This window comes from Lutra lutra, chromosome 4 (genome assembly GCF_902655055.1).
Source record: "Lutra lutra chromosome 4, mLutLut1.2, whole genome shotgun sequence".
NCBI classification, from domain to species: Eukaryota; Metazoa; Chordata; class Mammalia; order Carnivora; family Mustelidae; genus Lutra; species Lutra lutra.
Window position 1 is genome coordinate 160,263,365 of NC_062281.1, and position 60,948 is coordinate 160,324,312.

General features: G+C 42.4%; 1 protein-coding gene across 2 annotated transcripts; it reads right to left on the minus strand.

Moving 5' to 3' along the window:
• Positions 1-22,929: 22,929 nt before the first annotated feature.
• On the minus strand, positions 22,930-60,698 carry CMPK1 (cytidine/uridine monophosphate kinase 1). Of its 2 annotated transcripts, XM_047727646.1 has the most exons (6): positions 60,408-60,691; positions 32,779-32,925; positions 28,058-28,210; positions 26,681-26,757; positions 26,349-26,445; positions 22,930-25,230 (listed from the first exon to the last, which is right to left on the minus strand). In XM_047727646.1, the coding sequence occupies exons 1-6, from the start codon at positions 60,576-60,578 to the stop codon at positions 25,189-25,191; spliced, it is 687 nt and encodes a 228-aa protein (XP_047583602.1). In that variant the 5' UTR covers positions 60,579-60,691; the 3' UTR covers positions 22,930-25,188. The 2 variants fall into 2 exon arrangements, with proteins under 2 accessions (XP_047583602.1, XP_047583603.1); XM_047727647.1 differs by lacking the exon at positions 26,349-26,445 and having other exon boundaries at positions 60,408-60,698.
• Positions 60,699-60,948: the final 250 nt, after the last annotated feature.

Consider the following 60,948-nt stretch of genomic DNA (forward strand, 5'->3'; position numbering starts at 1 on the left):
TCCAGGCTGCCTCAGGTGCTGGGCTGGTGGGGAGCCAGACTGTTCTTGTCTTCACTGTGCCCAGGAGGGGACAGCCATTCTCCATACATGGTGGTCAGTGTGTGATGTGGGCAGAGAAGGGACTGTAGGGGCCCAGCCATGGGACCTCAGCCAGACTGGCAAAGTCAGGGAAGCTTCCTGAAGGGGGTAAATCCCCAGTGGGCCAGATTGGCAGGCCTCAGGCTGAAATAGGGCTCATTCTGTGCCCCCCATCCTCTCTGTCACTGCACATACCTTATCGACTCTCCATGGATCTGTCTCCCACACTAGATTGTACGCATTGTGGGCAGGTACAAATGTCACTCACATGGGGACCCTGGGCACTTAATGCAGGGCCTGGCACAAGCTGATGGTGTATAAACACATATCATGTGGCTGGAAGGATGGCTGGATATCAGAACAAGATCACCGAAGGGACAAAGATCTGAGAGCAAGAGGATGTGACCCCTTCCAGGAAGTCCGACACTTACTGTGTTTTTCAACAGAGAATTACGTGAGTGAACATATACAAAGTTGTTGAGACACTGCCCAGCCCGCCTCAATGCTGTGTGTTAGCTGTTGTTCGTTGTTGCTGCTGTTACTGTTATTACTCCCTGTGGTTAGTAGAGAGTGCCAAGGGACGGAGACAGCGAAGGTAGATGGGGGTCAGACTGTAGATGACTTTATTTGCCAGGCTAAGGAGCTCCGATCTTTTGAGACAACAGGTAGCCTTCGGAATTTTTCAGGGGAGTGACATGGTCAGATGGCTTGTTGTGACCAGTGTGGCCGCAGAGAGACTACAGAGGGAAGGGGCTAAAGGCTGAGACCAGATGGAAGGCTGAGCAGACAGTGAGGTAAGAACCAAGGCTCCGCCTCTGGGGGAGCATCAGACCCCTCGTTCCCATTCACTCCAGAAGGACAGAGAGGAGCCCTCCAGCTGCCCACCTCAGTGGCTTAAACCTCCACTGCCACATAGTCCAGGAATGGGCCGTCACCCCGTCCATCACAGTGGGCCCCTCTCTCTCCTTCTCCAACCACCTCCAGTCACCCAGACCCGTCAATTCCCAGCAGTTTCTCTCAGATCCGTCCTCTTCTCTGGTGCCTCTGCCTGGCGGCTGTTCAGGCCAATACCAGTTCTCACAGTGCCCAGGGCAGTAGCCTCCTGGCTGCTCTCCCATCCTCCCCCTCCGATTCCACCTCTCCTTGGCAGCTCGAGCGATGCCCCACTCCGCAGCCCTGCTTGAGCACCTTCAGGGGCTCCCCTGACTCGTGTGGCCGGACCCGTGGCCCCGCTGCTCACCAGTCGCCCGTGCCCGCTTCCCCTCCACACTCACCATGCTCTGCAGGGCCGCTTTCAGCCAAGGGCCAGGGCCTCTCCCACTCTGAGCCTTCGCTAACTGAAATGAGCACAGCCTGCTTTGGCAGCTTTAGATACAAATACAATCTCACTTATTTTTCCGACCAGCCCCTCGATCTCCTAAGCCCTTTATGAACAAGACGTCCCATCCCTCCCTCTGACAGACTCCCCCGACTGGCCTGCTGTACCCCTGCTTGCCCTTTAAGGGCCGCTTTCAGCATATAACCACTTTATCTGCTGGAACACACTGCCCAGTGTCCCCTTCCTCGCCCGTCCCCAGGCAGAAGGCCCGCTGGCACCTCTAGCCCAACCCTACCCAGAGAGACCCGAGTGCACGCCCCATGTCTCCCTCCCTCTGTGCCCTGTTCCTCCTTGGGCCTGATGCCAGGCTGCAGCAATAAGGCTCCATGAGCCTTGCTGAGTGAGTGAGGACCTGGCTGAGTGAATGAATGAATGAGTGAACGATGCGTGATCATCTAACAAATGACCGCACATGTCTGGAAAGGCACAGGATCCTGGTGCCTGGTTCCAGCAAGGACTGTGCCTCGTGCCTCCCTTGCCTCTCTGCTCAGCTCTGCAGCCCTGGGCCAGGACCCCCCATGCGGACCCTGTCCCTGCAGGGTCCAGGCTGGGTTCATGCTCAGACTCAGACAACGTTGGCTCAGCCCTGAGGGTGTAATTCCAGCCGTTCCTAAACCACGCCCCCGGCATCTGAAGTATGTTCCCTGTCATTTTGGGCTGTCAGCATCTGTGTTCCGCCATCTACCTCGTCCCCCACCCAGGGCAACCTCAGGGCTCATAGGCCTCCCTGCTTCTCATTTCCAGGGACCCTGAGGGGGACTGGTGCCATCGGCCAGGCTGGCTGAGCTGAAGAAACCTGGGTGGGAGAAGAGTGAGTCTGAATCCACCGCTAATTGCTACGTGACCCTGAGCTAGAGGTCCAGCTGCCCTGGTCCCTGCCGGACACATAAGCCCGTAGTGCCCAAGGAGCTCTGCGATGCCCCAGGCTGGGCTTCTCAGCCTGTGGGCTCCTGAGCCCAAGGAGGGCATCTGGAAACCACGTGGCCCCCAGAGCTGTCTGTCAAGGGGACAGACACTGTCTCACACATAAGGATGAAGGCTTTCCAAATGGAGATCCGTGCTGCCGTGATGGGCAAATTCCCACATTGTAATGTTTTGAATCTGTGGATACTGAAAGTACAACTGCTCTAAAATGGAGTCACTGAGAGGTATTTTGCCTCCCAGTTCTTAAACCACTGCTTTAGTCCACAGTACGCCTTCTTTACGGTTTTGGATATGGAGCTCCAGACAGAGAAGAGATGCACCTCAAGTCCCAGAACAAGTCAGTGCAATGCCTCGGACCCTGACCACTCCCATCCCCACCCCTGCCCCATCTCTGTCTGCTCCATACAGACTCAACAGTGTTTATTAAAGGCCTGCCTTGTGGCAGACTCTATGCCAGACACGAGAGAGCCAGTGAGGACCACCCGCTGTCCTACCCGCAGGGGCTGATGTTGTCTGGGAGGTGGGTAGGCATGAGGCAGGGAGAGAACACAGTGAACAAAGATTTTGTCCTAACTTCCTGGAGAAGGCACTGAAGGACTGGAATGAGTCCTTATGACATGAGGAAGCCATATCATAAGATTCCCGTTGTTTGCAGTGTGGAAGCTGGACGGGGAGTAGTTTCTCATTTAGGATGTTTTTGGCAGAAAGTAACAGAAAACATCAACTCAAAGTGATTTAGGCTGGAAGGAAATCTATTTTCTCCCTGACAAGAAGGTCAGAGGGAGGATGCGGTTAGGGCTCTAGCTCCCCTTCTTTTCTGTGATTCTCTTGGCTCTGCTATCCCTCATGGGTCGACTCCATCTTCAGGCTGGCGGCAAGAGCATGACAACATCCAGAACTACAATACTGAGTTCCAAGTGTCCGGAAGAGGAGAGCTTGTATCTTTCTAGGCAGGGCCCCTGGCCCCCTCACGCCCCCACCCCGTGTCCCCTCAGCGCTCATTGGCCAGAATTGGATCACTTCCTGTTCCTAAACAACTTCTGACAAAGAGGAATAAATGAGAGGTTTGACCAAGGCCGATCAGAAACCTACCTTCTCCCACAGCTAGAGACAGCTGACTGGCCCATGAGATGGGTTGCTGCATGAAAGGCAGTAGATACTGAGAAAAAAACAGGTTCTCTGAGGAAGAAGAGAAGTCCTCAACAAAGTCTGCTGCCAGGAGAGAAGAGAGAAGCATGGAAGCCCGGACGGGAGTTGCTTGACAGAAGTTGTGTGTCTGCCTCCCCACTTGGCTCCCAGCTCCTGGAGCACAAGGCCTGGGACTCATGCTCTGTGGAGCTGGGCACAGGAGTCCCCAAAGAGGAAGAAGAGGAAGAGGAGTGTTGGAAAAGGCAGTGTGTTTCCACAGTAGAAAGCATGGACTCCCATCTGAGACGCATCCCCAGCAGCGAGCAGGGAGGAACACCCCTATGGAAGGTCATTGGGCTGGGCGACCCGGGGCAATCATCTGGACCCCCTGGAGCCTCAGTTTCCCCTTCAGAGAACTGGGAGAGGATGTTCTCATTCTTCAGTAACATCCACCTCCCTACGGAATATTCAATCCCTATCGATTTGGTTGAGCCTCAGGGAGGGTGATGAATGTGGACGAGGAAGAAGGGGAACAAGAGGGAGCCACAGGCAGGTAAAAAGGCAAATCAGCTCCGACCAGCCTGTGAGATTAGGTGCATCTCCTCCCAGCTCTGCTTTCCACGACAGGCTGGCAATTTGAAATTGGTCACAGCGGGAGGTTTTACACCACAGATATGGGCAAATGCCACCAACCAGAACCTACCCCCCAACCCCAGCCAGCTGTTAAACATTCTCCAGCCCACCCTTTGGCAAGTCTTTAGGGATTAAAATAATAAAGCTCAGACAAGACTGATATGCTCCCTTGTGGCTGTCAGGAAACTCCAGGGATGGAGGGCCTAGCTCACACTCATGGAGCCCTGTGTCTGTGCCCGGCAGGAGGACAGAGCCCTACATAAAAGCTCTAACACAGCCTTGGGCCTGACCCTCCATACTTTCTCCTGACTTGTAATGCTGTCTTCCCACTGGTTGATTCAGTGAGGCCCCTGCTGGGACTTCATCCGGAGGGATGGGCTCCGTGATGCACATTCAAGGATGGTCATCACTGGGTTATTTAGGATAGGGGAAAGTTGAACCTGAAGCCCTACAGGAAGGTGGGGGTCCATTCCTCGAAACATCAGGCAAACACTGAAAGAAAATCGGGGGGAGTTTTTAATGACATGAGGAAATGTCTGTGACATAAGTTCAACATAAAAAACAGGGAACACAAGTATGCAGCATGATTCTGAGATTTACGTATACATATATGCATAAAAATGGAAGAGGCAGAAAATACACCAAAATATCAATAGGTTTTTTCTGTAGGTGATGAGTTTGGGATGATTTTTCCTTTTTTTCCCTTTAGGAATTTTAACTGTAATATTCACCAAGTTGTGTTTTGAGGCATATTCACTTGGCTCTGTGTGTGTGTGTGTGTGTGTGTTAAAACTGCAATAGAAGTTCTTTTAACTTATACAAATTGAATACACCAGAAACCAATAGCAATGATTGTTTCAGTGGAAGACAATGGTGCAGTTATGGGACAGGAGTGAAAAGGACTATCTCTGTACCATTTGCACCTTTTGAACTTGGAATCCTGTGAGTATATCATCTGTTCAAAGAAACTTCTTTTTTTTTTTTAAATAGGCATGAAGCTTGTATGAGTTCTTTAACAGAGGGTTTCTTTAACCAGAAACCAACCCCAATTCACAGATAAAGGAACGGAGGGCCGCACAGGTGGAGGGAGCTGCCCGGAGGCACCCAGCCAGAAGACAGGCCCCAGCCATAGGGCTCTCCAACTGTCTCCATCCCCAAGTGCATTCAACACATAGCATTTTCAAAGTATTGCTTCCCTGCAGATTCATTACCTCTTGGTAAATGCAGAAACTGAGCACACCCGGGCTCAGAACCCCCTGCCTCACCCAGAGATCCTAGAGCACTGGCTCCCGGCTTCCCATTGGGCCCCCTTCTCGCACTGCCCCCCCACTCCGCCCCATAGGCCAGGTCAACCTAGTCATCCTGTAGAATGACCCAATGAGGCCCAGAGAGGGTGATCACTTACCCCAAGCCCCTCAGCTGACCCCGTGTCTCCCAAAGGACCAGAACCCAAGGAAGAGAGAGCCCAGAACCTCAGGCTGGGAGAAAGAAGGGCTCTCACAGAGGCAAGAAGTAGCATCTGGAATGGTTTATGCCTTTGGAGCCGGCGTGCAGTCATTAGTCGAGTTTTGGCATATGTTTGGGGGCAATAACTGCATTCCCCCCCCCAGGATGCATTGTGAACCGCCTTTGCTCCGAATGTAATGAGTACGTTTCCTGGGAGGGGTGTGTTTGCGCTCCTCGCAGGCCTGCTCTTCTGCTGTCTGCTTGGCGTTAGGCTCCCTGCCTTCCTATTTTTAGACAGGTCCAACAGCCCCAGGACCAGCCTCGGGAAGCAACTGCATGCCTGGCCTCCCGGAGGGACCAAGGGCCAGTGGGGCGGCCTGCAAGGGAAAGGACCATTTGCTCCAGGGTTTTACTGTGGTCAAGAGGCACTTCTTTTCTTCCCTGTTCAAAGACTTCACCCTGGGGATTTTCCTAGCTTCAAAAATGGAGGTCTTATTGTTTTCGGTTTTATTTTTTTCTTCCCTGCAGAAGTTACAATGGGTGGAAAATACAAATAAATCCATCCCTTGTGTCCCTTCCCTCCAGCCCCAGGCTGCCACTTTCTCTCATTCTCCTTCGGGCTCTTACAGACCTAGCTTCTTCTGCTACAATGCCATTCCTCCTCTCTCTCTGCTCCCACCCCATCTGAAAAACTCAGCTCAGGCCACCTCCTCTAGGAAGCATTCCATATGGCCCTGTCCTGCCTACAGCTCCTAAGCTTCCTCCAGCACAGGCATGACCACAGTCGGTAGGGAATGCTTGGTCAGGGGGCCCCCCTCCTGACTTTGGAAGTCTCAGGAACTGTCCTTGTGTTATTCCTCTAGCAAGACTGCCAGCGTCCAACAGAGGGCCAGGGACAGAACAGACGCCACGTGGATGCTGACTAACCGACTGACGGATGAAATGAAGAAATTGATGGATGCAGTGACAGAGCATTGGAGATGAAGGTGGGGGGCATAGACTTGGCCGGGATTCTGAGATAGATGCAGGGAAGGCGCAGTATTTTCGGGAGTCGTTGCTTGCAAGCAACAGAACCCCAACTCAAACCAACTTAAGAAAAAGGAGGAGGGTGCACTGGCTTGTAAATTATTGTAAGGATGAAGCAGGATTTGGGGATGTCTGGAACCAAGTACTTGAACATCCTCTTCACGCTGGCTTCAATTTCACAGACCACTTCCTCCGTGAGGTTGGGGACCTGGCTGTTGGTGGCTTTATGGCCCCGTCCTTACAGTCCTGCAAACTGAGACAGAGCTACAATTGGGAGAGGGGGAAAAAGCCCCAGAAAAGCACTCCGAGGGGTCCGATTTGGGACATGCCTTCCCCTTGACAAATCACTGTCGGAGGGTGGCAGATCCCAGCTAGAGGAGAAAGAGTTCCTTCAAACATCCGGGGTAGCACGGCCATCACCATGGGGAGATCCCTGTGAGCTAGGAGGCTACCCCAATGTAAATCCGCTAGGGCCCCTAGCATTTCTGGAGCATCTCAGTACCCAGCCCACGTTAGGCTTTCTCGTACATTCTACCTTACAAGAACTCTATGAGATGGGTAGCCTTGTTCCCATTTTACCCCCAGGTGAGAAAGCAGAGGTTCAGAGAGGGTAAACGGCCCAAAGTCCCAAAGTTAAGGAGTCCAACAGAACCTCCTCCTCTGTGTCCAGTGAAAACTGCAGCCCAAGAGGGGAAGGACTTGCATGAAGTCAGAGTAGGTGAGTAGGATCATCATGAGCATTTAGTCACATTCTGTTATAGATATGTCATAGACATCTTTGGGGTATCTGCTCTGCTTGTGACAAGGTCCCTTCTGGCAGAAGGCCTGGCCCCCGACCCCCATGACTATGGGGAATGACTCCCAGAGGTGTAGGCTGGCAGCCTTGTTAGTACCATGTGACCCTATTCCCCTTCCCAAAGCTGACTGGGCCAGACTGGGACACTTGTTTCAGTTGGGCCAATCACCTTCTCTTGGGAATTTGGAGACAGCTGGACCTGTCAGGTGCTATGAGCAGTCCCTTGTAATCCGTTCCCCCTTTCTTTGTTTAAACTGACTCAAGTTGGACTTCTTGTTGTAAAAATAGTATCCTAATATAGCATGTAGCAAAGCAGTTCCTGGAAAAAGGGGATCATTGCATGAAAGCACGGGGTAACTTCAGTCCTTCTACGTGGTCTGATGAGGAGGCCGCTGGGGCTGGAATGGTCAGGAGGGTGTCCCTGGAACAAGTAGGACTCCTCTGTCCTTGAAGGATGAGAATCTTGGAAGCAGGGAGAGATGAGGTGGAATGCTTCTGAGGGGACGCTTGAGGTGACGTGAGGGAGACTGGTCTGAAGGAGTTGAAAATGCAACCAAGCAGGAAGGTAAAGTAGCAAACAAGAAAGGTGGTAGTCTTCTGGTCCCCAGGAGCCATCCAAAGCCATCCAAGGTGTTGGGTGGATGTAGGGAGGGATTGGGAAGCATTAAACACTGGGAGGGTCTCTCAGGCCTGGTTACAAACCAAATCACTGCAGTGAAAGCAATTATATCCCCCTGGGGCTCTATCTAGCTTGACATGGGACAGTTCACCATTTCCTGCCCTGCCCCTCACTGTGCCTTTGCTGGTGCTGGGAGCCCTTCATCCAGTCTCGGCGTGGCTCAAAGACCACCTTATCCTGACGGTCTTTCCTATCACCCTATCACCCTCCCCCAAACCCCAAAGTGAAATCCAGACTCTCTTTCTATAGATTCTGAGATCCTCTACGGCATAGTTTATATTATACTGACCTGTGCATCAGTTGTCCCCACTAAAATGTGAGACCTGAGCCCAGGAATTCAGATTGGATTCATGGCTTCTCTAATGCCCAGTGCTGGGGCTGGTCCACAGTGGGGAAAATTTGCTAAACACCTGCCCATACCCACTGTCCATACTGAGCCCAGGAAGAAGTGATGTGTTTGCTGCCTCCTTAGCAGCCTCCCTCCCCGACTTACCAATCAGGAGAGAGAGCAAGGTTTGAGGGGGCGGGGAGTTGGGGCTGCATACGGATCTTCCGTGTACTGCACAGGTCTGTGCAGGGAGCTCTCTAGGTTGTGAGGCAAGGGGGGCCCCCCAAGGGCAAAGTGGTTGGCAGCATCACAGGCCCAGCTGTGTCGGCCACCCGGTGGCCCCCACTCTTGATTCTAGTCTGATCGTTCTATGGGCCACAGGCATCAGGCCCAGAGGCTGGTGGACTATATAGTCAATAGCTCCAAAGCCAACCTAGTTGGGCCTGGAGCCCAGGAGGGCCTGGGTCACAGTAGAGATCAGTCTAATCTTCTGTCAGATGATGCTCCCCAAAGCTCTGGTTAATCTCTGTTAACCTGGAGTTTTACTCAGGCTGATCAGATGCACCCTAAGGCACACAAGGGGCCAGGAGAGAGACGGGCATAGCCAGATGAAGATACCAGCTGGTACAAAGTTTGGCAAAGAAGAAATGAACAGGAAATGAGTGAGCACTTCCTGTGTACCTACAGGTTCCAGCTCTGATAGACATTTCACCTGTTTTACCCAATAAACCTGGGAGCTAGTAATCCCTTCTCCGTCTTATATGCAAGGAAATAAGGACCTCACCATGGAGGTGGCTTGCCCTGCGGCAGATGGCTGGGAAGTGGCCCTGTGGGGACTTGAACACAGCTGGCATATGATTGCCTTCTCATCATGGAGTCCCATTGCCTTTAGAGGGTGTAGAATTAGCACCCCTTCTTCCCAGAACTTCATGGCCCCAAACCTTCAGCTCCCTACTTGTCAGCCCCCCACCTCACAAAAAACTCTCCACAGGCTGGTCCCCCAGACCACAGTCAGATCACCCTTGTCACGGCTACCCCTTTCTCTCCAGCAGTTAGTCCTGCAGGTGACTGTGTGTCTCACGTCTGCCTCTGCCATTGGACTATAAGCCCCCCAACAGTAGGGGCTTTATCTTTGCCACTGTTCTATCACCATCTGTTGACTCACTCAACAAATATCTACTGAGTGCCCACTCTGACAGCCACTGCGCTAGGTGTTTGGTATTTAATAGTGAAAAAAAAAAAAAATCCCTGCCTTTTGGAGCTTACCTTCAAGCATAGGCAAGACAATCAGCTAATCTTATAGTGTGTTAGGTCTTCGGAGGTATTAAGCATGATGGACAGAAATAAAATGTGGGGAGGTGATAGAAAGAGTAAGGGTGTGATTATAGGTAGGGAGGGCAGGAAGGGCCTAGAAGGAGATGAGGGAGGGAGCCATTTGGATATATAAGGGAAGGGCATTCCAGACAGTGGGAACAGCAAGTACAAAAGTGCTAAGGTGGGAGGGTCCCTGGTGTTTTCCAGGAAAAACAGCAAGAAAGCCAGCAAGATCGGAGCAGAGTGAGCCAAGGGTCAGGGCATGAGACCCTTAAAGGGGACCACAAGGGCTTCCCCTTCCCTCTGAGTTGGGAAGCCACTGGAGAGTGACAGAGAAGTTGATCTGACTTAGGTTTTAAAAGGACCACTCTGGCTATTGCAGTAAGAATTGATAGTTCCAGTGCACATTGGGGATTTAATAGGGGTTTTCAAGTGCATGAGCAGAGGGGAGTGAGAAGGAAGAAAGAACCACTATCAAGGGGAGAATCTGAAGAGGCGAACCTGAAGGACACTTCTGACCTTGACACTCCATGCTTCTGAGTCCAATTAGAAGACCTGAAAGGGAATGAACGTCCGCTGAGCAGATTTGACATGGTATCTTAGAAAATGTCCTGGGACATTGTAAGATCTTGTTGTGGGAGGTGTGTGACCCAAGTGCTGGTGGCCTCAGGAGAACTATGGGCTATGGCCCTCCATGGGCTAGCCTGTGTGTCCCCCAACTCCTGTCCTCTAGTTCAGACGGTGCAAGTGGGTGCAGCAAGGTTCCTGTCTCCTCCTGCCGGACCTCACCTGACCTTCAGGGCAGTCGAGCCTTCCTGGTATGTTTGGTACCTGCCTCCTGTGGCACAATGACAGCAGATGCCTAGGAGCCAGCCTGCGGGAGACACTGGCAGCAGAGCGTTGGGAGTGATATTTGGCCGGGGCCACAAGGCTGTCCAGAGTGGCAGGCTCTCTGTGAGCTGAGTCCTGGATTCCAGGAAGCCAAGGCCAAGGCAGGCCAGGAATTTCTTGCCTTAATTTTTGCCTCTAATTCCTCCCAGAAATGAGGCATGTCCGTCTTTAAATTCTCGGGTTTTTATGAGGCGATTATGGTGATTACTATAAATCTCCCGTGTGTTGTTTTCAAAGGGGCAATTAAGTGGAGGAACCAGGCACCATTTTCATTTCTCATTAAGTGATTAGGGTTTGTTTGGCAAATCCCAACATCTGTGGCTAGAGGCCGGCTCTGCGGAGCTTGACTGGGGCAGCGCGTGGCCTCCACACACAGGAAGCATCCAGCACTTCCCTTCTGCCCTGGCTTCTCCCAACCTGAAGGAATTGGAGGGGCTCCTTTCATTGCAGAGAAGAGGAAACTGAGGCACAGAATGGGACACCAATCCACCACTACTGCTCCACAAGCAAGCAATAGAGGCAGGTTCTGCCTTTCAGAGAAAGACTAACCATTACACCATACTTGCCATCTAAAGAAGGAGTTTTCAGTAAACCTGTTCCCACTGGCGGCTTTGCTTCTGGAAGGGACAGTGAAGACTCCTTCCTTGCTTAGTCATTCTCTCCGTCTGATTCTTCTTTCTCCTTGAACAACCACTAGTTTCAACAATATGCCATATGCTGTTGGTGTCCACCCAATGGTCATTCCTATCCTCCTTTTCCTTTGCCTACCTCCCACTAAAGTGGGTAGACAAAACTTCTCTTGTGGTTAGGAGAGACTATGTGACCCAGTTCTAGCCAATGAGATATGTGGGGGGGTTTTCTGGGGGACTTCCGTGTAGATTTTCTTCCTCCTTCAAGTTACTCAAGAAGAAAGCCTTTACTCCATACTTTCTCCCTCAATTTTGCTTTTCCCATCGGTGGTCTGTAGTGATACTTGGGGCTGAGGCAACCATCTTGTAACTTGAGGCAACAAACTAGAAGAAAGCCAACTGTTGCAGTCATCTACTGCTAAGTGATTAATCACCCCACAAAATTCAGTATCTTAAAGAAACAATTTATTATCTGTCACCATTCTGTATGTCGACCGGACTCAACTGGATGGTTCTTACTTGAGGTCTCTTATGTGGTTGCAATCTGATAGAGGTGGGGGCAGAAATCATCTAAAGTCTCAAGGGGCTGGATGTACTGGTTGGCTCACTCAAAGAGCCGGCAGTTGATGCTGGATGTCCAGTGGGAGCTCTGCTAGGGCCCTTGACCAGGACACCTGCAGAGGGGTTCTCCATGTGGCTTGGGTATCCCATAGCATGGCTGCTGTTTTCCAAGGGCAAGTGTTCAAGCTCTAATCATTTTAAGAGGTCCAGACAGATGCTACAAGGCTTATGATGTAACCTTGAAAGTTCAAAACATCATTTCCATCACATTCTATTGGTTAAGCTAATTGCTAAGGCCAGCTCAGATTGAAGAGGAAGAGAATTAGACCCTCTCTCTAGGAGAGGGAATGGCGAGCTGACATTGCAGAAGAGCAAATGACATGGGAGATATTGTTCTCTCCACCTTTGGAAAATGCAATTTACCATACCCACACGCTGAAGACCATGATGTGTTAAGCTGGAAAGAGTCATCATCCTTGTTACCTATAAGTCACTGCGGTGGTCCTAGGACTACCCTTTCTGGACTTTTCAAGTAAACAATGTCCTAAATGTTTAAGCCATTGTCAGTTGGATTTTCTGCCCAAATTTGGAGCAGGAGGCAAACATGATCAGAGAAGACTTCCTGGAGAAGGTGGGACTTAAACTGGACATTTCAAGACCATCTCAAGCTCTTAAACTTTGGTATCAGATACTCCTTGGTTTGAGTTCTATTTCTGCAATTAGCAGTCTGTGAGGCTTTCAAATCTTCCTCTGTGGGAACTTGAGGTTGGGATGGGACACAGTCCTCTGCGGTAGTGTGGCCAGTTTGCCTAGGACTTTCCACTTTTTAGCATCTCACATCCTGGGGCACCTGGGCGGCTCAGTCAGTTAAACATGTGCCTTTGGCTCAGGTGGTCCTGGGATAGAGTCCCACATTGATCGGGCTCCCTGCTCAGTGGGGAGCCTGCTTTTCCCTCTCCCTCTACTGTTCTCCCTGCTTGTGCTCTCTCGCTCTATCAAATAAATAAATAAATGAAGTCTTGAAAAAGGAAAAAAAGAGAGAAAAGGAAAGAGAGAAGGAAGGAAAGAAAGAAGGAAAGGAAGGAAGGAAATCTCACATCCAGAGAAGCCCTTCACTCCAGGGCAAACCGGGATGGTTGGTCAGATCTGTCTGCAGGGGATCCTCTAGGGGGAGCCCTTGAGGATTCAGGGAGGCCTGTGTCCCAGTGGAAGGATTAACATCCTGGCCAAGGAGTCTGTCCGCGGAGGCCGGGGATGCAGAGCCACCTCCAGGCAACCAGGCTTCATAGCCTTTACAGGTCGGGGACAGCAGAGGCCCCTCTGTAATCACAAGCCACATGTCCAGGCCTGGAGACGGAGGGTATAGTACAGAGTAGCAATAGCCTCTCTCCTGCACAGTCAGCCTGTCTCAGTCCTTTGAGTGAGTCACACTTGTGCCATTATCACCAGTGAGTAACATGAGATCATTTTAGGGGCTCAAGACATATAAGAACGGTGCTCAAGCCTGAGATACAGCTTTCCCAATTCAAGCCCCAGAACTGAAATTCCACCATTCACTCTTCATTCATGAGGTTCGAAGCAAAAGGGACTATGTTCCCAGAAGCTCTCACCTGACATGCCCACTTGGAGTGAAGAAGTCTATAGTCCTTTCCTGTGGAAGCGAGAGCCTTGAAAGGTGAAGAAGAGGTGCCTGAGGCTCGGGGATGAGGGAGCAAGAATGGGAGTCCTGGGGCACACTTTTGAGGACCTCGCCATTGGGCCAGTGTGGTAATAAGAGGGATAGAAGAGAGAACAGGGGCGGACACATCACTGGGGATGATACATTGGTGGCTTTAGTCCCCTCCTGAGAGCCCTCTAAAATGACTGTTAAGAAATAAAGAGGAGGGGCGCCTAGGTGGCTCAGTGGATTAAGCCACTGCCTTCCGCTCAGGTCATGATCTCAAGGTCCTGGGATCGAGCCCCGCATCAGGCTCTCTGCTCAGTGGGGAGCCTGCTTCCCTTCTCTCTGCCTGCCTCTCTGCTTTCTTGTGATCTCTCTCTCTCTGTCAAATAAATAAATGAAATCTTAAAAAAAAAAAAAAAGAAAGAGGATGTAAACCCACAATAATAAAACTAATGGGTGAGGTACAATCAGCAGGGGAGATGCTACAACACATTTCAGAACAACAGATAGCAGGTGGAAAGGCGGTAACTGATGCAGCAGGGCAGGGAAAGCCTTGGCACGGAGCACGCAGAGAAGATACAGTCAAGGCAAGAGGCAGTCGTTCTCAGCAGAACCAGCAAGATGCAGAGCTCAAATCAGCAGATTCAGTGAAAATCTGGACAAAGGACAATGTGACCCCACACCTGGGCACTGAGCACCAAGAGGTCAAAGTCTACAGCAGCCATTTTCTGGAGAAATCTAATGTCCCCAGAAGGACCCCAATGTCCTGGCACTGGGGGGAGAAAGTCCTCTGCTGTGGTGGCTGACTGACTGCCTCATCAACTAAGGCATGCCAGCTGGACAGCAAGCTATTCTTCATTCCTAAATATGAAAGGACAGCTAACGATTAGCACACATTTGGGAAAGCCTCTAAACTGAATGTAAGACAAACAAATAAAATGACCTCAGAGGAAATGGAAATGATGCAAGGAACAGAGAAGAACTAAAAAAAAGGTCTACACTCTATTAATACCCTCGCAGAGATTTGAGGAGGTATTGTGTCCCTAAAATAAAAACTGGATGGTATAAAGAAAAAAGAACCAAACAGCCCTTGGAAAAATACATATATTTATATTATGTGTATATATTAGTTATATAAATATTTTTATATGTAATTAATTATATAATTTCTGTATTATGTAAATAAGTTGTGTATAACATACATAATATAAATATATATAATAGGACTAGAATGTTTTCAAGCTAAGGAAATTTTTCAGAGAATGGAATAAAAAGAAGAGGAGGTAGAAAACATGAGAGAATGGGGATCCTGGCTGGCTCAGTCTGAAGAGTACGTGACTCTTGATCTCAGCATTGTGAGTCTGAGCACCACACTGGGTGTAGAGATTACTAAGAAAAATAGATTTTTTAAAAATAGAAAAAGGAAATATAAGCAACAGAAAGGATCAATCCAAGATGTTAAAAATCCAACAAATGGGAATACTAGCACAGATAGCAATGGAGAAGAGGAATTATTTAAAAGTGTCGTAAGAAAATTTCCCTTAAAGTTCAAAAAGTCTCCATATTAAAAGACTTCACTACGTGTCCCCAAAATGAATGACAAAGTGACCCACACTCAGGAATAATATCCTGACATTTTTAAACACAGGGATTTAAAGAGAAGATCTAAAAGCTTTCAGAGGGAAGAAAAGTGAAAAGAAAAAAGGTCACAAAGGAATGAGAATGAAACTGCCTTCAGAATTCTCAGCAGAAATGCTGAGAAATGCTTCCAGACGCTGGCAGAGCAGAGTGTCTGATCTAGAGCTCTATAAAGACTGAGCCATCAATTACTAGGCTAGAGTAAAGATATACGGAGCCTTATCAGGAGTCAGAATATTCATGTCCTATGCACCCTTCCTTATGTGATTACTTGGAGGGTTTTCTCCAGACAAACGTGGAAATAAGCCATGGAAGAAAAAAGACTTAAGTTACCGAAAAGACTAGCGGCCCCCTGACCCCGCCCGGTGCAGAAGTTGTAAGAGGAAGTCAGGCTGACAGGTGTCCAGCAGGTGAAGACACTTGCAGAGAAACTAGAGTGGGAGAGAAGGCGTCCTTGAAAGGAGGTCTCTGGGGACAGAGGGAGGCTGAATGAGAGACTAGAAAAACAAGAGGGAGAGATAAAGGCAGTAAGGAAAGAGGAAAGGAAAAACTAGTATAAGAAATAAAATGCCATCTGGGGTGCCTGGGGGGCTCAGTCGGTTGAGTGTCTGCCTTTGGCTTGGATCATGGTCCCAAGGGGCCTGGGATTGAGCTCCACATCGGTGAGGAGTCTGCTTCTCCCTCTCCGTCTGCCTCTCCTTCTCCCCCCGCTCCTGCTCTGTCTCTAATAAATAAATCTTAAAAATAAATGCCATCTAGTAACCACCAGCTCTGCAGTGAATGATACTAACACAATGACACAAAAATTTTCTTAGTTTCTAAATTTTTTGGATGCATCTATATGTATTCTATCTTGGAAGGGCCAAGTGGAAGGGACCTGAGCCCGGTCCCTAGTGCCAAGAGTGCCTTGTGACCAACAGTCAGCAAGGAAACAGCCCCCTCATTCTTACAACCGCAAGGAATTGGATTCCGCCAACAGTGTGGATAAGCTTGGACATAGACTCTCTCCAGAGCCTCCAGATGAGAGCCCGGCCCAGCTGGTTTCTTGATTTCAGCTTTGTATATGGTGAGCACAGAACCCAGACTTCTGTACAACTGTGAGGTAACACGTGGGTGTTGTTTAAAGTTGCCAAGTTTGATGATTCGTTACACAGAAATAGAAAACTAATACACCTGGCATGTCTGCCCCCAAACTCCTATTTTATTTGTGATAGGAGGTGTTCTGGCCTAGTAGTTAAACTGTCAGATGGCAGGCAGGCTGACCTGGATTAGAATTGTTCCTCTATGAGGATTAGCAGTCACTAAACACAGTAAGCGTTCAATAAACAAAATTGTAACTATTGTTTTATTCTTTCTCTGTTCAGCCTTCACTCCCTGTGACTCCCTGGCTCGCTCCTCTGCAAAGTTCACCACACCCTCCCCTGTACTTTGTACTTGCTGCATGAAGGCAGGTCTCACGCTGTGCTAGTTAAATGCCCTCTCCAGACTATCAGCTCGGGGGAAGGGCAGAAATCCAGGCCTGCCACAGCCCCTTCATGAAGAAGCAGCTCTGGGAATGTTTCTGGAGAACATAGAGAAACTTCCCAGAAGTCTGAGCCACCCAATGAGGACAACTGCTTAGGGAGGAGTGAGCAATCTGTTAGTAGGGTAGCCACCCGTCAGGGATGCTGAAAAAGACTGACTTCATGATACACTAGGTCTTTCTACCCTAGCTTATGTTTTGAAGCCAGGATTTGTTTCATAGTCCGACAGGGGGTATAAAAGGCTGGGAGGCAGGTGCTGGGGGTGGAAGATCTCTCCAGCTAGGGCTGGTGGGGAAGTTGTTGAGTTGGGCATTAACTTACTCAATTATTTTGACACGCATTGTTAACTTTGACAATCCTGCTGTGGGAGATGCTATCTCAGGCTCTGAAAGAGAAATGAAATTTTAACAGCTGCTCCTGGGGAAGAAGCTTTTGGTAGAAGTCACACTATGATTAAGACCGGACAGATCAAGTTCTCAAGAAGTCTCAGGACTGAGCAGGGGGCTCTGAAGTATGTTTGTTCGACTAGGAGGGAGGAGGAGTTGTGGCTGTTTCGGTGGTTTGGGAGAGGGAAGAGGTGTCAGCGAGTACAGTGGATCCTAGAAGGTTGGAGCTGAAAGTAAGATGCCTCCCAGCTCTGTGCAGGGAGCCGGAACAGGAAGGTGCGGGCACAGAAACAATTGACAGGCTGGCAGAACCTGCAGAAGGTGGATGTAGGACGGATGACGGGCGCCCCTTGGTGGCCACACTGAATAACTACAGCTGATACCAACCAGACACAGCCCGCACCCAGCTGATTGTTTCACTTACTTCAGGACCAGAAGGGCCCACTTGCCCACACAAGAGGACCACTTGTTGCAGTGAAAATGCTTTGTGGAATGCAGCTGTGTCTGGGGTTGTAGGTCTGTGTGCTTGTGCTGCCCAGTTGGGTGGGCGTACATGTCTATGAGTTTAGGCATGTGTATTTGTGTATGTGTCAGAGAGTGTGTAGACTGGTGCTGGGGACTGGGCACATGAGCAGATAGTGTGCAGGCATCGTGAGCACTGGAACTGGAAGGTGCATCTGTATGTTTGTATGCGTATCTGTTGGTACGACTGCTTGTGTCTGCGAGTGTGTTAATATAACTTTTGGGGCCTTGGCTTTCTTTTCTGTTACACATTGAAATAGTTAAGCTCCATAATCTTATTGTTTGTTTAAAGTTTGCTCTTGGATGCAGGCCTGTTCCAGAATAACTAGCAGATGCGAAAAGCATCCATTATGTATTTTTGCAATTAGCCGAAAACCCAGAAACTTTTCTTAAATAACAGACACAATTCTGTGGGTTGCTTATTGCTAGGAGGCGCCTCTTCTCCCCGGCTCAGGCAAGCCGGCCCCGGGCCCAGCCCTAACCCAGGCCAAGCCAGGGCGGGTTTGCAAACTGTCCCTAGTGAGATGGAAAAACCATTAAGGGTTCAGAATAGAACTCAAGGGACATCTTACAGCAAGGAGGAAAAAGAGGAGGGGGTGAAGAGGAGAGCAGCCTCCAAAATCGGAGAAGCCTTTATCAAACTGCCTTACCCAGCCTAGTAGCTCCCCAACATTCAAGTCTGGACTTGACTAATCAGACATAGGATGAGTCAGCATTCTTCTACCTGCCTTTATGGTTTGTCCATTACATTTCCCCACCTTGTCTCTGCATGTTCGTGTTTCCCATTGTTCAGTACACAGAACCCCACCCTGTTCAGCTGGGTGCACTCCCCCCACCCCTCCCTCATCCTGTCATGCTTTTGCTAGTGCTGTTCCTCTCCTCTGAGGCAAAGCAGGGACCTCCTCACTGCCAGCAGCATTACCACCAAAGAACTCTCTGGAGTATCTATTCCAGACACTGGGGAAGGGACCCAGGAGGCAGAAAGAGAAGCTTAAGGAAACTTCTCAGTATTTGGGTTCCTATGAGAAGGCACAGGCTCCCATGACGTTCCTCAGGCTTGCCTCCTTGGTTCTATGGATAGGGAGCTATTTTGCGGCCTGGGTTTCAAAAGGGCCAGAGAATGTGGCTGGTTCCAGGTGGAGTTTAGACTTCAATAGCTACAGCTTGAATAGGATGGTCCACAGGCGACAGAACCTACCTATCTAGGGCTGGAAGATTCTAAAACATCCTGCTGAGTGTCCAGGCTGCTTGCACACCTCCAGTGATGGGGAACTCACATCCTCAGTTATTCCATTTCACTGCTGGGCAGATTTTTTGTTGTTGTTGTTGTTTTATTTGTTGCTGTTGTTTTTAAGATTTTATTTATTTGGCAGAGAGAGAGAGCACAAGTAGGGTAGCAGCAGGCAGAGGGAGAGGAGAAGCGCTCCCCACTGAGCAGAGAGCCCGATATAGGGCTCGGTCCCAGGACCCTGATATCATGGCCTGAGCCAAAGGCAACACTTAACCGACTAAGCCACCCAGGTGCCCCTGGGCAGCTCTAACTTTAAAAGGACCTCTTGAGCTGCTTCCAGGGGCTTAGTTGTGCCCTCAAGCTCACAATGAACACATCTACATCTCCCTTCAGAAGTCTAGACAGTGAGAGCAGCCCCCAGGACGATCCCTACCTTTTAAGACAGTGGCAGCTGGTGAGCTGAGCCATGCTACACTGTCAAGTTAGTACCCATCTGACAACTTCTTTAGAGGGAGAACACTTGTGATCTTCTCCTAGTCCTTCTCCTTCCCCTCCTGCCCCCCACCAACCCAGGAGCTTCAGGGATGGCAGACTAGGCAACTCTTTGACTTATAAGCTCTCATTAGGGTTGTTAGCAATTTGTCATTTATCCAGCACTAAGTACCTACTCTGTGTTAGGCACTGTGGATATAAAAACCAAGGAGACTTGCTTGGTCCCTTGGCCACAAAGATGCAAGACCCGGAGTTTCCAATATCAGCTCCTGTCACTATTTAGTACGGTGGTTCTCAAAGTATCGGTATCACCTGGAACTTGACAAGAAACACAAATTCTTGGACCATACCCAGATCTACAGAACCAGAAGCTCTGGGTGGGCTCCGCAAACTGAGTTGAACAAGCCCTCCAAATGATTCTGATGCATGTGAAAGTTTGAGAACCACTGATTTAGATTCACCTGGGGAGTCTTTAAAATGAAATTAGAATTTCTGGGAGTGATGCCTGAGGCACTGGTTTTAAAAAAGAAGTGGTTTAAAGGACATTCAACAACTGTTCTCCACATCGAATGAAATCCTATTAAATGAGTGACTCTGGAGCATCACAAGCTATGACCTTGCCTTTCCCCTTTCCAAGTTTTGCTAGGAAAGACAGTGGATAAAAGCATGTTGGGTGCTAATTAAGAAATGTGGGCTAGAAGAAAGGAAAGCTGGGTTCTAGGCCTAATTCCTCCAGAACCTGGAGAGCTTCGAGGAAGACACGTCCTTCAATATTCAAGAGAATTATTAAGAATAAAACGTACTAAGAATCTGTTCTGTGCCAGGTCAGTAAGAAAATACAGAAATACAGCTAAGATCTCTCAAATTTCTTTCCCAAAGACTCCACGCATCAAGAACTACAGTGCACACCCACGGAGGAGAAATTAGGCAGAAAGCCTCTCACTTCTCTCTTTTCCAGTCCAGTAAACACAGTCAAAGTGCTGAGGATACACCATAGTCTTACCAAGGCTTCAAGTAGAAATTTTTACTAAGCAGTTTCAGATCCGGAACATGAACCAGAAACTGTCAAAAGTCTTCTTCAGGGGCACCTGGGTGGCTCAGTGGGTTTAGCCTCTGCCTTTGGTTCAGGTCACCGTCTCAGGTCCTGGGATTGAGCCCCACATCGGGCTCTCTGCTCAGCAGGGAGCCTGCTTCCCCCTCTTTCTCTGCCTTCCTCTCTGCTTACTTGTGATGTCTTGTTCTGTCAAATAAATACATAAAATCTTAAAAAAAAAAAGTCTTCTTCATAAAGTAAATAATTTTTAAGTCATAGCAGAGGAACAGTAATATAATACAATACAGTACAATAGGTCAAAAATCAATCAACTAGACTGAACTATGCATGGGTGGTGAGATTTTCACCAAAACATTGTTTTCTGATCCCAGTCTCTCTCTCCTGGTTTTCCTTCCACGACAGTCAGTCACACTTTAAGTCTTCTCATAGTTGTGTGCTACAAGTAGAGGGAGGCTGATGAAGTGAAAGATTCATCTCCCCTCCCATTCCCACTGCTTTATGGTTCTCAGCATCTGGTCCCCTGGAGGAATGAAAATGGAATCCTAAGGAGGGGCACCTGGGTGGCTCAACTGGTTAAGCCTCCAACTCTTCATTTTGGCTTAGGTCAGGGTCCCAGGGCTGTGAGATCGAGCCCCACATCAGGTTCCATGAGCCTGCTTAAGATTCTCTCTCTCTGCCCCTCAGCCCCACTCTTCCTCTCTTAAAAAAAAAAAAAAAAATCCTGGGGCGCTTGGGTGGCTCAGTGGATTAAGCCACTGCCTTCAGCTCAGATCATGATCTCAGGGTCCTTTTGATGCAGTCTTGTCTCAATCACAGATACTCTGGCCAGATTCTGGCAGCTGCTTTGGAGCCACTCGTGAAAAAGCTTCTCTATAAAACTAATGAAAAACCTATAGTGAGCCATGCACAACAGCTTTGTGCTTTTAAGTACTAACTGCTGAACCAATTCAGGGTCTTTTCCCTCTGGTTCTGGAAGCCCTTGGGAGCCAGGTGGTTGTGAGATGGCCAGCTCCACCTAGAGTCCTCAGATGGCTGCAAGCATTTGCAAACTGGCAGGAATCTCAGCCAATTCAGGGGTTTTCTTGAAGGCCATCTTGAGTCCACTGTTATCAATTCTCCCCCTGAATTTCAAAGAAGCAGCTACTGAGAATGTATTTCTTCCAGGAAGCCTCCTGAAGGGTAGGATTCGAATGTTCCCAAAGGTCACAGACATGTTTTTTGAATTTTACTTTCTTTTTTAAAAATGTCGTTATTTAACCCAAGAGAACGCATCTGCTAACTATGCAGAATGCTGCTTAACTGCTCGATTCCACTGTGTGGAAGACACTTTTTAAAGGTTTGGATTATCTACCGTTAGGGTTGAGATGTGGTAACCTACCTCTGCAGATGTGCAGATGCTTTCCCTCTGGTCGGTTAGGGCATCAAAGGCCAATGTTAGGAAGCTGCATGAAGTTACTTCAAAATGTATCGTAAATAAAAAACAATTTCCTGGGGCTGAAATAACCTCCTTTAGAGAAATGTTGATTTATGACCCTTGTCTCCCCCTAAATAGGAGAAAATAATTAAACCCTCTTCTCTTATGCCTCAGTCTTAGGAGGACAAAATAATGAAAGAAAAGCCTCTTTAAAAAAGGGGGACTATAGAAAAAACAGGTTCTGCTCTCATGAGCTGGGACAGCAGGGACCCCATACAAATCCAAGCCCTGGGCATAGCCTAGAGCTGGCATAGCTGACCAAAGGTAAAGGGTGATAGCCAGAAATTCAACTTCGTCCTTAGCCCTCCCGAGGTGGCCTGCAGAACATAACTGAGACCGAACATACACAGTCACAATAATCCCACCCATTCAAAGGAAAGCATACCTGGATCGAAAATACTGGAGTCAGGGGTGAGGAAATAAAGGGATAGGTGATTAGGACCATTTTTACCTTTTTTCCTTGGTACACAATAAATGAGCTTCCTTGCTTTCATTAGAAAAAAAATGCTTAGAATTAAGGCGCACTTAATTTAGCTGAACCACGCAGGCAGGCTTGGGAGAAGGGAAATAAGCTACATAATAGTGATTTTTAGCTAACAGAAGACATCTGAAGGTCTGCCCATATCAGGATGTTAGTTTTAGGTGGAAAACTCTTGGAAGGCACAGAATATATTTGTAGCACCATGGCTAGTGCAATTAGTATGTGTTTGAAGATGAAGGACCAAACCTCTAGGGCAAAAATGCTGACCTGCTCTGGCCAATACCTGCAGCCACTATTATCTCCAGAGACCACTGGAGTGTCAGGCGACCACTCAAATTACATGACAAAGCCACAAGCCCCCAAAACCCTGCATCCTGAGATACTGCTGGCTGCCATTCCCCGCCCCCCCCCGCCCCCGATGCTGTAGGTAGGTAATAAAATACGCCATACTTGTGCCTCAATCCAAATTACTTCTTAAAGGAATGGGATAAAGTCATGCTTTCTACTTAATTCAAGATGTTCAAACACAATACACAGAGCAGAAAATTCTCCTGGATCCTGAACTCTGCTTTTGCCTCAAACCCACATGTTAAATACATGATACTTCTCAGTCTTTCAATATGTTTGAGAGAAAAGAAATCTGAAACAGCAAAGGCCATAGCACAAAATTTATTGGGATTATTTATCAAGTAAGTCATACACATCCAACATCAATGAATGGAAATAAGACTAATTAATTAAAAAAAAAAAAAAGCAAGGCTTCCACTGGGGTCCTTCAAGAAAGTCAAAAACTTCTTGGTTACTGTATCTTTAACAAACGGAATGACCAAACTAATGAAGTCAGATGTATCACAGTCAAATCCTAAATGCAACATTGCCAACATGTTTTTCTACTCAAAAGCAAACAATAAGCAAAGGTTCATAACTTTGTAATTATTGTTTCTTGGTTTCTGTTCTCAAATGCCACAGAAGGATGTGTGATAAAAGGAAGCAAAGCACCTACTCTCAGCAGTCTTCTTAAAAACCTTGAATTTGCTTTCCCAGTATCAATATAAATATTTAGATTTCCCCATTGGATGATTTTTTTCACTTACTTGAGTAGGAATGCTCTCAAAACCTTAGTCTTTACTCCTGCTTCATACTGCAGTTGTTTGATTAAACCACCAGTGACGTTCCTCTGTACTGGCTGGACTAAATCACTAGATAAGAATTCATTATGGTATCTTCTAAGAAGCCAAGATAATTTCAATACAAATTTTCATGGCTAATATGTTACAGTACTTACAGATACTTTGTTTCCTAATGGTTAAGTCTGTTGAAAAATGTATCATTAATAAGTGAGTCTCATAATACACACAGAAATAAATGAACCTATTATAATGTAAGAACATCCATAAATTGCACTCACTATTCCTGATGACTTTATACTTCTTCTTCTTTTTTTTTTTTTAAGTAAACTCCAGTTCAATGTATGGCTTAAATTCACAACCATGAATTAAAAGAACTGCATGCTGTACCACTTAGCCAACCAGGTGCTCCTATTCCCAGTGACTTTAAATGTAAAACCTAATTACACAAAGACAAAATTCCCTACCTGATTTAACCCTGTACACCAAATAGCATAAATGCTAAAAGTGAGAAACATTTTAATAAATCTCACATTAAGAACCTTGGAATTTACTCTGCTTTAGTAATAGCAGAAAAAGATAAGGAGAAAACAAATTTCTCAGAGATTTTTTTAAAAGGAAGAATGGATTTAAGGGAAAATTCCTTTGGACTCTATAGCCTTTTTTTTTTTTTTTAATTCTGTACCTTTCAATGCTTCAACATGATGCCAAAAAACAATATACTAAATAAAAGTAGCCAGGAAAGAAATCAAACATTTATAAGATATATTTATTATTTTTCTGACCAAAGTGCAATGATTTTTAATCTCCTTAAACAAATAACTGAAAAAAAGTATTCAAGAAAATAAAACACAAATGGGAAATTAACCATTAGATGTTTTTACTACATACCAACCCTACATTTAGTCTAAAAAACAAACAAAAACACTTTGAATGAAGTGTTACCAAAACGCTAACCAAATCATTTACCATAAACCTCGTACATGCATTGCAAGGTTCCACTGCTAGGAATTTTGTTAAGATCAATTTAAATCATCAATAACACTATATAATAGAGCACAGGAACACAGGTCATTAGATGTGATCCTTGCCCCGCACCCTCAGATTTATGTCAGAATAAAGCTGACAAATCTGCCAGGCTCTGAACCCCCAGTGACCCCATCCCAATCCCTGGAAGCAAAGAAGATGGCCCTGTCACACAACTTTGTAGAAGTTGTAATAAAACCAAGCCTATTTTCTTACCTTTCTATAGGAAATGGTCAGTTATTTGATATATACTAAAACACTTCTAGGAATTTATTTCATGAGTTTACCAAACACATTTTGCAAGAACCGACTACACAAGAAGTTCCTCTGGAATTTGGTCCACAAATTCGCTTAACAGGTTGGAAATTTAAAACTTGCAAGAAAACAAGGAAGTGGGGAATTCCTAATCCTAACATGTTGTAATTATTAAAGGGATATACAGACATACTAAAAAGTTTTGCTCACAGAAGGCACAAACTATAAAAGGGATATGCTTTTTGAGTAAAAACAAAGAACTAAGCTGATATCCTTCTTTGTTTTGTGAGCACCATAGCTAAGATGAAGTTAGACCCGAATTCACTGTCTACTCCTATAACCAAAAAAGTCTAAGATAAAAAATTTAATTTGTCTTACTATATACTTTCCAGCCATTAATTGAGATGTAATTATGAAAGATTAAAATTGCCTTAAAAAGGGGTTGTAATAGCAGCTATCAAAGCAATATTCAAGCATGATTTCGAGGATGCCTTCAGGTTTAGAGTTAGCCTTCTTTGTCAAAAATCTTCACAACTTCATCAAAAACCTGCAAAGGACAAAAATAATAGTAATTTTAAAAGAAGGTATTATTAAAACACTATATGGCTAAGTTCCTGTTAAAAAGTCAAATTTTTATTAATTTTCAAGATGTATCATTTAAAAAATATTTTAATTCTTTGGTTTCATCTATTTTACTTTAGACAGTAGTAAGTAATATCATAAATATGTACAAAATTGTGAACAAGTGCATTCAATTTTATTAGTATTTTTAGGACAAATTTCTTGATCAATAGCAATTATTTGATAAAATGTAAACTGTTGTGGCTTATTTTTCTAGTTCTGGTTCTAAAGCACTAAGTTCCCTGATGTATCACCTCACCTCTTGGGAAGGAGTAATGGATAAAAAACACCCAACACAACCATGTGATAAACAAGGAAGGTCCAGAAAGCAAGACTCAGGGTGGGAATCAGGGCAAGAGGAGCAGGATTAAGAGACACTAAAAAGAGCTGCTGGGCACTGAGAGATCACGGATTTTTAGAGGAGAGAAGGGCTGGGTCTGGAAGCCCTGTGCCCCTGGAGCTCTGTGCTCTGTGATGAAGAGATGGAAGCAGCCTGGGGCCCTTGAACTAAGAGGACTCGCCATTCACATTAGAGATTTTTAAAAATGAACGTGGTCCAAATCACAGTTCTCAAAATGCCAATTTTCCAGTGCTTGAGAAAAGAGGTTTGGAATTAATAAACCATCCACTTCTTGTGAAGAACGAGTCTGAAGTTGTAAAATCTATTTTAGATGCTATTCAAAAAGGAGGAAAAAAAATCTCATTTTTCATTTAGTCTCCAGGGTCTTGAAAAGCAAACTAATCTGTCATATCTCTTTTTCTCCTGACTACATACCCCTTTGCCTGCTAAATCACATTTTTTTTAAAAGATTTTATTTATTTATTTGGCAGACAGAGATCACAAGTAGGCAGAGAAGCAGGCAGAGAGAAAGGAGGAAGCAGGCTCCCCGCTGAGCAGAGAGCCCAATGCAGGGCTCGATCCCAGGACCCTGGGATCATGACCTGAGCCGAAAGCAGAGGCTTTAACCCACTGAGCCACCCAGGCGCCCCGCTAAATCACATTTTTACTTGACTTTTCTTTTAAGGCAAGCTAGGGATACTCACTTCATCAACAGACTTAGAGGCATCTATCTTCTTGACTTTCCCCATTTCTTCGTATAAGTCAATAATTGGCTTTGTTGACTGAAGATAGGTCTGAATTCTGCAAAAGCAGCAAATAATACAAGGTTCTACATATCCTCCCATTCTTCCCCATGTTATAGGATTGCTCAGAGCACAACCCAGATCTGACCCAACCAACCCTCTTTCTATACCCGCCATTTTACATATTTAAGCACGCCGTTCTCTTTCCCTGGGCGAACTGAGGCAGGGGTTTAACCTGGGCCTCAAGTTCCAAACTCAGCCTAAGGTGGCGATGGATAAAATCTGCAAAGTACCTCTTCTCCAAGCTCTCTCTGTTGTCATCACTTCTACCACTACTCTTTCCCCTCTCAAGGCATCGTTCGATACAGATCTAAAAAGAAAAATAATGAAAAGTCATTCCAAAAAAAAAAAAAAAGATCCAAATTTGCCTTTCACATTTGCCATTCTTTTAACCCGAAAAGAGAACAAAGTTTTAAGAGATTACAAAAAAACCCCCTACATTAAAACTAATTTGTCTAATTCATTAATCAACATGCAAAGTCCTTTTAAATTTAAACATGTGGTTCAATTTATATAAACTAGGTTAAATAAGTACAGAGCATAATAAGAATTCATTCATGACTCAGTTTTTCCCGTGTACTTTTTTTTAAACCGCAATAAAAAGAAGATCTGTATGTGTGTGCTTCCATCGAGGATATATTATTAACTTGTTAGGTATGAATTACATGCCTCAAACTTTGTTCCATTTTGCTTACTTTTTGATAATTCCATAAATATCCAAATATTTAAGAATCAACAAATTTGCATTTGAATAAAGTATCCCTTGTTAATCGTGAATAAACATTCCTTAGTTATAAAGCTGTGGTGAACATTCTAAAGTTAACTTTGAAGAATAAATGAAAACATATTTTTGGGGGTTGGAAAAAGAGAGTTAGATTTTTACAACAACTCAAAGGCTGCAGCAAGTCTCTCCGGCAGAGGCACATTTGCAGTTCAGCCCAAGAATAGCCAACTTCCTTCAAGGCAGTACTTTAGGTTCCCATTCTTTCAGGCTGCTGGCATTAACTTAGTGAAGTTATATTACAGCTGTCAAACAGTCAGGCCTCTTAATTAAATGATCCTGAGAAATTCATTTAGCTATTCAAAGGTATGTCTGGATATGTTACTAGAAGTACCAGGAAGAAAAAGAACGCTTTCTTGCTTTTTTCAAGATCATTTCACTCTTAGAAGATAGAAATCAAGCTATCTTTTTTTCTTTTCACATCAAGCTATCCTAGATGTTTCTTTAAAATAGAAAGTTTTCCCAACTTCCCCAAAAGTCTTTTCCTAACATCCTAAGGCAATACTCTGAAAAGAGCACATACCTAAGAGGAAACAGCACAGCCTCATTACCTAACATTATTGTACAAGTCAATTCTTACTTCAAAACAAAGCAAATACTTGTTATCTTGAAAATCAAGCAAATTTTAGATCCACAGTGTTGCTGATACCAAACAGTTTTTAGAACTCCAACAGCAAGACAGCACTGTTCCATTCATCCATTTACCAGTTCAAAGTAAAACTACTGCCCATATAAAATGCAAAGATAAGTAAAAAGTCACATTGTTTTTCCCTAATAGTTGACCATCAGTTAGTGAAAGCCCGTGTGAGCAGATGAAGGTCTTAATTACCTCATTATTACAGTCAAAAAACAGAACGAAAGACACATCTGCCTTCCCATCCATGGTCTTGTTCCAACCTTGAAGGTTGTCCTGATTTCTTGGAAACCCATCAATCAAGAATTTATTCTTCTGAGCATTGGCAGCCATTGTGTGATCCATTTCCTAAAAGAAAAGGAAGATTCAGGTTCAAGAGGACATCAACAAAATGTAATTTATTTTTTTTTTTCAGTGTTAACATGTTTAATAAAAGTATATACTAGGTACAAAAGTAGCCTAAGTGAAGGAGTGACTAGTTTTACGAGGTTTTTTTGGGGTGAAGGTATAAGAAAAGGTTTGGGGGAGCCTGGGTGGCTCAGTCATTCGTTAAGTATCTGCCTTCAGCTCAGGTCATGATCCTAGGGTCCTGGGACTGAGTCCCACATGGGGCTCTCTGCTCAGAGGGAAGCCTGCTTCTCCCTTTTCCACTCCCCCTGCTTGTGTTTCCTCTCTCTCTCTGTCAAATAAATAAATAAAATCTTAAAAAAAAAAAAAAAAGAAAAGGTTTGACTCAGGAGTGGTGTCCATTTGAGGGGATATTTGAAACAATGAAGCATAAGCAGAAATGTAAAAAAAAAAAAAAAAAGCTCCTAAGGTAGATATTAATGACTACAAAATACTGACAACACAGAAGAAATTAAAATATAAAGAGGTACAGAATTCTATTAATTTTAAATTGGCAGCCAAAAGATTAGTTGAAAAATGTGGTGAAAGGGTAGAGAAGTCCTTTTTTTCAGATTTTGTTTTTTTACTTAAATTTCAATTAACTAACATACAGTGTATTATTAGTTTCAGAAGTAGAACTCAGTGATTCATCTGTATTATGTAACACCCAGGCTCATCATATCACAGGCCCTCCTTAATGTCTATCACCAAGTTACCCCATCCCCCACCCTTCTCCCGTCCAACAAAATGCAATTATTTAAGCAGGGTGGTGGAGATACAAGTGTTTTTTTTGTTATTATTATTCCTTAAATCATTAGTAAAGAGTGGAGGGTGCATAGGAAAAAAAAAAAAGACTTAAAGGAAATGATCCAATGTAGTAACTTGGAGTTACAGGCAAGCAAGTATCCCTTCCCAATTTACACGCATACATACACACATACAATTTTTTCTCTGAAGTTTCTAAATTTTCTACAGTAAGCATTTATTACTTTCACATATACATTCACAAAGTTATGAATAGCAAAAAGAAAACAAAATAAGCAATAACCAGTACCTTTGCTCCAGCCACTAGAGGCCCTATCTTGCCTTCCCCTCCCCACTCCCAAGTCGTTTTGCTGTAGGAAGAAGTATGCTGCTTCTGCAGGCATTCAGATTCTCTGCAATAATTCAAATCCAACTGCACAAAGCTTTGGACAAATATAAAGAGACTGCTAGCAAAAAGTTAATACATTTTTGACTGAAGCTAATTAAACTTTAAATGCCACTAGCTATCCCATAACACAGGTAGCAGAGTTAAGAATTCAGTCAAGGAAGACAGAAAGAGCAGCACACTTCACCATCTTCCCCAAAGTTTGAGGCCAGAATGTTGAAATATGTGAACAGGAGATGCAGAAATGTAGTCTCCAAATCCTCACCACTGCCAGCCACCACGGGGTAAGCACTGATGCACGACTCTGACCAGATCTGGAGAAGCCCCCATTCCAAAGCTAACCAACATCCAGTCCCCTCAGTGCTCAATCTCCTTGTTCCTCAAGAAGAACACGGGTTGTCTGGCCCTCTAATTCTTTCATCTGAGGGTTGGCTTTGTCCCAGCATTTGTTTCTCCAATGTTCTCCAATAATACAAAACTTTCATAGAATGTTTTTGGGCTCTGCTATAGCATTTCTACCTCAATTATGGTAGAGAAAGATTAAGGTGCATCAATATTCTACTCATGCAACATACAGTTACTCAAGGCCTATTACCAAGGAACTTGGATAATAGAGAGATAATAGAGATAGCCACATGGCTCTTGCGGGCTCACGGTTCAGCAGGTAACAAATATGTGTAAAGAAATGTGCTAAGTTCTATGGGGACGTATGAAAAAACAAAGCACCAACTACCAGGAAAACAGCCTGAGAGAGAGCTTTATAAGAGGTGGCAGTGGAGATGAGTCCTAAATAATGAAGTGGCAAGCAGACAGGGATCAAGGTACTCCAGACTGAATATATAAAGGCTCAGAAATGAAAAAGCATAATAGCTTTGATAAATCTGAAGTAAGCTGAGGCAGCTGAATATTAGGACATGTGTACAGAGTGCTGGGAGATAGGACTAGAAAGTCAGTAGGGGCAAGATTAATGAAGAGCTTATTATGCCACACTAAGGAACTGGTTTTTATTCTTGAAGCAACAGAGGACCACTAAGGAATTTTAAGCAGATTATGCTTATGTCACCTTCTGGAAAAAAATCACCCTGACTGGGGTGCCTGGGTGGTTCAGTCTGTTGAGGGTTGACTCTTGATTTCAGCTCGTCATGATCTCAGGTTTGTGAGATCAAGCCCCGGGATGGGCTCTGTGATTAACTCCACATGTCTCCGCACTGGGTGTGGAGCCTGCTTGAGATTCTCTAACCCCTCTCCCCTTCTCAAAAAAAAAAAAAAAAAAAAAAAAAAAAAAAAAAAAATCACCCTGACTGCACTGCGAAGAGTGGATTAGAAGGGGACAAGCATGGATTAAAGGCAAAAAGACTCATGAGGAGGCTCTAGTGATAGTCCAGGAAAGGAAAAGAGGATCTGAACTAAGGTGACAGTGGTAATAGAGAAAAAAGACTAAGTTAAAGACAGTTAAGAGGAAGATAACTAGAAGATCCACTCACTGAACTGATTTGGTAAAGTGACGAAAGAGGTGTAAAATACAGGATGGCCCCAGATCTCTGGCTTGGGCACAGATGGTAGAACCATTAACTAGAACAGGAGATAAAGGGCGATCACATTTTAGAAGATACACTGATTCCCTGAGATACTTGTCAAATATTCAGATGGGTATCTAGTAATTAGAAGTGTAGGTCTGGAGTTCAGAAAAAAGGTGTGCGCTAGAGCTATAGATTTTAGCATTTGTTAGCAAAATGAAAGCCTTGGGCATGGCTAAAAGCATCCAGCAGTAAATACATAAAAGGAGAGGAGAACCATGGATAAAACCCGGAGAACATCATCGTTTAGGAAACTTGCAAGGAGACGTAAAAAACAACAGTTGTTGAAGCAGGAAAGAATCAAGAAAAATGGTGTCATAGAGAATAAAGAAGTTTCAAAAAGACAATGAATGGAGTTACATGCTATAAGAAAAATGACTAAAAATGTCCTCTAGATTTTATAAGGAAGATCACTGGTAACAACAGCAAGAACAGTTTCAGTGAAGATGGAAGTAGAACCTGATGACATAAGGTTGAAGAGTAGGAAGTGAAAAAGCGAAAAATGTAGACCACTTTTTCACAATGTTTAGTGATAAAGTGGAGAAAGGGCATCAAATCTAGAGAACAGGGAGAGAAGATATATTATGGAATAGAAGCAGGTTACTCCAATCTCTGAAACAAAAGGTAAGAAAGTGTGTAAATGAGCCACTCCTCCTCCTCCTCAAGTTTCTATGGTTCCATCCAGGTGCTCATATATCTCTCTTCCACTGGGTTTCAACTATTTCTTGCTGTTCTCACTCTTGCATTTCTCTTTCACTGTTTCTTATATGTGAAAATACCTGTTAACAACCCGTCTTGGGAATCTATAGTGGAGAGATATCACATAAATGCAAGACACCTGTTTTTAAGATGGGACATATTTTGATAGCTGTTAATCTCTATATTTCATACTGAAGATGGTGATACATTCACCACAAAAGGAAACATTAAAATGGAGAAAAACGGCAACAACTGGATGTCCAAGGGAAAAAGGAATAAAGGGAAGGAAGGACAGAAAGGAGGGAGGGAAGAAAGAAGGCTTACAAGAAAACAGAAAAGGCGGCACCCCTGGGTGGCTCAGTGGGCTAAGCCTCTGCCTTGTGCTCAGGTCATGATCTCAGGGTCCTGGGATCAAGCCCCACATTGGGCTTCCTGCTCAGCAGGGAGCCTGCTTCCTCCACTCTCTCTCTGCCTGCCTCTCTGCCTACTTGTGATCTGTCTGCCAAATAAATAAATAAAATCTTTAAAAAAAAAAAAGAAAAGAAAACAGAAAAGGGCAAGGAGGGGGAAAGGAAGAAGAGGAGGGGAAGGAAAAAAGGAAGAGAAAATAGAAATGGAAGTAAGACACCGTCTGCATGTTGGGGAAGGATCAAGGACACACCTATGGATGTGAAGCTAAGCTAGCTGATCCTAGATCAAGGTAGAGAATGTTTGCTACTGTCCAATTTCTTTCCAGGGGACAGCAGAATGTCCAATACTACCATTCTCAAACAGCATGACCACCTACCACAAGCAAGATACTTAGTACTCTCATTTTTTTTTTTTAAGATTTTATTTATTTATTTGACAGAGAGAAATCACAAGTAGGCAGAGAGGCAGGCAGAGAGAGAGGAGGAAGCAGGCTCCCTGCTGAGCAGAAAGCCCGATGTGGGGCTTGAACTCAGGACCTGGGATCATGACCTGAGCCCAAGGCAGCGGCTCAACCCACTGAGCCACCCAGGCACCCCAGTACTCTCATTTTTTTTTTCATTACTCAAAGGAAAGGCAGATTTAGTTTCTTATTTCATTGCTGGTTTAAACAGGTTGGCATTCACACTCCTTACCCTCTTTAACAAACTGATGGTTATCTCAACTGGCACAATCTTTCCATCTTTAATGTACTTTTCAATGAGTTCACCATACTGTGAATCTGGGTTCTTCCTTTCATCACGAAGAAGTTCTCCTGCAGAAAGGTGTGTATAACCATATTTCTGAAAGAAACAACACACAGGAAAAAAAAAAATCAGAATACTTTCAACCCAGAGGCACCTGGATGGCTCAGTAGGTTGAGCATCCAACTCTTGATTTCAGCTCCGGTCATGATTTCGGATTGAGCCTCAAATCTGGCTCTGCTCTCAGTGTGGAGTCTGCTTGTCCCTCTCCCTCTGCTCCTCCCCTAGCTTGCATTCGTGCACAAGGGCTCAAGCTTGCATGCTCATTCTCTCTCTCTCTTTCTCAAAAATAAATAAATAAATAAATTCAACCCAGTGGTAGGACTACCAATTTTTTTCCTTCATGTTAATTTCTATAGTCTAACTTTTCCACAATAAGCTTTGATTGTATATTAAACAAATAATAAACAAATTTTAAGAGATTTCATACACTCAAGTTTGCTTTAAAAACATTCTTAACCTCATAGGGCATGGTAGCTATAATGTTCGCACACCAAGAAATCATCCTGAAATTTATGTAACTATTCAAGCCATTAACATTTCACTGTAATCCTTCAGAAACACAATCAAAGTTTAAATGCCACTAATAATGCCCAAGAAATGCCTAACAAAAACCAAATAATTCAAGGCAAAAAAAAAAAAAATTCACCACTGTTGGCTGTACCCCCCTTCTATAACTATAAAATGCTTCCCTTCCTTAAATTCAACACATCTAAACTGAACTCATCAGCATTTACACTACCACTGTTCTTCTGGTCTGTTCCCTTTCTTGGTAAATAGCACAAGTCCTACCTCCTCCACAAAATTAACTTTCCTGACCACTATGGAGGTCACATAATCAAGCAGTGACTTCAAATATCACTGTCTTTCTACCTAGACCAGTACATTCCTGACCATTCTTAAAAGTCCATCTCTTCCTTCTCTAGTTGCAACTAGAGGTCTCATCTGTGAAATGGGAATACAGATACCTATTTTATAAGTTAATGGTGATGACTAAATGAGATAACGTAAAGAGCCTGACGCATAGTATGAGATAAAAGTCAATTACCTCCTTGCCATTATGAAGATACTTATCTTAAATAATCTAGAAGCATTTTTATATTATATGTATTATATGCCATTTTAATTATACACACACACACACACACACACACACACACATACACTCCCATATACATATATACACACAGATCTGCATATGTACTCACTTTAATGGTTTTTATGGGAAGACCAATCAAGAGATGAAAGTGAAATAACAGATATGAATAGTCTATGAAAGGTCAGTAGAATAGTATTATTATGATTGTGATGATCATTATTATGTAGGACTTATAAATGATGCATTAGGTCAGGGTATAGAGTAATAGTCGAACTAAGTCATATAAGATGTTCAGTGTTGTTCTGCCACTTCCTCATGCCTGGAATGAAAAAACAATGCAGATCTAGGAAACAATTCTGAATAATGAAGTGCTTCTTCCACCACATGAACATACACATTCCCTGTTTTAAATCAAAAGAACTATAAAATCTATTTTAAAAACGTTTTGGGGGCACCTGGGTGGCTCAGTCAGTTCAGTCGACAGTTCTTGATTTCGGCTCTGGTTATGATCTCAGGGTCATGAGACTGAGCCCCAAACTGGGTTCCATGCTCAGCACAGAGTCTGCTTGTCCCTCTCCCTTTGTCCCTCTCCCCACTTGCTTGATCTTACTCTCTCTCTCAAATAAAATCTTTTAAAAAGTGTTTTTTAAATAAATAAGTAAATAAAAAGAACACTTTATGTTTTAGAAAAAAGTTTTTACTCTCAAATATCAGGGCACTCAGAACATATTCAATTTTCAGTTACTATAATCATCTTACCCCAAATTTTTAAGGCTCCCTAAATGGGCTTTTATCTCATCCATAGTTAAGTATACAATAAAAATTTAATATCTTAAATTTATCTTTAATTTCAAAATTAAGATCTGAGGAAGCCCACATTCCCACCCCCCTTTTAAAGAAGAAAGTTTCAATTGCACAGTTCATAAAAACTCCAATTACCCAGATTATGGTGAGTCTTCTTTTTTTGGACTGCAGAAGCCATACCTTCTTCACCCCTTTTTCTATTTCTAAACATTGTTGGCTAAACTTGTTCTCACTGACTAAAGTAAGCTAGGTAAGGTAGTCAGCAAAGGAAACCAAACTCTAAACAGTTTATTTGCTGACTAAAATTGGGCATAAAGTTGGATGAGAATAAACAAAACCGCAGTGTCACTCATGTCTCTTAGTTATACACCCCCTTCCATTAAAATAACCAAAAGTGTATTTAGTTTTTTAATAGGCTTTAAAAAAAAAACCCTCCCATCGTTTGCAGAAAATGAAAATACAAAATGCTTAATTATTTAAACTGTTATTCTTAAATTATTTCCATACGACACCATTTTAAAATGCTACTTTGATCACCAAACATAAGGAAACTTCTGAAAGATGGGTGTAGAAAAGACTATAAAAAATGAGGCATGACCCACTTTCCCACTATTAAAATTTTCAAAAAGCATTTTGCAACTAGTGTCCATAAAATTTTATAGCAGCTCCATTTCCTACAGCTTACTTTGTTTCCTGCTTGGAAGTCTATGCTTGCTGGATGTTCTCATCTGGTCTGGAGATTATAGCATATGGTAATATTGAATAAATGCAGAGACAAACAGTACTAAACAATGACAAATGCTTAGTGAAACACCAACCACACAGACTGCTCTGTATGGACTGCCTCTGCTGCATGAACAACATACATTTAGAAGCCCAGATAGTAATCTGGAAATTAGTACATACGTGTTGGTTTCCTGACACTCGAGTGCTCAAATTTGCAAGCTTTATGTTGCATTAAAGTGGGTTTTGGCCTATCACTTTTTTAAAAGAGAAACTAGTTGTAAACTGTAGATGTATACAAATGGTGTTTTTAAAAATAATTACACACAGTTTGTCAAAGAGAGAGAAAACAACCTTATATGCAGAGTCTAAGGAAACAAGGAATTTAAATAAATATAACAGAAATCCATACATGTGTCTTCCTATTTCTCATCCACATTCCATTTTTTAAAATCCTCTATTTACTGCTTTTTTATACTATATTTTTCTCAAGGATTTTGCTGAAGCTTTCCTCTTACCATAGAGTTTCTATAACAAAAAAGCAACTATCACTTACACACTAGCTACTATGGTATTTTAGTAACAGCTAGACTTCAAGGAGCACATTTTTAAAGCATTCTGTTGTCATTAAGTAGTTACTGATGCCAATTTTGAGGAAAGCAAAAATGGCTATTTCCCTGGTTAACCGAAACTTTTTCACATTCTCTGAAATTTCCTAGCAATTAAAATCTAGTGGGTCACTAACTACAATCTTAAGAACATCATTCAAAACCACAGTAGGTTATAAACACTATAAACTAGAATAAATACAATTACAAGCTACTATTCAACTAAAAATAGTTTTCTAGTGACAAATGTATAAACTCAATTCATTTAGAGTAACGGTCTAAGCTTTTTACTTTCATTTTCTCCTTTAAGAAATTGAAAAAACAACTCAATAAATTCTTATAAACCACATACTAAGATTTGGAGGGAGAAAAAAAAAGCACCATGTTCTCAATAAGGACAGAATGGCACTTTATTTTCTTAGGTGAATGTTGAAACTTTACAGTATCAAATCTTTAATCATCTTGATGGACTTCTTTCACCTCTTAGCAATCATCTTTCCTTCTTTCTTAATTTAGGGAACGTGGTTCTATGTGGGCAAAAACAATAAAAACAATAAAAAACAAAACCACAACAATAAAAAAGAGCTCAAGATATAACTGATGTGGGGTGCCCGGGTTGGCTTAGTCGATTAAGCATCTGCCTTCAGTTGAAGTCATGATCACAGGGCTCTGGGATGGAGCCCCACAGGGGGCCTGTTTTTCCCTCTAGCTCTGCCTCCCCCACCTCACACCCCTCTCCTACTCATGGTCTCTCTTTCTCTCAAATAAATAAATAAATTCTTTAAAAAAAAGAGAGAAAAATGATGCATAAATGGCAAGTCCTTGGAGGCAAGAAGAGATCCAGATACCAGACCCCTCCTCCAGTTGGTGTGGCAATTAGAAAGCACCATAGGACTGCTTCCGAGCCTCACAAGAAAGGGCATATAGCAGATATATTAGACATAAATATATTTTTAATACAACTATGCACGTTAAAATTATTGGGTGTCCTTTAAATAGTGGACACATCTATGAAGCATTTAAGACTAAGTTTATTTTGCATTCCCTAGAAGATTAGTGAACCTTAAAATCTAAGTTTTGGTTATGTACTAGCAACAATGTACCTTCAGCAGAACACCCAGAAAGGCTGCAAGGACTATCCAGAGCCACCTGGACTCCACAGTCTGCTGCTTGTTGCAAACAACAGCTTTAAGATTTTATTTATTTGACAGAGAGAAATCACAAGTAGGCAGAGAGGCAGGCAGAGAGAGAGAGGAGGAAGCAGGCTTCCTGCCGAGCAGAAAGCCCGATGTGGGGCTCGAACCCAGGACCTGGGATCATGACCTGAGCCGAAGGCAGCGGCTCAACCCACTGAGCCACCCAGGTGCCCCAAACAACAGCTTTAGAGCCTACAGCCTCCCAGTAACATTTTATGTAAGCCTATCATTCATTTCAAAGGTATTTTCAATAGAACTTTTTCCAGTTACTCTAAATGAGATGTCTGATAAGGACATTCCAAGAACAGAGTCTTGGGGAACTTACATTACTTTGAATATAAAAACCAAAACAGTGCCAAGATGCTTACAACTGGTCATTCGTTTAAAGTTCCTTCCGGTTTCATCCACAGAGGGTTTGAAAAGGGGTCTTTCCTATAATCACCATTAAAGAAAGGTTAGCATTAAAAGGGGATTAAAAAAAAAAGTCTATCCAGTGCGAGAAAAGCTGAGCGTAATAGTTGAGTTAAGTTGCTAGCAGATTTCCAATCTCATTTTTAGTGTGCCCTCACTGTATTTCCAAATGTATGCATTGCATTTCACATGCCTATTTAATTGCAAATCTACATATTAACTATAAACCATGGGAAGTTATAAACTGAGCTAAATCTTTTCTCAAGCAAAAAGCTGTAGCAGACAGATTTTAAATTAACATGAAGCATACTTCTTTTTCTAATTAAAGAGTGATATTTTAAAAACTTATATTCTGAAAAGAGGAGGGATATAATCCATTCAACTGCATACAATTACAGCACTATTCATTTTCCTCAATGTTTTCCTCTCCATATAAGAAACCTTAATTCAGGCAATACTTGGAACTTACTTTAAATCTGTAAATATTTATTGAATGTCTATGAAGTGCCAGGTCATGTGCTGATTCAAGGAAGCTAATATAGAATGTAGTAGTGACCTGCATATATAAAGTGACCGGAGCCCTAATACTAACTAATAAGGTAATTCTTCATACTTGCACAACTTTTCCTAAGGAATTCAGTCTTTACGAGCATCGTCTGCTTGGGGAAGCAGAGGTGGTGGTAAGAAGACAGAACAATAAATAAATCTTAAAGCTAGGGGACGTTAGAAGTCACCCAACACTGTTTCCCCACCTGTGTAAGCCTGCGTGTCCCTCTAACAGCCTGTAAAAGGCTCTCAGATAACTGACGGTATGGTTACCTGATTTACATACCAAATGGCCCCTATAGCAACCATGAATTGGAATTTTCACACTCCAATTTCTTCCAGTTGGTCATTTCCAGTGTTTTTCTTTTAATTCATCTTATCCATTTCTTAATCAATCTGTATTCCCTACATTAGAAGGAGATGGAAAATGGTCAAAAGACAAGACCAGGCCCAGAAACCTCCTGGGATTCCAGGAGCTCAGAAGCAATAATTTGAAAACTTCCAACACTAATAGACAGACACAGAAGTCTTGCTAGTCTTAGAAAACACTCTCTGATCTTATTAATTGAATGATCAATTCATACAGTCACCATAGGGTCTACAAGCTAAACACTCATATCACTACCACCCAAATATTGTTGCAGGTGGCCTAAGAGCTTCAAGTTCAGTTAAGTCATTTCCTGTGAGAACACTTGGAGGACATATATCAAACCACTCAGATGAAGCCCTTGTTTCTATTTCACATTAGAAAAGAGAGGTTTTTAAAATATTAAGCAGGCCTACTTGTATCTATTATTTTTTTTAAAAAGTAACATTAAAATCAGAATATCATTACCTATGTAATATCAAAAGCAATAAAGCCACCCTAAGAGATATAACTACTTGAGAATGCAATCTGTAAAAAGCCTCATCACAAAATAACATTTTATCAGCTTAGGTTCTCCTTAAGGGGTACAATTTATTTGGATTTATAAATCCACTCTTGAATAAAACGTGCAAAGGATACCAAACTCTGAATTCAATAATACATACAAACATAGCATTTCAGCATCTGCAAAACTATCAAACTAATGGAGAAATCCACTTAGAGAAACAAAGAATTCAGCAAGAACCACAAGCACAGAAGAACTTTGCATGAAGTCATATCCTCGGAACACTGAACTCAAAGTTAAGGGATTAGTTTTAAGACTAAGCTCTGTCACAGCCCTGTGTGACACTGGAAAATTATGTAACCTTTCTTAGATCTCAGCTTCTTCATTTCTAAAACACAATTAATATCGATACTATCAGAAATAATATCTACACTACACCATCAGCTACAGCCAAGTATTGTTATTAGCTATTACAACTCGAGGCATCTCCTTAAGTACATACTGCTAAATGCATGGTCCACACTGCTAGATTTAAGACCTACTATGAGAGCATTCACATCAGGAAAAAGTTACACAAACACAATCAGGTTATTCCTGGAGCAAAGTCCATGATAATCAGTGGCTAAACTACAATTACTACCAATTAAGGAAAATAACTACCAAACAGGCTCAACAGCATACAAATGTACAGAAGAGGGGTGCCTGGGTGGCTCAGTGGGTAAAGCCTCTGCCTTTGGCTCAGGTCATGATCTCAGGGTCCTGGGATTGAGCCCTGCATCTTCCCTTCCTCTCTCTCTGCCTGCCTCTCTGCCCACTTGTAATCTCTCTCTCTCTCTCTCTGCCAAATAAATAAATAAAATCTTTTTATAAATAAATAAACAAAATATTAAAAAAAAAAAAGTAAAAAGAAGGCGTTCTATGCTTCTATGTTCCTGAACAGAAAGATCCAATACTGTAAATATTTTAAAATTCCACAAACAGGGATACCTGGGTAGCTCAATTGGTTAAGTGGCTACCTTTGGCTCAGGTCATGGTTCCTGCGATAGATCGCTAGATCGGGCTCCTTGCACAGGGGGAAGCCTGCTTCTCTCACTGTCTGCCACTTCCCCAGCTTGTGCACTCCCTCTCTCCCTCTAACAAATACATAAATAAAATCTCAAAAAATAATAAATAAATAAAATTCCACAAATTAATCTGTGAATTTATTGCAACCTCAATCGAAAGTCAACTGGAATTAATTTTTTTTAAATAAGGAGCAACTTTTTTATTGTTTTGTTTTTTTAAGATTTTATTTATTTATTTGACAGAGAGAGATCACAAGCAGGCGGAGAAGCAGGCAGAGAGAGAGGAGGAAGCAGGCTTCCCGCTGGGCAGAGAGCCGGATGCGGGGCTCGATCCCAGGACCCTGAGATCACGACCTGAGCGGAAGGCAGCGGCTTAACCCACTGAGCCACCCAGGCGCCCCTGGAATTAATCTTTTTAATGCAACAGAATGAACTGATTCTCAGGTTCATCAGACCATAAATGTGAGGAGACTAGCCAAACCTGAAAAGAATCTTAACAACTACAAGTGGGAACTTGTCTTACCAGGTAGCATAAAATATTATAAAACTATAGTAATTAAAACAGTATGACACTAGTATAAAAATAGGCAAAGAGAACAATGAAATTCAACAGTCCCAAAACAGACCCAAGTGTCAGTGGGAATTCAATAAATGATAGACTTGGGACACCTGGGTGGTTCAGTTAGTTAAGCAGCTGTCTTCAGCTCAGGTAGTGATCCGAGTCCTGGGGATCTACACCCAGACTCCCCACTCAGCAGAGTCTGCTTCTTCCGCTACCCCTCACCCTGCTCTCCTGTTTAGTCTCTCAAATAAACAAAAAAATCTTAAAAAAAAAAAAAAGATAGATTTAGCATCTAAAAACCAATAAGGGGAGTGTCCAGCAGGCTCAGTCAGTAAAGCATACAACTCTTGATCTCAGGGTCCTGAGTTTGAGCCCCACATTGGGCACAGAGAGTACTTAAAAAAAAAAAAGGTTTAAAAAAAACTTAAATGAAGGGGCACCTGGGTAGTTCAGTCAGTTAAGCATCTGCCTTCTGCTCAGGTCATGATCTCAAAGCCCTGGGATGGAGCCCCATGTCGGGCTCCCTGCTCAACTGTAAGTCTGCTTCTCCTTCTCCTTCTGCCTAACCGCCACTTGTGCTCTCTTTTATTCTCTCTCAAATAAATAAAATCTAAAAAAAAAAAAAAAAAAAAAACTTAAATGAAATAGAAATCTATGAGGAAAGATTAACTATTTAATAAATGATACTTGTGCAACTAGCTACCCATCTGGGAAAAAATTAAACCAGATTCCTGAATCTTAAATCATCTTCCTGCAAAACTAAAACACAAGCAAAAAAACCCTATGACAGTACTAAAGAAAAATAATCTTGAGATACAAAAAAGGCATTCTAAAACAAGAACCAAGTCAGCTAAGATTTATGTTTGACCACATAAATAATAAAAGCTTTGGAACAGAGAAAGAGAGCATAAATATAGTCAAATAACAAGCAAGAGCCTGGAAGAAAATGTTTTCACCATGCAAAGGTGAAAGAGGTAATGTATACTGTACATAAAGAGATCATACTAACAAATAAATAAAAAACCTCAATAGAGAAATGGGCAAAGGAAAAGAATAAGCAATTCACAGAAAAGAAAAGAACAGATGCTCAATTCACTGGTAATCATGAAAATGCAAATTAAAACAATGTGATTCCATTTTCCACCCATCAGATTAACTAAAATAAAAAGACTGCTTTATCTGGCAAGAATAGAGGTAGGGGTGGGGAAAAACTAGCATCCTCATACTTTGTGGGGTGTGAACTGTTTCAGCCTTTTTAGAGGGCAATGTAGCAGAATCTATCAGAATTTAAGTTTACACGCCCTCTGGCTCAGTACTTCCGTCTCTAGGAGCTGTGCTACTGAAATAGTTGCACATGCACACAAAGACATTCTGTACAGGGGCGCCTGGGTGGCTCAACCAGTTAAGCATCTGCCTTCTGCTTAGGTCATGGTCCCAGGGCCTGGGATAGAGTCCACGTCAGGCCCCTTGCTTAGCAGGGAGCCTGCTTCTCCCTTCCCTCTGCCTGCTGCTTCCCGTTTGTGCTGTCAAACAAATAAAATCTCAAAAAAAAAAAAAAAAAAAGACATTCTATACATGAATGTTCAAAGTAAACAAAATCAAAACATTTACCAGTATACAAGAGGTTAAATAGATCCACTCTGTGTATTATGAATGAAGCAGAGCTATCTATATGGAAAGCTATCCAAGATAAACTGCTAAGCAAAAAAACGCAAGTCACAAAACAATAGGCAACATGTGTGCACACAGGTGTGCACGCATTGTATCTGTATATAAGGTACATCACAAAATGGACCAGAGGGGTGTGTGGCTGGCTCAGTCCATAGAACAGGCTACTCTTGATCTCAGGGCCATGAGTCAGAGCCCCAGGTTGGGCGTGGAGCCTACATTAAAAAAAAAAAAAAGGACCAGAAACACACACACAAAACATTTTAAGTGATTACATAAGAAGTACTCTGAGATTGATTAAGAAGAACTTTCATTTTTACTTTATGTATTTTCAAAATGTTTAAATCTTTTATAATATAAATGCATACATATATGCTTTTTAAAATTTTAATTAAACATATATGCTTTTACATAAAGCATATATACTATCCACACATCTCTAAATGGCAAACACCACAAAGAAAAATTAATGATTTAAGTGTTTTACTAATATAAAATCCTTGGGATGTCTAGCTCATTCAGTCGGCACAGCATGCAACTCCTGATCTCAGGGTTGTTAAGTTCAAGCCCCACAATGGGTGTATAGATTACTCAGAAATAAAAATCTTTTAAAAAAAGAGTGTGTGTGTATATATATATGTATATATGTGTATATATATGTGTGTGTGTGTGTGTATAAATACATATATATTTATATATGTGTGTATATAAATATATATATATATTTATATATATGGGTATACAGATTACTTAGAAATAAAAATCTTTTAAAAAGTATACATATATATATATTCCTAAGAAAACAGCAAAATGAAACTCAAAATAGTCTCACATGAAGGATAAAATCCCTATGTAAAAAAACATCTAATTTCAAGAAAAAAGGGAAACACTACTTGATCAAAAACTTTTTAAAATTTAAAACTAAATCATTATAGAGTACAGCAAAAATCAATTCAAGTGTTTGAACAAAAATTTCTCTGTAAAGTGATCCATTCCTGAAACAAAAGAGAAACAAAAGCATAATATAGCAACACAAAAACATACTACATGGGCATGAAGTCAAGAGTTATAGGAGACAGAAAACAGTTCAGTTTTATAGCCTAGAAACAGATGGAAATTTAGAGACAACACTCAGTTGAGAGAATCCAAAAGGCACAGCAGCAAAGGTTTAAAAGGAAACATATTTCAATGAAGTCCTACTCTAGACACTAGAGTCCAAAATTATAAGCAAGTTTTTCTGGAAATGACACCTTCATGGCAAAGGCAATATACTCATACTACTTCTAGTCTCCAGAATAACCCCTTGCAGCACTTTCAGAACTTTATTGTGCTAAGCAACCTCTTTCAACTGATTTTTTAGACATAATTAATCTTGCTTAACTTTAACAAAGAATCATCTTCATTTTAGTCCACCAACCTGTGCTAATAGAAGAAAGCGTGAGCAAAATCGTTATTTTTTTTTTTCAAAGATTTTATTTACTTATGTGCCAGAGAGAGAGAGACCGCACCAGCAGGGAGAGCAGCAGGAAGAGGGAGAAGCAGGCTCCCCATGGAGCAACGAGGCCAATGTGGTACTCCAACATGACCTGAGCTGAAGGCAGACACTTAACGGACTGAACCACCCAGGAATCCCAAAACTATTATTTATTTGGCTTTGAAAGATAGTACCTGTTTTTACAATTTGGGGGTATAAAGTTTAGTTTCATTACATTCTGCTCAATCTAAAAGTCCACAAAACAAATGAATAAACGAAAAGCAAAATCAAATCTACAAATACAGAGACTAAACTGATGGTTGCCAAACGTAAGGGGGATGGGCAAAAAGGTGAAGGGAAGTGGGAGACACAGGCTTCTAGTTATGGAATGAATAAGTTATAAGAATAGAAGATACAGTATAGGGAATATAGTAAATAATATTGTAATAACATTGTATAGTGACAGATGGTAGCTACACTTGTGATAACTACATCATAACCTATAGAGATGTTGAATCACTATGTACACCTGAAACTAATGTAACATTTTGCGTCAACATCAATCAATCAAAGTCAGTCTAAGAATACACTTTAAAAAAAAAAAAGATTTCATTTATTTATTTGAAAGAGAGAGAGAGAGCATGAGAGGGGAGAAGTCAGGGAGAAGCAGACATCCCTCTGAGCTGGGAGCCCCATGCGGGACTTGATCCTGAGACTTCAGGATCATGACCCGAGGCAAAGGCAGTTGCTTAACCAAGTGAGCCAGCCAGGCACCCCTAAGAATACACATTTTTAATGGCACAGCTATCAAATCCTAGCCCGGCTGGAATTCAATGTTGGCCACAGATAACTGTACCCATTTTTATAATGTAGACAGAATATAAGGGACTCCCAGTTCTTGATTAGGGTCTAATTTCTTCCTATAATGGAAAAAGTGGTAAACGTATGGGAAGTTTTATAGCAAATTTTTTTTCCTGCCATGACTACACAACAGAAAGAATGCTGGAGACCATTCTGCAAAATGCAACTTCTCTTGCCCACCTCACTAATCTGACTTGACTTGCACTCAATTACGCCCTAGAATCAGTCAAGAAAGTAGTAAGAATCTGTTACTCCCACTCTTCCTTTCCATCCACCACTACCCCCTGCTCTCAGTCCCAAGCATAAGACATACTTACCAACTGTCCTCTTTTTTAGTTTTAAACTTACTTATCAGTCTTTCTTTTTTAAAAGATTTTATTTATTTATTTGACAGAGAGAGACACACAGAGAGAGGAAACACACACAGAGGTTGAGGGAGAAGCAGGCTTCCCGCCAAGCAGGGAGCCTGATGAGGGGCTCAATCCCAGGATCCTGGGATTATAACCTGAGCCGAAGGTAGACGCTTAACAACTGAGCCACCCAGGCACCCCACTTATCAGTCTTTTAACTTATAAATCATAGGCAATAGAAAGCATACCATATGTTCTAATGGGCAAGATGAAACGCCTCATCAAAATTAAGAATTACTGGGACGCCTGGGTGGCTCAGTTGGTTGAGCAGCTGCCTTCGGCTCAGGTCATGTTCCCGGCGTCCTGGGATCGAGTCCCGCATCGGGATCCTTGCTTGGTGGGGAGCCTGCTTCTCCCTCTGCCTCTGCCTGCCACTCTGTCTGCCTGAGCTCGCTCGCTCTCCTCTCTCTCTGACAAATAAATAAAATCTTAAAAAAAAAAAAAAATTTAAGAATTACTGTGCTTCCAAGGATACTACCAAGAAAATGAAAAGACAATCCACAGGATGGGAGAAAATATTTGCAAATCATATATCTATCTGGGTAAGGGACTTATATCTAAGATATGTAAACAACTTTATAACTTAATAATAAAATGATAACCCAATTCAAAAAATGAAACATTTTAAAAATGCAATATTCTGGAAAAAGATGAAAAAAGGGACAAGAGATCCAAATAGACATTTCTCCAAAGCAGATATACAAATGCCTGGTAAATATGAGATAGTTGCTCAACATCATTAATCATTAGGGAAATGCAAATCAAAACCATAGTATGACACCACTTCACACCCACTGGAATACTATTAAAAAAACAAACAAACAAAAAAACAGATAAGAAATTGGAACCCTTATACCCTGTAGGTAGGAATGTAAAATGGTACAGCCACTTTGAAAGTCAAGCAGTTGCTCAAAGGGTTAAATATAAAATGTTTGCACATCATCTATCTGACAAAGGCTTATTATCTAGAATAAAGAACTCCTATAACTCAACAACAAAAAGACAACTAAATTAATAAATGGGTCAGGGACTTGAATAGACATTTCTCCAAAGATAAACAAATGACTGACAAGTCCAAGAAAGATGCTTATGCTAGTCATTAGGGAAATATAGATCAAAACCACAATGAGATACCACTTCACACTACTAGGATGGTTATAATTAAACAAACCAAAAATTAATTGTTGATAAGGATGTGAAGAAACTAGAACCCTCCTACATTGCTGATGGGAATGTAAAATTTTAATAGCCACTGTGGAAAACAGTTTGGCACTTCCTCAACAAGTTAAAGAACTCATCTGTGACCCAGCAATTATATTCCTAGCTATTTACCCAAAAGAATTCAAAACAGACTCAAACAGATGCTTGCATGCCAAAGTTCCTTGCAGCATTATTTAAATAGCCAAAAGGTGGAAGCAGCCCTGTTCCACAACAGATAAATGGATAAAGAAAATATACTATGTACATACTATGAAACATTAGTCATAAAAAGAAAGTTCTGACACATGCTAATGTGTACCTTGAAAACAGTATGCTAAGTGAAATAAGCTAGACACAGCAAGACAAATACTGGGATTCCACTTCTATGAAGGACCCAAGATAGGCAAATTCATAGAGAGAAAGGAGATCAGAAGTTAACAGGGACTGGGAAAAGAGAGGAAGGGGGACTTATGTGTGTATCAGTTTCTGTTTGTGTATCAAAGAAGTTTTAGAAAAGTGGTGACAGCTGTACAAAGTGGTGAATGGGATTAATGTTGCTCAACTGTTTGTTTGAAATGGTTAAAATAAGAAATCTTGGTTGTACTTTACCACATTTTAAAAAAATTAACAATGTAATATACCAAAACCACTGAATTACATACACTTCAAATGGGTGAATTATTTGGTCATAAATTCAATCTCAATGAAGTTTTGTTGTTTTTTTTTTAAGATTTATTTATTTATTTGACAGAGATCACAAGTAGTCAGACAGGCAGGCAGAGAGAGAGGGGGAATGAGGCTCCCCGCCGAGCAGAGAGCCTGATGCTCCCAGGACCCCCAGATCATGACCTGAGCTGAAGGCAGAGGCTTTTTAACCCACTGAGCCACCCCAGGCGCCCCTCAATGAAGTTATTTTTTAAAAAAAAGAATACAGGGGAACCTGGGTGGCTCAACCGGTTAAGTACCTGCCTTCGGCTCGGGTCATAATCCTGGGGTCCTGGAATCAAGCCGGGCATCGGGTTCCCAGCTCAAAAGAGAGTCTGCTTCTCCCTCTGCCCCTCCCCCTGCTCATGTTTTCATGCTTTCCCTCCTCTCTTTCTGAAATAAATAAAATATTTAAAAATATATATAATTTCTGAAAAATTACAAACAACAAAATTTCCAAAATGGAATAAGTTAAATATATAATTTATCTCATCTATATGGTATATTGTTATATAGATTATATGATAAAAGTATATTTATTAACATGGTAATATGTTTACAATATTATAAGTAAAAAAGCAGGTTTCCAGATAGCCTGAACCTACTAAAAAAAATGTCTGGAAGAATATGCCCAAAAATAGTGATTAATGGTAGCTTTCTCTGGATGGTAAGATTACTGGTAATTTTTATACTTTTTAAAAAACCATTTTATTTATTTATTTCAGAAAGAGAGTAGAAAGCATAAGCGGGAGGAGGAGTAGAGGGAGAGGGAAAAGCAGACTTCTTGCTGAGTGGGGAGTCTGATGTGGGGCTTGATTCCAAGACCTTTGATCATGACTGAAGCCAAAGGCAGAACTGACTGAACCTCCCAGGAACCCCTATATCTTATTTCTATGTATCTGTATTTTCTAAATTTTGTATAATGTGTCTATACTACTTGCATAATAAAAAAGTAATCAAAATAAGAAGTATGCGCATCTTTAATAACAGGACAGTTAAGATATACATACAGTACTAGCTTATGACACTTAACCCATCATCAGGTCATTAGCTCCATTTGGCATCTAATAATCTATTTTGAATACAAATAGCATTTATCCTATAAACTTCCTTAAATCTACTCACCCTTTCTAGGTTTTTTTTAAAGGTTTTACTTATTTGTTTGTCAGAGAGAGAAAGCATAAGTTGGGGGGAGCAGGTAAAGAGATAAGCAGGTTCCCTGCTGAGCAGGGAGCCCGACATGGGACTTGATCCCAGGACTCTGGGATCATGACCTGAGCCAAAGGCAGATGCTTAACTGATTGAGCCACCCAGGAGTCCCAGCCTTCTAGGATTTTTAAATGTAAGCTAATCCAAATATTTTCTCTAAGTACAAAGATCTTTCATATTCCATAGACTCTAAAATACTGTACCAGATTTTCTTAAAATTTATAAACTGATCAGTGTGAGCAATCACTCTCTGTATTATAGCAAACAATGACAATAATGCTTCCCACAACTACTTTTACCTAAATTACTTTTTTATCTCTTTCCTACAGATCTTTTCTAAAATAATAAATGTTACAATTTTTACGCTCAGCATCACGTATTATGCTGAACACTGTAGAAGCATCACCTCATTTCACCTTCCTAACAACTCAGTGAGGTTGGCATTATCATCACTTTACAAATGAAGATACAGAATCAGAAAAGTTAGCGAATACAGCTGCAGGTGGTAGACTGAGATTCAAACCAACGTCTGACTTCAAAGTCCACATGCTTTCTAATTCTATGCTGTATTGTAAGAAAGTTGACCCTAATACCCCAATTCTTACATATTTGTAGTTAAAAAATACAAACACACAATTCTATTTCAGAAAGCTATTCCTTTTCCCACCTTACACATTCTTTGTTACCAGCCTGAAGTTCTATGTAACCATGAAATACTTGGGAATTGATTTAAATACAATTCCTTGGCCCTCACAATTCATACAGCACCGAATGGCACAGAAAGTATACATATTGACAACTACTGGATAATTTGCCTCTGAATATGACTGCACTGGATTACATACTATCTAACACTTACATCTTGGGATACAAATGTTTCAGTGTTGGCAAAACCACCTACTTCTACACCCCTCCTTGTACAAAAGGGAACATTGAAATAAACCAACTTGCCAGTTAGTGGAGAGGAAACCAGTACTTGAACCCAAGTCTGACTATTAATCCACAGTGGGCATCCAGGGCAATGCCTAGGCGACAGACCTGGAGACAGTCTTTTGCCTTTAAGCAGCTTACTGCCTTTAAATAACAGAATCTCCTGGTAGAAATTAAAAAGGAAACTCAAAGTTGATGTACTTTATCATTCCGTTGTATCCTAGCATGGGGTTGAGAGAAGTTTATCCAAACAAAGAGCCAGGCATATTGGGCCTATCTACACCATTCAGCCAGATTCTGACAACCCTCACTTTACTCTTGCCTTTATGACACCACTACCGTTTCTGACACCATTATCATTTCCACTTGCCACCTGCCTCACCCAATAATCACTAAGTATGTAGCAAATAAAACTGTATATGTCCACTATATAACAAGCTGTATTAGCCATTAAGTCAATTCCCAATCACATAATCAAAGCCTCTGGGCTGTCTCTCTACTCCCTATAGACACCAAGAAAATATTAATTCATGTTATCTACCTAAATCATACATAATTATAAAGGTAAATCTTATCGTTTAAATTAAACACGTAATACTTTCCAATGGCACACACCGGTGATAAATACATCATGGAAGTTCCAAACATATAGTGAGCAGGGAAGCAGTCTTTTATGTAGCCCCAAGTAAAGCATATTTAATTGTTTTTTGATATAAGATACAGCCTAATGATGAATAAAACCAACTTTTGGGTCTTCTAGAGAAGAATGATGGAAACCAGGCATAGAAAGCAACTCATGGGACCCAGTCCTTCAAAATGAAAGTTTCTGAGAATGGTAGGTAACAACTGGTGCTTTTTCCTTTGCCAAAGTAATGTTTTGTTAGCTTTATTTACCAGGCATCATAAAACTGTTGGCAAACAATATGTCCACTCACACCTGTTCTTTATTAAATTCTAGATGCTCTTATCACATGTTCAGTCTATAAAAATGTTCTTGATTTGCCAGGTTAAAGCAATAGAAATGTTAGAGCAAATACATTTACATAGGCAATTGGGCTAAAAGTATTAGCTTTAAGGTTAACATGAGTCAGCGTGATTAGGCCAACATGACATGAATAAGACGGTTATCACCCAAGCCCACCCCTTCTCTCTTACTAAGATCTAAAAGTCCCACTACTAAAGAACTTCTCTGAAGTGCTCTGAATTTCAACTCAGGACAACCGTCTTAAAAAAATACTGTACTCCTATGTGACTTGGAGGTCCACAGTCACTGAAGTCCTCTCCCCATTAGCATCTTAACTACAATGTGGCATTTAGAGTAACCCATTATTGTCATTGAAACTTTAACCCAAAGGGTATATATATCAAGTAGATTTCAAAGAGAGTACGGATAAGGGAAAGAACAGACACTGAAGAGACGCTAAGACTTAGGTAGAGGCATCTAATTTTCATGTGGGTAGAATATATATGTACATTCAGAGAAACTCCTCCCTGCATAGCAAACCCATGTAGTTGGATATAAGTGTATGTGTGTGTATTTTTAAAGATTTCATTCTAAAATAAGCTCTACATTCAACATGGGGCTTGAACCCAAAACCCCAGGATCAAGAGCCACATGCTCCACTGACTGAGCCAGCCAGGCACCCCAAATGGAGTATTTTTTATAACATTTTTTCTTTAGTTTCTTAAGTAATCTCTACACCCAATGTGGGGCTCTAACTCATGATCCCGAGATCAAGAATCTCATGAAGAATCTCATGCTCTACTGACTAAGCGAGCCAGGCACCCCGTATATATAATACATACACGTGTGTGTGTGTGTGTGTGTGTGTGTGTGTGTGTGTGTGTGTGTGTTATCCTTTTTCAATGCATGATGGAGCTGGTAGAAAACCAGAGTAACTCAGATTTAGCTAAATCAAGAATGCACAAATCTAGAGTGAGTGCCTGCTAGAATTGTGGCTGCCCTGAGGTCTTTTCCCTGGGATTTAATGGCCCACAAACTGGAGAAAGGGGATAAAGACTTAGGCCCAAATAGGACTGGAGATCAGATCAAAAAGCTCCATGTAAAGTCAGAACCCCAAAAGGATGGTATTTTTAGTGGCTACCAAAAAGAGAAGCTACCATGCAGAGAAAACAGCAACAATTCCTAACCACAAGCCCATACGGATTAAAGAAACTTGTTAAGGAAAAAAGAAGGAAGTTCTGAGATGCAAAAATAGATGGTGAATAGACAAAATGGTATATATGTGAGTTATTCTACAAACATTACATCACTGTTATAAAACACTAACACATCGTTTGTAGGGATTTAAAAAAATCACTGCAGTATTTAAATCCTGGAAAACAGAACAGGATGGAACATAGAGTTAAAGCATCCTAAAGCACTTCTATTGTTTAGGAGCAGGGAGAGTAAAAATATTAATCAATATTAGACTTAAGTTAAATAACATGTATGCTTAAAATTTCTAGGGCAATCATTATGAACAGACTGTATAGCCACCAAAGTAGAAGGGAGTAAATGGGGGTAGGTGTCTCAATCAAGTCAAAGAAAGCAGATGGGGGAGAGGGATATAAAAAATTAACACATAAAAAGATGATGATAATAAAAACAGCTAACATTTATGTATGATTTACTACGTGCCTGGCACTGCTCTAAGAACTTTACAAATATTAGCTCATTTAATCTGCACACCACCCCTATGAGGTAGATACTATATAATTATTCCCATTTTACAGATGAGAAAATTTAAGCAGAGAGAGATTAAATGACTTGGCTGCGGTGGCACACACACAGTAGATGTTAGGATGAAAACCAAACCCAGGCAGTCTGACTCTAGAATCTGAACTCTACATATTGCCCAATAGACAACACACAGGTATGACACTTTGATATTAATTCATATCCCTTCAGTTCAATTTTTCTTCAGTCTAATGACTAAGAATGTATCTATCTGTACCAAAGTGTACCCAAAGTATAGCTACTTACACTGCTCAAAGCATTTCCTTCATTGACTATTTATGGATAAGCACAGAGTAGGCAAAGGGTGTGTGTGTGCTAACATATATAAAGTAATAATAACATGTATTAGGCACTCTGCCAGACATTTTTTATTAATCCTCACAATCACCATGAAAAGTAAATTAATATCCCAAATTTTCAGTGGAAGAAACTAAAAAGCAAAAATTTAACTAACTCATCAAGGGGCAGATCTGAATGGCTTCAAAATCTACTTCAAAATCTACTTAAATGTTCACTGAGCATCAATTTATGCCAGACACTGTGCTGGGCACTAAAAATATGAAAGTAAATCAGAAATTCAGGGTTCTCCTCCCATATGGAGTTTATGGTCTCATGGGCTAGTCTTTGGGGTTCCTGGACCCAATTCTAATTTGAGGGGCAGGTTCCCTTACACAATTCTCAAACACCATCAGTGTGTGTGAAAATTCAACTCAATTCTGACACTATCTACCCAGAGATTCATCAGCTTCCACAGGTTAAAGGTTCAGCTCTACAAGACTGCCCCCCACCACCATCACTTCAGAGCCCAGTCCCAAGTCCAAGGTACTGCCTGTACTTCTAACCAACTGGCTATAAATTAGAGGGCCCCAAGCCCCCTCTTTGGGTTTGATTAATTTGCTAGAATGGCTCACAAAACTCAAAGAAATATTTTACTTTCTAGATCACTGGTTTACTATGAAGAGGTTATAACTCAGAACAGCCAGATATAAGCACAGCACAAGAGCACAGAGCTTCAGTGCCTCTCCAGACAGGCGACTCCCCTTGACTCTCCACGTGTTCATCAAACCAGGAGCTCTCTGAACCCCACCCTCATTTTTGGAAGCTCCATTACATAGTCATGATTGATTAAACCACTGGCCATTGGCAACTGATTAAACATCCAGGCTCACTCCCCTCCCTGGAGGTGAAGGGGAGGGGTGAGACTAAAAGTTCCAACCCTCCTACCACACAGTTGGTGTTCCTCACACAGTTGGTGTTCCGGTCAACCAGCACCCCACCCCCACCTTAGGTGGGGTCCAAACCCCACCTCATCAACATAACAAGAAAAACTTTTGTAACTCTCAACAGTTGGGAAATTCCAAGGGTTTAGGAAGGTGTAAGTCTGGAACTGTGGTCAAAGATCACAAGTTGTTTGAAAATACCTAAGTATTGTCCAGATCTAATTACTTAACAAATATAACTTAGTATTTCTTTTGGACTAGGGTAGCTGTGAAAAAAATTACTGAGACACTATAAGGGCACCATTAACTGAGTCTGTCTGGGAATCTCCGTAACAAGCTAAATCTGAAAGATAAGCAAGCATTTCAAACACCAGGTAGGAGAAGGAGTAAAAGCCAGGGTCCCCACCCTTGAAGACATTACAATAACTCAGAAGGAAGAACTACAAGATAAACAGTTTTTTAAAATGTAATGTAAACTTGAATATTTGCAAAAGTTTTTCATATCTTTTCTCATAAAATTCTGTTAAGTGTGCATCTATCTTAACTAAAGTGAAAGCCTCAAGAAGCCTGTGTCCCCATACACAGATACAGCACACAGTCTGCATTCAGGAAGTGTTTTCTGGGTCAATCTCATATAGGTTTTCTCTCATTAGGCTTTTCTCAGAAATGAAACCTCCAATTACCCTATTCAAGGGTAATTCTGCTTTAAGTGTTCTCTACTCCCCCACATCTCCCAGCTGCTTCTTTCCTACTGTCCTTCAAAACTGAGTTCAGAAAAAAAAAAAAAAAACTGAGTTCAGAAATATCACCTCCCCTGGGAAGACCTCCCTGACCCACTGGACTGAAATTTAAATGTCCCTTATCTAAATGGTAGATTTGGTACATTTGTATCACAGGATTTACCACTCTATTCTGTAGAAGTCAGCAATTAACTTCCTTGCCTCCACACTAACTAAAAGCTTTTACGAGAAGGATCTGTGCTTTATTCATCTCAGCAACAATCACAGTGCCCAGCTCTCAAAAAACTGTTTTCTGAATAAATGACAAGTAAACGGATATTTTTAAAATTATGCCTCTTCACCTTTGAAAAAATGAGGAATTTACTCAGAAAAACTTTAGAAAGGAGATGTACCAGTTTGCAAAAATTAACGTGACTGGGCGCCTGGGTGGCTCAGTGGGTTAAAGCTTCTGCCTTCGGCTCAGGTCATGGTCCCAGGGTTCTGGGATGGAGTCCGGCATTGAGCTCTCTGCTCAGCGGGGAGCCTGCTTCTCCCTCTCTCTCTGCCTGCCTCTCTGCCTACTTGTGATCTCTGTCAACTAAATAAATAAAAATCTTAAAAAAAAAAAGAAGATAACTTTAAAAAAAAATTAAAGTGATTGATAACCATCCTGTGCTAATAAAGAACCATACACTGCTGACAGAAATGTACTAAGTATAATGTCTTTGAGAAGTATTCTGACAATTATCAATTAAAATTAAAAATGCACATATCCTCTGACTGAACAATCCTACTTTAAGGTACTTTACTTACAAAAACAGCATCCATATGCAATGTTATATTTACAAGGAAGTTTTCTGAAGTACTGTTTGCAATAGCAAAATAATTCCTGGAGACTATCCTGAATGTCCATCAATAGGGGAATGGTAAAACCATGCTATAGAACATTCATATTATGGAATATTCTACAGCTACTAATAAGAATGAATTAAATTGGGTGTCTGGGTGGCTCAGTCTGTTAGGTGTCCGCCTTTGGCTCTGGTCATGATTTCAGGGTCCTTCGGATAGAGTCCTGCATAGGACTCCCTGCTCAACACGGAGTCTGCTTCTCCCTCTGCATGCTGCTCACCTTCCCAACTTTGCGCTCGCTCTCTCGCGTGCACGTGCTCTCTCTCTCTCTCTCATGCTCTAATAATAAAATCTTTAAAGAAAAAAAAATGAATTAAATCTATATGTAAAGACCTGAAAGGATATCCATGATACATTAAGTAGAAAACAGAAGAATTCCATCTGGAGGTAAAAAAAAAAAAAAAAAACATATATATATACACTAGCATTTTTATTTCTAAGAATATTGAGAAAGAGATGGGGAAGCAGTAAAAACCAGAGAGCTAACATGAGTGGCATCAGAATTAGAGAGGATTTTACTTTTCCCAAACAACTATGTATTACTTTTGTAATTTAAAATAGAAAGAAAAAAAAGGAAAGTTTTCAAAAGTAGTGATGGTAATATCTCAATACATTCTCCCCTCCTAAAAGTTCTTAAACGAAAAAAAAAAAAAATTCTAAGTTACAACCACCTTTAATAGAAAGGTGGTAGGTACTTCAGAAGAATCAAGAATTCTGTGGACTCTTTTACAGATAATTTAACTTTCTATTATAAAAAAAAAAAAAAAAACTTATCTCTTACTCTATCCTGTCCCCCCAAAAGGAGAGAAAGGCTTGTTCTTAAACAAGGGAATGTTTAGTAAATCTTCCTATCAAGTTTCTTCTATGAGCCATAATCTGCTTTGGCGATTTGTAATCAGGAGCTTGGATATTTTAGAACAGTCAGCAGATTTTCACAACCATACCATTTATTCACGGACAGTAAGCAGAAGTGTTACATAACAAAACTCAGCGGTGCCTGGGTGGCTCAGTCCCTTAAGTGTTTGCCTTGGACTCAGGTCATGATACCAGGGTCCTTGGAGCAAGCTCAGCATCCGGCTCTCTGCTCAGTGGAAAGCCTGCTTCTCCCTCTCCCACTCCCCCTGCTTGTATTCCCAGTCTCATTGTCTGTCAAATAAATAAATAAATAATCTTTAAAAAGAAATCTAAGTATGGCTAAGCTAGGTCTCATTCAAGCATTTCTGTCCTGGAATTGGGAGAGCTAACTGCTACTTGGGCGCCCCCTGGGGACCAAATTTTAAAACTTTTTACATCTTAGGACAAACCAGCATCCTCTAAAACTACTAATTCAAAAAATACTAAGCCCCTACTACGTGCCAGGCACAATGTTCAGCACTAGAAACACAATGGCAAATAAAATCAACTGATTTCTACATGCTTAAAGTTAATGGCATCCCAAAATTTCTAAGCACAGTAGGTAGGAAGACCATACAAAGTACAAGTTACCCGTATCATCCGCGGAGAAAGTTATGACACAGAAGATGACAAGAATGCTTTTGGGGTACTAAAGAAAGCAATCTGGCATTGAGATCAGCTTTAGCATAATTTGTTTATGTAAGCAAATCTTTAAAAGAAAGGAGGTTTAAGGGGCACCTGGGTGGCTCAGATGGTTGAGCGCAGGTCATGATCTCAGCGTCCTGGTATCAGCTCTGCATGGGACTCCCAGCTCAGTGAGGAGCCTGTGTCTCTCTCCCTCTCCCCCTGCTCATGCACTCTCTGTATTTCTCTGTCTCAAATGAATATATAAAAAAACTTTTAAAAAAGAGAGAGAGAGGAGGTTTAAATATCCTTCCAGCTAACACATGCAAAATTGTGGTTATTTTGTAAGACAAATTTAGGTTATGGCACCAAAATTTTTCTTGGGCCAAAATAATATAAAGCTTAATTTTAGAAATTAAAAAAATGACACAGTATCCCTGTTGTTTTTTAGTAAGAAGTTATTCCACAATAACTCTAAGCACTTAACTCTGAAAGGACTGCACTGATTTAGAAAACCACTAATTTTCAAAAACAAATTGAGTACAAGAGGACACAGATTTAGAAACAATTAGTTAGAAAATAAAACTGAGGAAGACCAGTACAAATAAATGGGCAAAGTCAAAACCCAAATCTCCCTCAAATCCTCCCATCCCAGTTCAGAACAGTTTCAGAAAATACTGCATCAGATTTGCCTTTTCTTCCTCATGGTCTGGGTGAGTAACTAGCAGAGGTAAAACTCACCACCAGGAAGGAAAGGAAGGAAGGAAAAGGAGGGAGGGAAGGGAGAAAAGAAAGAAATAGATAATAAATAAATACATATATACCTACAATCCAACTTCCCTCCCGTTATACACTCATCACTAACCGCAATGTCCTAGGATACTGGAGGGCCGAATAGTCTCAGATTCTATAGCCAGGCCCAAATAGGTACTTCTGGCAGCCTGAGTTGGAAATCAGTGTAATTCCCCACCTCCCCAAATTTATTTCAGCTATATTTCAGGTACCCTGTGAGTTAAATTAGCATTGGCATGATAGGGAATTTAACCTTGAGTTACAGAACTTTTTCCTTACAGAAAAAAACTTAGTCCCCAGAATTACAGTTGTTTAGAATTCAGTTTATATTTGCCTATGAAATAAAAAATTGAGTCAAAACACAAAAGACTCCTGGGGGGGGGGGGGAAGGCCTCTGACTCAACTGTTCATAGACATTCCATTGTTCAATTTAGTCAGGAGATAGCAATTGCTAAATTATAAACTACATGGAATTTGTAGAAATCAACTTAATTGTTTATGGCAACTGGAATCAAGAGCAACTATTTTCGTGAAGGAAGATGACAGTTTAAAACAAGTTAAGCTTGGGGTGCCTGGGTGGCTCAGTGGGTTAAAGCCTCTGCCTTCGGCTCAGGTCATGATCCCAGAGTCCTGGGATCGAGCCCTGCATCGGGCTCTCTGCTCAGCAGGGAGACTGCTTCCTTCCCTCTCTCTGCCTGTCTCTCTGCCTACCTGTGAACTCTGTCTGCCAAATAAATAAAAACTTTAAAAAAAAAAACTTAAGCTTATAGAATTGCCAAAATTTTAAAGAATAATACATTAGGAAACAATCATGGAAATCTTAGAGTTGATAATTAACAGGTTTAAAACATTATCAGCCATTACTGAACTGAGTAAAGAATAAACACTAGTTACAGAATGTGTAGATTATTTTTAAAGCAGTGGAGTAATTTGAGTATTATTAGTTTGGATGTGGATATTTAAAGCCACGTTATGATTCAGAAACAAAATATTTAAATGCATTCAAATATAGCTGTCAAAAACCAATTTTTAAAGTAATACTACTTCAAAGTAGAAATAACCAACTTCATAAATTCAGAACAGGAAGTCTAAAATGGAGGAAAAAAATCATCTGCATCTATGTGTGCCAGATATTTTACCTCATTTTTTTTTAAGATTTTATTTATTTATTTGACAGGCAGAGATCACAAGTAGGCAGAGAGGCAGGCAGAGAGAGACAGAGAGAGAGAGAGGTGGAAGCAGGCTCCCCGCTGAGCAGAGGGCCAGATGGGGGGCTCCATCCCAGGACCCTGGGATCATGACCCAAGCCAAAGGCAGAGGCTTCAACCCACTGAGCCACCCAGGTGCCCCTAATTTACCTCATTTAACATTCACAACTACCATGCTAGACAGGTATAATTTCTCTCTTTTCACAGAGGAAGGCCAGCTGAAAGTAACAACTTCCCTGGGTCTAAAGAAACAGTAAATGGGGGGCACCTAGCTGGCTCAGTCAGTACAGCATGCAACTCTTGATCTCCAGGTTGTGAGTACAAGCCCCATGTTGGGCGTAGAGATACTTAAAAATAAAATCTTAAAAAGAAGAAAAGAAACAGTAAACAGCAGAGTTAGGGTTTGAACCCATATCTGTTTGGCTCTGAAATCTCTTCTTCTTCCCCTATTATGCTATATACATGTAAGAGTCACCTCAGACGTTAAAAACAAAAACAAAAAAGAAAACAAAACAGGGGCACCTGGGTGGCTCAGTCATTAAGCCTCTGCCTTCTGCTCAGGTCATGGGGCTCCCTGCTCAGCGGGAAGCCTGCTTCTCCCTCTCCCACCCCCCCCAACCGCCCTTCCCCGCTTGTGTTCCCTCTCTTGCTGTGTCTCTATCAAATAAATAAATAAAATCTTTTAAAAAATAAAATAAAAAATAAAACAAACCTGAAATCACTCAATTGCCACTTGTCTTAAAAAGTTAAAAGAACCAACAAAAATAAGACAAATATTTATGTGGAGTTTTTTTGTTTAATTAGTCCCACTTTCATTCCTAAAAATGATCAGGAATTATTAAGAGAGTTGTAAAACAGTAATGAAGTAGATGTTACCACTTCGCTTTGGATGCTCTTTAGAGAATAAAATATAGGACAGGTGTGGACTGTAGGAACATAGGAGAGGAATGAAAGCCCAAAGCTAATATAAGCCACGTCCTGGTACAGAGGAGGGCATTATTTTAGAGTTCTGGGTCAAAACTTTTGTGGTCACCGAGTTTCACAAGGATCGTCTGGGTGTTTCACAGCACCATTGGGCTCCTCTCGTTTCTAGATACCCTGTTTTCCTTCACTCCCAATTCCATTCCCCAGATTCTCCAATAAGCCTTTCTCCTCACAGTGTTACTGCAGCTAACCACGTTTATCTGTTCGAAAATTTACAGAATTGAACCGATAACCTGAACACGCCGTGAAGTAACAACAAAAAAAAGAAACACAATTTTAGAGCTGGGAGGGGTTTTACATGGAGTGTAAATCTGGGTGGAGATCCTCGTACGGTCTAGAGTGCAACTGAGACAGAGAGGAAGTGACTTGGCCACCGACTTAAGCGTGAGCTGGCAGCGGGACCAGAGGTTGAAGCTTGAACTCCTACTCTGCTCCGCGGCTTTTCAACCACACGAATCCGGGCTGAGCCTCAGAACTGGTACTGCCACTGACAAGGCCAGAAAAGTGCTCCGGGCAGATCACAGAATACCTTTAGCAACACCCTGTCCCCCGGGGTTCCTTTCCAGGATTAAGACCAGGGTTAGGTTAGCGGAGGTGTTTACAAAGGGCTTGCGGGAAGGGGCGGAGTGGATAAACCGGTCTCCCCTCCAGACAGCTGCGAGCGCACTCTGCCTCTAACCTGAACCCACGCTCCCGCTGCCTTCACCCACCTCACAACCAGAGACACACTGACCTCGGCGGGCCGGGAGTCCCCAGAGGCTGATCCTCTCGGATCCCCCTCCCAGCCCACTCTCGAGACGAACTTGGTCCCCAAATTGTAAGGAAAGAGGGGCGCGGGAACAAAGAGACCCCAAGCGGTCCCCCTCTATTCAGGGCGCCCCCGAGGCGGGCAGACGTGGACTACGAGTCCCGAAAGGCCGCGCGCCTCAGGACCCTTCGACCGCCGCTACGCGGACGACGCAATGGTCGCCGGGACTCGTAGTCCGCTTAGTCCGCGGCTCCGGGGGGCGCGGACCGCCCGGCGCGGCGGGACAGGCCGACCCGGCGTCCGGTCAAGCCCAGGGAGCGCGCCAGCTGCCCGGGCCTCACCTCGACGATGCGGGCGCACTGGGTCCCCTTGCCGGCGCCAGGACCGCCGAGGACGAACACGACCAGCGGTTTCATGAGGCGGTGAGGGCAGAGAAAAAGCGGCCGGCGGGTGAGCAGCGGGAAGCTAAGGCCCAGGATGTGCAGCAGCCTGCGGCCGCAGCAGCTCAACATACACAGCGCCTCGGCCCGACGCTGAGGAGAGCTGACAGCGGCCCGGCCGGCGGCGGCGCGGGGCGGGGCGGGGGGAAGGGGGCGGGCCGAGTCGGCGCCCGCCGCGGCCCCGCCGCCGTGGCTGCCGAGGTGTCCGTGCCGCGGCCGGAAGAGGCGGGGCTTCCGCTGCTTCCTAAGCGGCTGCGCTTGGCTCCTTCCGTGTGCGTTCACGTCTGTTCTCTTGCCCGCGCCTTTGCCCGCTCATTCATCCCTCCGCTGGCGGTGCGTCCTGGGCGCAGATCCTTCATCTATGGCCGTGTGTGGCAGGCCTATGCTGGCGTCTGCAACGCGACACATGCGAGAGAAAACCTATTGTCTGCTCGCCAGGAGT

What these genes read in the sequence shown, in the direction of transcription:
- CMPK1 (XM_047727646.1), bottom strand. Translation starts at nt 60,578, where the DNA reads ATGTTGAGCTGCTGCGGCCGCAGGCTGCTGCACATCCTGGGCCTTAGC. An exon ending in TTTTTGACTGTAATAATGAG is followed by an intron (nt 26,758 to 28,057) that starts GTAATTAAGACC and finishes TTTTCTTTTTAG; the next exon opens with ATCTGTATCGAACGATGCCT. An exon ending in AGAGAGAGCTTGGAGAAGAG is followed by an intron (nt 26,446 to 26,680) that starts GTACTTTGCAGA and finishes CTGCTTTTGCAG; the next exon opens with AATTCAGACCTATCTTCAGT.